The following is a 68,733-nucleotide window of genomic DNA, read 5'->3' on the forward strand; positions in this document are numbered from 1 at the left end:
CTTTTCTGTGCCTGCACGGTATGCGTCGGTTTATAGAAAAGCGTAAGAGTCCATAACTATCCCCATTTTCGTGTAGGCACACGCAGCTAGAGAGGACCATAGTCTCCAGATGCATAGGCAAGAGAAGTCGACGGAACGTCTGTTGCCACATCTCTCCGCTTTCTAGCGCGACTCGGTTTTGGGTGTGTTTCTTTTTGCTGTCGAACTGAGAAGGCACACATGAGACGAAAAGCAGAAGAATTTGTTGAACTGGATTGGAGAGAAATCTCTGTCTGGTAGAGAATAGAACACATGTCTCTGTGAGAATCAAGGAACCTGTTTGTGTCGTGCTTGAGGAGTGTGCGTATCTCGCTCTGCCTGTGTCTGACTTTTAACTGGGTTTGTTCGTAACAGTCGGCGGAGAAAGGACATAAAGAACACCCCTTTTCCTTGTAAAAAGGCGTTATCTCATGATTTAGGAGTCTTCTTCTCCTCGAAATTGTCGCATGCGTCTTTCGCCTGCGTTCCACCTCTTCAGGGCGAGGAGACACTGCAGGTGGAGAATTTCGCGTTTCTGCCTTGGAATAGAGAAACCCATTCTCCGGACGAATCAGCGCTTGAACCGCCCTCCCAATTCCCTTCGTGTTTCTATTTTCGAGCGCGCGAGACTACAAAAGGAAGCGGTACAGAGAAGAAACCTTACAGAGAAGAGAGAGATGAGGACGCGAAGAGGATTGCGGGCGCGACGCACAAAGGGAGCAAAGGACGTACGTGAAGGCAGAGAGGAGACGGGGCGACGCAGTGGAAAAGACACACAAACAAGAAGCGATGAGAGATGAAGGCAAAGCCCGAGAGAACAGAAGAGCACAGCAGCGAATCGAACCAGAGGTGGACACGGGGCAGAATGATACGACGAGAGAGAGGAAGCAGGAGAGAGGAAACAAGAGAGAGATCGAGATAGAGAGGAAGCAACAGAGAGACAGAGAGGCAGGAAGAGAGCGAGGTAGAGAGACAGGAAAGCACGAGATCGAGATAGAGAGGAAGCAAGAGAACGGGCTAAGAAAAGCGATGGAAAGTATCACCGGAGAGGCGGGGCGAAAAGGCACACAGGCACAGACAACTCGAGGTCATGCAGTCGGGTTTTTTTAAGACGCAAACGCAGCAAGGCACCAGAGAAGCCACATACAGGTATCGGAGAGAACATGCAGCATAGCGATTTGCCAGCGTTGTGCAAAAAGAAGAGGAACGGATTCCAGCCAAGAGGAAGAAAGAGCTGAGATAATCTTAGACGGAGTATGGATGAGCTCTGTTCTGTTGAAGCTCTTTCTCTAGGGGACCCGCGTGAGTTTTGGGGATGTCACACTCGAGAGGAAATCGGCGGTTTCTGACCGTTCTTTGTCTCTGGATTGTCTTTTTAAAAGACACTGTGCGTTTGAAGGCCCCGTAAAACCCAAGGCAACGAAAACTGTGGGGAGTTTCGCCTTTCCTCGAACGCGGTTGTAAATATAGAGAAGGCTGTGGTTCTTCTACCTCTATTGTCGCCAGACCGGCGGTGGGACCGCAGGGTGAATCTCGTCCTCCCATGCCTTTTCCGTCAGTTGAAAAAAGCGAAAACCGAGAGTTCCTGGCTTCCTGTCCCTCTCCAGCGTTCCCTTATTGCCCTTTTTTCTTGCCCGCCTTCTCTCCCGTCTGCGTGTCTTCCCCTGGTTCTCGTGACTCTGTATATACACTGCGTTCTCGCTTTTCGCGGGTGTCTAGCGCGCACTGGCCACTCACGCGTGGACGGGGGCGCCGGAAAACGCGACACAAAGACCGGAGATTTTAAGAAAATCATAGAAGAAGAGGATTCGCGTTCCTCTGTCTTTCCTCGTCTTCACCTTGGTGATTTACGCCGTGCGCGAAAAGTGATGCTATCTCACGCATGCGCAGAAAAACAATGAGGCACCGCAGAGAGAAGTTAGAGAGACCGTGAGAAGACAAGAAGGACGAGCAAGGACGGGTCGCGCGAGAGCAGCCCAGCAAGCGGAGACTTGGACCGTTGTGCACATGTATTCCTATCGCCGTTTCGGGGAGTCGTGGAGACTGTTTCCCTGTTTTTTTCGTTTCGGTTCCCGCATTTCCACAAACTTTTCCGGCACTGGCTCTCGTGCGCTTTTCTGTGGCCCAGCTCACCAGATCTGCGCGAACTGGGAACACATGCACGGGCCACGTTCGCGTCCCCCCGCGCGTTCGTTTTCGTCGCGTTCTTCCCTCCTTTTTCCCAAAGAGAACAGGTGTCTCTTCTCTCATCGAGGCTGTCGCTGTCCCAGCCCCGCTGCGCGGGGGCGAAAGACAAAGAGGATGATTTCCTCTCCCTCCCCGCGAGCGTGAGCACAGGCGTCTGCGGGCTTCCTTCTGCCCGGGGTCCCGCCAGTCTTGTAAAATCTTTTCCGTTTTCCTCTTTTTCCCCGCTCTCAGGAGTGTACATACACTCGAGGAGTTTCCCTGCAGAGCGGAGGTGCCCACTGGTGCCTAGGCGGGACGGAACGTTTCGCGCACCTCGTCGGCGCGCACTGCGCTCGAATCCGTCTCCGCGGAGGCGGCGAGGGAATTGCCACGACTTGGTTCTCTCGTGACCCGAGGGAACGCGAGGAGAGAGATGACGTCTTGGAGCGAATCTGCTGGCGTGTGATCATGGAAGAAGATTTGGAACGACGCGCGGCTGTGCATGGCGTTCGGACGACGGGTCCACCTCGCTTGTTTGCGAATGTGGAAAGGGAACAGAGCCAATAGAGGCCTGCACGCCCGTCCCCTCTCTGCTCTCTCTTTCTCTCTCTAGCCGCGCTTTTCTCTGTCTGTCGGTCTCTCGATTCTCCTACCTTTTGTCCAACGCACTTCTTGTCTTTTTTCTCGGTTCGATCTTTCTCTCTTTCTGCTCCCGGAGGCAGCCTATAGCTCTCTTCTGCGTCGTAACCATGGGGCTCGGAGGCAGCAAGGCACCGTAAGTCGCCCGAAAGGCCTGTTGAAGAACACAGCAGAAAAGCGGACACAACCGCGTCTCGAAATATTTCCTGCGAGTCGTGAGCGCGGCGACAAAGGGGGAAGTCGTGAGAGCTGCAACGGGAGCACGCGAGAGAAAGCGACAGGGGCCGAAAGGGAGAGATTACAGGAGAGAGGGAGAGAGAATAGGAGAACGAAAGAGAACAGCGGACGGAGAGAGGATAAGAGGAAGAAAGGAGATAGGAGAGACCATTCGAGGGAGACAAAACCGAGAGACGTAGCAAGAGTAAGAGAGCAAACCGGGAGACGGAGAGAGACTGAGAGAGAGAACAAGAACAGGAGACAGAGAGAGAATATGACATAGGAGAGATGGAGACGGAGAGAGAGAAGGGAAAGAGAGAAGAGAGGGAGAACGGAAGAACACAGGAGAGGTAGAATGAGATACTGGAGTTAGAGAAAGGGAGTAAGGAAAGGAGGGTGAGAATCCTGTGCTCCGGCATAAGACTAGATCTCTCTGTGTTGTCCGTAGGTCACATCTTCTTACGAAGAGCCTGCATCGCATGTTGGGCGTTTCCCGTCCGCGTGTCCATTTGTGCGTCTCGATATTTCTCTGGCGAGATGTGCATATGGGTGCAGAGCCTGGACGGATTCTGCATGCCTTTCCGTTTTTCATTTTGGTTTCCCTTCGCGTTCTCTCCTGTGTATTTTAGGCCTCTCGAGGAGTGGGTGGTGAAGGTGGGAGAGACGCAGGAGATGAAGACGGCGACAAACGCGGTTGTGACGTCCAAGTACACAGCCTGGAATTTTGTGGTTAAGAACCTTTGGGAGCAATTCCACAAGGTTTCGAACATGTACTTTGCGGTTATTTGTTGCCTGCAAATGATTCCCCAGGTGAGGCACGCGTTTCTGCTTTTCAGCCTTTTGCTGGGATGCCTCGACTTCTGCCACGGCTCCGATCGGCTTACCGCGCCTTTCCGCGGAAAGTCGGTCGTCTGCCTACGCGCAGTCTCCTTCTGTTGCTCGCAGTGCACCTATGACTGTCCTCGTCTCGCTGCGACGCCTTCTTCACTGCAGTTTGCCTTTTCGTTCCTCTCTTGGCAGATTTCCACGACCAACGGCGTCCCGACCCTAGCACTCCCTCTCTCGATCGTTCTCGTGGTGAACGCGGCGAAAGATGCCTTCGAAGACTGGCAGCGCCATCGATCCGATCGCATCGAAAATGGACAGGTCTGTACCCGTGTTCCCAGCCCTCTTCTTTCCTCGTTCCGGTCGCCTCGCTTTCTCCTTTCTGTCTGCGTCTCTCGCTGTTCTCTGCGTCCCTCGCTGTTTTCGCTCTCACGGTGACTCCCCTTCTGAAGTCCTGGTTCCTCTTGGCCTTCTCTTCGATTCGAGACTGTCTCTGTCGTTTTTCTCGCCTCTACTGCCGCCTGTCCTCGGGTCTCTCCCTTTATCCTTTTCGGCACTGCGCCCCTCTTTTCGTTTCCGTTTTTTTCCGAAAAAGTGGTGCTTCGCTTTCTGTTTTCTGTCGCTAGGTAACCCACTGCATTGCGAAGCCGAGCGACCGATCCGAGGCCGCCAAGCGCTTGAGGGACGCGACGCAAGTGGCCCAAGAGACCAGAGAGAAGAACCAGTCGCCAGAGGTACGTGCGCCAAGAACGGGTCTTTCCTTTTGTCGCGTTCTGTGCATTTGCCTCTCTCTGCGCGTCTCTCTTCACCTGCCTGCGTGCGGTGTGTGTTCCGCTTCCCGCTCCTCATCTCCCCCGCCCTATTCCCCCCTCGTCTTATATATCCCCCTCCCAACTTCGCGTCTCGCTTTGCTGCCTGTCGCTTGTTGCCTGCAGATGCCTCCGGCCGAGGTTGTCGATGCGGAGAGCTCGTCGGCGACGCAGCTGGGGCTCACTCCTGCGCAGTGTCGGGCTCTGGGGATCTGTCCAAAGTTGTGGAAAGATGTGCAAGTGGGCGACATCGTTCTCTGTCTCAAGAACGAGTGCTTCCCCGCCGACATGGTCCTCCTCGCGACTTCCGACACGCGCGGCGGCGCCTTCGTGGAGACGGCGAGTCTCGACGGCGAGACCAATCTGAAGCTTAAGCAAACGCACCGCACGACTTTCGAGTGGCTCGGAAGCTGCCTCCCGCTCTCCGTCTGCTACCTTCTGACGCGCAGAGGTCGCCTCCGGTGTCAGGTTCCGAACCGCGACTTGAACGCGTACGAAGGCGTCCTCGAGCTCGACGCAGCCATGTGCGACTTGGGCGAGACGACAGGCGACACCCTCGCCCCGCACGACCGTGGCCTCGAGTTCGCCGGAAGAGTGAACGGCCACATGATCGTCACCTGGCCGCAAGCTGACGCCGCTTTCTCCATTCAGCAGCTTCTTCTCAGAGGGTGCAAACTGCGAAACACCGAATGGGTCCTCGGACTCGTCGTCTACACCGGCGTCGAAACAAAAATCCAAATGGTAGGAGACGCACAGGACGCAACTCGGCACTTAACACTCGGACAGATGCGCCACACTTCCGCGCACATGCACAGCGAGAGGCAGACGCAACGGGACAGAGAGACAGACACGTGGGCCCTGTAGCTTGTCTACAGAAAATACACGAAAGATCCTGATAAAAACACGCGTGTACCGAGAAAAGAGACATATGCTGGTACACACAGCCGTGTTCTTATTTATTCAACGTCCCTCCATATATATATATATATATATATATATATATACACATGGATGTACATTTAGATCTGTCGAAACAGATACACGGTTTTTCAGAGAGGGTTCGCATCGGCACAGACTCGTATATCTGTATATTATGTATATAGGTGCCTGGACATACAGATGTTTCTGTGTGACTGTAGGGGAGACCGGAAAGGGGGAAAGGTGCGTTGTCGAGTTCCGGATTTCTTGGCGAGTCCACTCTGAACGTTCTTTGCAGAACAGCTCGAGTCCGCCGCGGAAGAGCTCCCGCGTGGAACGGCTGACTAACAAGCTGACACTGTCGATCTGGCTGATCCAGACGCTGCTCTGTCTGGGCGTCTCCATCGGGCACACGGTCCTGATGTTCGACTCCACGGCCAAGGCCCGCACGTACCTGGGTGCTGCCGAGGGCTCTGAAAGCCCCGTCGTCTTCTGTAAGGCACACGCACAGAACGCGTCGCGAGGAGGCGGCCGAGAGGAAGGGGGGAGAGAGGAAGGGGGACAGGCGTTAGGGGAGAAGAGAGCGCAGAGGCCGAGAGGAAACGCGTCTGTTTGGAGAGAAAGGCGGCGGTTGCGTGCCCAGGGGAGGCACCGGCCGTGTGGTCTTTCTCCTGGGAGGTGCGTGGAAGTGCGGTTTCGAGCTAAAGAGGGAAATGAGATAGAAAGCCGTTCCCGCCTCCTCTGCTCCCTTTGCCGTCTTTGTCTCGTTGTTGTTCTCCTTTCTCACACTTTCTGTCTCTCTCGCACATGCTCTGTCTGCCTCTCTTTTTTCCCCCCTCCTCCCCTCTCGTTCTTTCCCGCGTTCCGTCTCGCTGTGTTTCCTTCGTCTCCCACTGCCTCCCGTGCTTTTTGTGTTGGTGTGTTTTTGCAGGCATTTTGAACTTTTTCACGTGGATGGTGTTGACGTGCAATTTGGTGCCGATTTCCCTCGTTCTCCAGATGGGAATGGTGAAGGCGCTTCAGTCGCTGTTCATCGCGCAAGATGACAGCATGCTCTTTTACCCGGTTCCAAAGATGAAGGGGTTGGAGCCCCGGGCGCCGGAACGGTCGCCGACGGCGATGTCTCCGCGACCAAAGTCGACCGCTTCCTCGCCCCGGCCCGCCGAGTCTGTCTCCTCTGTCTCTTCCCGGCGCGGCTCCGCGCTGGGCCCGGCTGAGGGCACCGACACGGCGTTCTCCGACGCGATCCAGTTGCGTGATGTGCCGGCAGGAGACAGCGCAGACAGGCGACGGAAGAGCCGCAGGAGCCGCGACGAGGCCGAAGACTCCGACGACGCAAGACGCTCGCCTCGCCGAGAAGACTCCAGGCCAGATTCGAGACGTGAATCCAGGCGAGAGTCGAGACGTGAATCCAGGCAAGATTCGAGACGTGAATCCAGGCAAGATTCGAAACGTGAATCCAGGCAAGATTCGAGACGTGAATCCAGGCAAGATTCGAAACGTGAATTCAGGCAAGATTCGAGACGTGAATCCAGGCAAGATTCGAGACGTGAATCCAGGCAAGATTCGAAACGTGAATCCAGGCAAGATTCGAAACGTGAATCCAGGCAAGATTCGAGACGTGAATCCAGGCAAGATTCGAGACGTGAATCCAGGCAAGATTCGAGAAGCGAATCCAGGCAAAATTCAAGAAGTGGATCCAGGGGAGATTCTAGAAGCGAACCCAGGCGAGACAGCAGAGACCTCAGGGAGAGACGACGTTCGCGGTCGAAAGACATTTCTTATCGTTCTGCTGGCGAGCACGGCGCGAGCCCCGTCCTGGGGGCATTCTCAGAAACTCTTGCAGCAAGCGAGGCTCCCAGCACCAACTGCCTTTCGGGTTCCTCGGGGTGGGCGAGGGCTGTCTGCGCCGCACGAGTTGCGCCTTTGCACAGACAAGGGGGGGAGAGCCCCGTCGAGGGGTGCGTGCCTCTCGCGGGGTTCTGTAGACAGAGGAGCGTCGCTCGCCAGTCGCTGCTTCGCTCTCAAGACGGGGAGACTCCTTTCGCCTCTACATTGTCAGGCTCGGATCCTCTCCGGGCGTTTCCCGCCTCAGACTCACCAGCTGCGCGCGGTGTCGCCGCAGTCCTTCCGCACCCTCCTGGCGACGACACGCCCTCAGAGAGAAGCGGCTGGGGCTGCGTCGGAGACAAGTCGGAGACGGAGGCGATCGCAGGCCCCGCGCAAGTCTCCGGCGTCTTTACACCGTTACACTCTCTAACTCGCTCTCTGGCTTCAACTCTCTGGCGACGGGACAGCGGCTCTGGGGCGTCTCTTCCCTGCAGGCGGTCGGCACGCCGCGCTCGCTTGGTGGAGGCGCGACTGCCTCGCGGCTCTGCGACCTCGCAGTCGGAGGCATGCGGCGCCTGGTCGTTGGGCGCTGCAGGCGCGTGCCGGCAGTTTCGCACGGCGTGCGCAGTGGGCAGAGAAGTGTCCGATTCGCGGACCTCTGTGCGCTCTTCGTACTCGTCGGTGCCGCAGCAAGAACCGACGTACGCGAGTCGCGATTCCGGCGCGAGTTCTCGACAGCCGATGAACTTTCTCGCCTCGGGCGTCCCAGAGCCGCCATGTCGGAGCGCGTCGGACGGCGCGTGCGCAGTTCAGGACGCGTCTCTCGGCTTCGAGGCTCGGCAAGAGAGGACAAAACCCGAACAGGGCGCGTGGCCGAGGACCAGCGATTTGAACGAGGAGCTCGGCCAGGTGGCCTACATCTTCAGCGACAAGACCGGCACGATGACCTCGAACGTCATGGAGTTCCGCAAGTGCTGCGTTCGAGGTAGGAGCCCCAGAAAAGCCGGAAAACGAGAAGGATACACCAAGAAGAGAAGATGGCGAGGGGGAAGGAAGAACATGGAGGACGGAAATGGAGACAGCGAGAGAAGAAAGGCAGAGGAAGAAAGGGGAGGGAGGAGGACGAGGGGGACGGAAGAAAGAGGCCAGAAACTCGGGAGAAGAACAGGAACAGGGGGGGAAGAAAGGAGAGTAATCGATCCTTTGGGGGGCGAAGAAGAGGGAGGCTACGAAGAGAGTGCCAGCGGGGGAAAGGGAGAAGACGATTCAGGCTGCTTTCTGAGGCACACGCCGTTCTTAAAGAAATTGTGTAGACAAGGCAACTCCGAAACCGTGTTCACGGGAGAGTAAAGGGCGGAAGAAAACACAAAAGGTAAAACGCCCAAGACAGCAACCGAGGCGAGGCGATTGTGAGTTTCCTTGGGGCGAAAATCCAATGTGATCCGTAGGTTCCGTGAAGCTGCCTTTTTCTCCCCGTCTCGCGCTACATCGATGTTGAAGTGGTTCTGCATTCTTTGTTTCGGCTCTATCGCAGCAAGAACAGAGAGAAGCGAATCCGAGCGACATGCCGTGAGGGGATGGGAGAAGCATGTACAGGCATTGTCGCTCGGCTTTGTGGCGAAGAAGAGAGAAGCGAAACTCTGCTGGGGAAAGAGCCACGCAAGAGATTGCGTTTCCCTTTTTTCTGATTTTTTTTCCTCAGGACTGAGTTATGGACAAGGTCTGACTGAGATTCGCAGGCAGGCGCTGCGGCGTCTGGGCCTTCCAATCCCGCAGGATCCTCTTCCTTGTAGGCAACGCACCCCCCTAAGGCGGCTACGTTCTCTTTCTCTTCTTCCGCCCCTTTCTCTTTCTCTTCTTCCGCCCCTTTCTCTTTCTCTTCTCTCCACGCCTCTGCGCTTTTCTGTGTCTCGAGATGCACCGATGCGTCGGAATCTGTGCATGTAGCGAGGAGGGCTGGCACCTGTTGCTGGAGTTGAGTGTGTTAGAGCGACGTTACTCTCGTGTCGCCTCACTTTCGTCCAAAAACAATGCCCTCGTCTAAAAATAATACCCTCTGAGCCGCCCCCACATCTCGTGGATCATACTGCGCTACATTGTATGTACATGCGTCTATCTAAACGTAGGCATATGTACTGATACATTTATGTTAGGGTTAGATTTATATACACATATATACATGTGTACTTTGACTCATATACATATATATAACATTTATATATATATATATATATATATATAATGTTTGCAGATCTGTTGTGTCTGTGTGAAGGAGAACGGGTTGTGAACGCTGGCTTTGTGGAGGGAGTGTCGATTGCCAGCGTTGTCACGGTTTGTGTTTTCCGCGTTTTTCAGCCCCGGATGAGCCTACGACGCCTCAAGTCCAGATGGTGGACAGCGCGTTGCGCCGCCAGCTGCAGGACGCGAACCACCCCATGCACACTTATTTAGTCGACTTTTTTCTGCACTTGGCAGTCAATCACGCCGTTGTTTTGGAGACGGACCAACGCGGAGTTAAAAGGTACACAAAGAGAGGCCGTCCTACTTGCACTTTCATATTCACATACTTGCGCTTTTACATGCAGATTGGTCTACACATCGGTCCACCTATCCAAATCGCTTTGTATCTATTAGCATGCATTGCAATGCACACTTATTGGCATGTTTGTAGATGCATGAATGCATATATATATATATATATATATATATATATGCGTGCGTCGTTGGTGGTGCATGCGTAGTGGAATGCTCCTTTTTCGTGGATTGATTTGTTTTCGGAAAGAGGTGTCTCAGCGCAAAAGAAGAGGAAATACCGCGGGAGGCTCTTTCCGATCTGCGGGACCCGTCCCGCGGTGTTCGCGTCCTGCTGCGGGTTGCGTCCATCGAGGGCGAGGGGCGTTGGTGTGCGTGGCGAAAAAGCCTTTTTTTTGCATGCATGCTGAGCCCCGGAAGGTGGGGTTTTGCATTTTGCTTCCGCTGGGCCGTTTCCGTTTTTCTCTGGCAGATATTCTGCGTCGAGCCCCGACGAAGGCGCCCTCGTGTACGGCGCTCGTCACTTTGGAATCGAGTTTCTGGGTCAGACACCCAACGGGCTGGAAGTCGCGGTGCTGGGGAGGACTGTCCGCGTGCGGGTTCTCGCCGCTGTCGAGTTTTCCAGCAAACGGAAGAGAAGCAGCATGCTCTGCGAGGTGTACTACCCTGCCTCTGCGGGCGAGAACGAGACCGAGGGGAAGAGCGCGAAGCGGAAGACGAAAAAGCGCATCGTCCTCTTCACCAAGGGCGCCGACACAGTCATTGTCCCGCTTCTGAAACGCAGAGAAGAAGCCGAGACGCAGATGCTGAAGACCATGGAGGAATACGCCGCAGACTGTCTCCGCACGCTGTGCATCGCCAAACGCGAGGTCAAGAACGAAGAATTCGTCACGTGGTTCGCCGCCTACCAGGCAGCCGAAAGGGCCACCGTCGGCCGACAAGAACAAATCGAAGCGTACGCCCAAACAAGGCCCACACATACACACAAATATATATATATATATATATATATATATATGTGTATATATATATGCGCATATATGTGTATGTTCAACAACATGTGCATTTGCGTGTGGATGCATGGTTGTGAAAACTTGAATGTTTTGTAGAGTGGCTGAGCGTCTAGAAGTCCAGTTGGAGCTACAAGGGATCACCGGCGTGGAAGACAAGTTGCAGGCCGGAGTGGCGGATACCATTGAGAAATTGCGAGCCGCTGGCATTAAGGTGAGCCCCCGGAAAAGAACCGTTTATTTGCCAGTGTGTTTCCTCAGTCCCTGCGATCCTTCGCGTCGCGTCTTTTTTGCCGTGTACCCCTGTTTTCCTCTTCCTCCTCGCGTCTCTCTGTCCTTCTATTTCTCCTTCTTTAAAATTTTCTCTATCTTTCGCTCTCCGTCTTTCTACCTCTCCGTCTTTCTATCTCTCCGTCTTTCTATCTCCCGTCTTTCTGTCTCCATCTTTCTTTCTCTTTCTGTCTCCCTCACTTTCTGTCTCCATCGCTGTCTGTCTCCCTCTCTTTCTCTCTCGTGCTCTGTATTTCTGTTTCTCTCCATTTCTGCCGTTTGCTGCCTCGTGTGTGCGCGCCTTGCCTCAGGTTTGGATGCTGACAGGGGACAAGGTGGAGACGGCAGTGAACATTGGATTCGCCACGTCTCTCTTGACGGGGAACATGAAGCAGAAAACGTACGTATGGGAGGAACTGGACCGAGACAAGGCACTGCTGCGCGAGCGCCTGGAAGACCAGGAAAGGACCCTCCTGGCGATGCAGGAAGGCGACGAAGCGAAAGCGCTCAACGGGCAGGAGCAGAAGAGCACCGATGCAAACAATGCGGGAAAGGAACGCGAGTGGAAAGCGCACGCGCTCGTTGTGGACGGCGAGGCTCTCCAGCAGATGCTCGAACCTGATATGGAAGAATTGTTCGTCTCCGTGTGCACCAAGTGCGTCACTGTCATCTGCTCCCGCGTGACGCCCCATCAAAAGGTAGGGAAAAACAGAGAAGACCCCACCTGGGCAACAGAGCAAAAAGAAAGACGGGAGAGAAAGAGAAGGGAAGAATCAAGGCGTGCGAAGGATAGCCAACGGAAAGAGAGAAGCCTCCGCGCAGGAAACGGCGAAGAAGACCAGCAAGAAAGAGCAGTTCGCTTCTTGGGGGGGTGACATGGAACTGTTCTTTGTAGCGGGACGCAGGAGAGCTGCCTCTCTGTTTCTCTCCTTCTCTCCCTCTGTGTGCGTCCCTGTGTCTCTGTCTACCGTTTGCTGTTTCTTTCTCTCTGTTTCTCCCATCCTCTTTCTCTCGGTTCTCCCACGCATCTCCACCGGGCCCCCTTAGTCAGGGAAGGAGGAACCTCCACGCCCGCGAAGTTGAAGCCGTTCCGGGTTCCCTTTTTTTGTTTCCCACTGGAGAAACGGCAGCTGCATGTGCGTGCGCGCGGAGACGCTGCCACTGAAGATCGTTTGCGGAGGCGCTTGCCCCTTTGCCGCCTGCACATTTCTGTGCGAGAAGAAAGGCCTGGGGCTCTGCTGCGCCTCCGAGGCCTTCGAGGCTCCCGCTCTTTTTTTGGACATATCTGCCGCTGCGTCGCGGCAGAAGACGGCTTTTTGCGTTCGCCTTTTCCTTTTCCACTCTTTTTTCGCTTTCAGGGGGCCGTCGTCTCGCTGATCAAAAAACACCAGAAGCAAATCACGCTGGCGATCGGCGACGGCGCGAACGACTGCAACATGATCCAGTCGGCGGACATCGGCATCGGGCTGAAGGGGGAAGAAGGCATGCAGGCGTTTAACGTGAGCCGGTCACGAGGGAGACATGCAGCGGAAAGGCCGGGGCGCATTAGCGAGAGGGTGGAGAGGGAAGGACGGAAAGAACTATCAGAGAGGCACACGAAGCTTAGGGCGCTGTATCCCCCGCCTCTGCTGATATTTTAGAATGCAGCGAATCTCATGTTAACACCGGATTCTGAGGTTTTGGCAAACGTATACGGTCCCGCAAAGGGAAGGGACGAGAAGAAATGCTGAGGGTTTTTATGCCAGCCTGGCGTTCCAAACAGGAGACGGCCAGAGGCACGAACGCGTACTGGTCCACCTAGCGCAGGGTGGTGGGCGAGGTTCGGTTTCGTCTGTAACAACTGTTTTATTTCCACACACCAATCTCTGTTTCGGTCAGAAAGCGCTACACACAGCTATCGGTGTTTGCAGCGTTGCGTGCGCGTCCTCACCCGTCGACATCTCTCTACCGTTGCATTAAAAAAAACACAACAGCGCGCTGTGCATGCATACGCTTTCGTGGGGCACTCGGTGCACGCGGATGTGTGTACGCGTGGCTGTGCGGGTAATGTAACACACTGGTGCTGGAGAGCAGAAGAGGGGCGTTCGCATCCGGAGACACAGGCTGCGGACGGCCAGCTGGCGACGCGCCTCTTGGAAGCATCTAGTTTTGAAGCGAATCTCGCGGTGTTTTTGACTTGCATGCAGTGCGCCGACTACGGCCTAGTGCAGTTCCGCTTCCTTCTGCCACTGCTCCTGACACACGGGAGTTGGAACTACAGACGAATCTCAAAGCTGGTGCTCTACATGTTCTACAAGAACTTGGTTCTCGTTCTGCCGATGTTCTTCTTCGGCTACATCTCCCTCTTCTCTGGCCAAAAGTTCTACTTTGAATTTCTCTACCAAATGTACAACGTCGTTTTCACTGCCGTGAGCCGCTCTTCTTTCCCCGCAGACGCTGTGTCCCTCTTGGACACGGAGGCTCCTGGCCTGGGGAAGGCACCGTGAGAGAACGCAACGTCTGGGTTTCTGCTTAAAGCGGAATCAGACATGCTGCCTCGACTTCCCCCATCCACAGATACATGGGTTTCGCGTTTTGCACGTTTTGCGCGGCACTTGGTTGCTCTTTATTGCCTCTTCTCGCCCCGCGTGCTCGTCCCTGTCCACCTCTCGTCCCTGTCCCACCTCTCGTCCCTGTCCCACCTCTCGTCTCCGCTATCCTTCCACGCTCTCTTCCCTTGGCTTTCTCCTGCCTTCCCACCTGTTCTGCGATTTACTTTCCCGTGTTTTTTCCGGCGCCTCTTTCCTTCTCAGATTCCGATCACGCTCTACGGGGTCTTTGACCAAGATGTCGACAGGACACTTGCTCTCAAGTATCCACAGCTGTACCGCTGCGGCCAACTGGACTTGTACCTCAATCTCCGTGTCTTCCTCAAGTGGATGCTGAACGGCGTGTGGCAGGCTGTGGTCATTTTTCTCCTTCCCACGTTCGTCTTTGGAAACCACACGGTCCCCACGACCACTGGCCGAGTAAGAGGGACCCCAAGAGGAAAGAAACATGCCAGCAATCGGGAGGAAAAAGAGAAGGGGTAAAAGGAAGTAACGGGAGAAGAGGAGGCTGAAGCGTATTGAGCCTGGTTGGGCGGCCTCGACTTTTTAGTACCAGGGACAGGCAGACTGCGTGCTGCGAACGGCGCTCGGGCTCTGGGTAGAGAGATGGGTATCCTGAGAGTGGAATAGGACGCAGACGAGACACAGACAGAGAGGAAGAGCCTGGGCGATCGAGGAGAGTTAAGGGAGAGAAGCCGGTCGTGGAAGTTCGCTCACCCCCCGTCTTGTTTGGCCCTTCAGACCATGGACATCTGGATGGTGGGAACCCTAATGTTCATGATGAACATGATTGTCGTCAACATCAAGGTCCTTCTGGAAACGTACTACCTCACCTCCATCATCTGGGCGGGGTTCTACATCAGGTGCGGCTTCTCTTCCTTCAGACTGCTTTCAGCTTCCCCCGGCAACAACGGATACTTTTTTCTTGTCTTTACTTATATATATATATATATATATATATATATATATATATGCAAATATGTATGTGCCGACGTGGACACATGGATCTCGGTGTATATATCTCCGGTGTATCTGCATGCATGTCCATGGGGTGTGCGACTTGTTTGTGTTGCCTTTACGTGATACCATGGTTTTTTCGCGGCCTCCATCAAGAATATATGCGGATAAGAGGATCTGCCTGTTTAAGGTCTCTAGCGCGCTTGGCCTTTTTGTCTCCTCGTTTCCTCCATATCCTTACGATCTGTTTCTGTGTTCCCTCGATGGGCCTCTCGCGGCATTTTAGGTTGGCTCCATGTCTGTGTCCCAGATAACTTCTTGAAATAAACGCACACGCCGAGTGGTTGCTTTTGTTTGCCTTTTGCAGCTTGCTCGCCTGTCTCTTGTTCGTTTTCCTCTTCTCGAGCTGGCCCGGCCTCGCAGGAAGTGTTCTGGGCTGCGTTTTCTATCTCTTCATCGACGCTTCGGCGTGCTCCGTCATCTCGACGGCGGCGGTGGCGACTCTCTGTCTCGCGCGCGACTGGCTGTGGAAAGCGTTCAGGGTCAACTGCGCCCCGCAACTGTACCACCTGATCCAGCAGCGGGTACTCAAACCATCAGAAAAGGCGTGGGACGTGGAGCACCCCGCAGTCCTTTTTCTCGCCTGTGTGTGCAGTTGAGGAGCGTTTTCAGCGCCCGTTTTTCTGGTTTCTAAACCGCTCTGTGTGGCAAGACGAGAGAGATGAATCGTCCTGTCGCGCGCCCAAGCTGGGGCGCGCACGTGCGTCGCTCTCCGCGCCTTGTTCTTTTGTCCGATGCTTTCTCTTTCTCGCCCCTGTTTCCCTCTCGCGTCTCCCACACCACCTGTGCAAATGCCTGGCGGGTTCCGACAGGTTAAGTCGTCTCTTGCTCGTTTGTTTTTCGCGCATGCAGGAGTACAACGGCAACCTCTCAGGGTGGCCGATGCGGCCCCCCGAGCGCGTGGGCGGAGTTTCGCCCCGAGGCGCGCAGCCGATTCTCTATAGCGTGAATTCGCCAGGTGCTTCCAGGTCGTCCTGTCTCCCAGAATCTTCTTCGCGTCTCCCTTCAGACTCCCGCGGATCCAGGGTACGAACGGATCTATCCGCACACTTGAAGCGTCTCAGGCGCGAAAGGACAGAGCAGACAAGCGGGACTTCCCACAGAGACACAACGGGGAAACCGGAAGGAGCACCCTGTGCACATCCACAAACATTTCGTAGTAAGGCATGTTAAATATATATATATATATATATATAGTGATAGACAGTGAGGCATAGCTGTATGCTTATCTCTCTAGGTAGACCTGTATGTGTATATATATAGTTACGGATAGGTAGACATCTGTAGATTTTGAGAGGGGAAGGCGATGGTTGGGTTCTAGGGATGTTGGCGGTGTGCTTTTTTGGTTCAGCATCGGGCTCAGCGGCAGTCGGTTCGTGGCTATGCCTTCAGTGAAGCCGATCCGATCTTTAGCGCGATGCTTCGGAAGCAAACGCATCAGGATTACTTGCGACAGGGCGCGTCGAAGGCCACGACGTCGTACTGTTCGTCTGGGTCTCGGGGGACTGGGCGTGGCAACGCGCTTGCAGTATCCGACCGCAAGAGCGCGGCGGGCTCCTCAGTCTCTGTCTCCTTCGCGGATCAGGAGCGGCGCGGAGACAGGAGCCCCAAGGCCGGCAGCAGCGCGTGGGGTAGCGCGGCCGAGAGGGCCTCGTCCCCGGCGGACTCGCACGGAAGCAGGGATGAGGACGGAGCTAGCGAGCGGTCGAGTCAGGCGGGGAGGGGGAGCCACTTGAGAAAAGGTTCTTCAGTGATTGCCTCGATTGTCACGCTGCGTTCGAGGCCAGCGCAGCATGACGCAAGGGAAGACAGCGAACCGGAGCCGACCTTAGAGTGTCAGGTGCTTCCGACCCCTCGCGAGATCGAACTCGCTGTCGCGGCGCCTGCTGACTCGGCGGCTGTGAGTTCCGACGAGATCTCGGACACAGACGACAGCCACGGCGGCCCGTTGGACGAAGAGGACGACGAAGAATCCTACAGACAGCGCGTGAAACAGTCTAAAGAATCCCGCGACGACGACTAGGCAGAAACACAAGATGCACACACTCGCAACTCAAAAAGTAAAAGCCGACGCAGAGGCTAAGGAATGAAAGAGCAGCTTTTTGCCTCTGTTCGCGAAAAACCGAGACTGGACGCCGTGTGCGAGGGAGAAAAGCGGGAGCGGCGTCTCGTTCGCGAGGTTCTGTTGACATGTGCCGAGGCCCCATCTGTCGGGCGTCAAGAGATCGTTTTCCTGCAGGCTCGCCTGTGTGGCTGCGCGGAAGAAAAGCTGCGTAGATGGCGCGCACAGGCAGCTCACGCGCATGGCTCAGACGCCGAAGACGAGAAGCTCCTGAAAAGGCCTCTTTTGTTTGGTTTCGAACCTTCAGTCTCGCCATTTTTTGATGCCTGGCTAGCAAGACGATCCCTTCCATTCGGGCGCGCTGGGGAACCCGGCGCCAGTCGCGTTCAGACACTCGCGAAACCGAGTCCACGGCAGCATGCGTGGAAACCCCCTGTCAGGGAATACCAGAGTTCTCTTTCTCGCGCGCACCTCACTTAAAGTGTATGCCTTGTTGGAGACGTGAGATCGGCTTCCGCATGTACTTGTGCAGATGCGTTTTCTAGGTTTTGCATGACCTGCGAGGCCGACCGTTTGTGTGTGACTTCAGTTAGCGGCGCAAAAGCGCAGAACACGTTTCCAATTTTTGTGTCCGAAACTGGACGCGTATCGCAGGACGCGGCAGCGCGTTCCACCCTGCGAATCTTTCGAAACTTTGCATGCTCTTTCGTTTTTGTCTGTGTGCCAGTGTGGACAGCTGTGTTGCGACTTATGATCTATCTTTCTACATTTTTTTCCAGAGGCGGAAGACGCAGGGAGACAGACGGTCCATGGAAAGCGAGGGCCTTGACGGGAAGTTTCCTTGTCAAACTGCGTTGTCGATTTTCCCGAGTCCCTGCGCTTTGTTGCACTCTTGCCATGTTAAAATCTGTTTTGGTCACACGCGCTTTTTCCTTTGCTGGCCCGTCGCGCCCAAAGAATTCCCTCCGACTCCTTCGCTCGCGCCCCACGGACTCCTTCCCTTCCTGCGACCTTTCGCTTTCACTCCCCACACATTGATACATGCAGATACATACATACATGCTAATATATAATTTGTATATATATATATATATATATATATATGCTCCTGTCGCGAAGTGCTTGGGGTACTTTCGAACGTTGCTATCTACCATCGGGAGAACTAGTTCACGCGGCTTTCTTGCCGACTCTATCTTCTACCTCTCTCTCATCCTTTCAGAGGCTGAACACGGCTCCGTCACACTATGTCCGGAAGTTCTTTTCCGGCGATCTCTACCTACTACCAGCCATATATATATATATATATATATATATATATATGTAATGGAGGAGGGGGTAAACGATGTAGTGAGAAGGAAGCACGCAGAGAAAAGTAGCTGCTCACTTGGAGAGCGTTACAGAGCTTGAGGCCAGGAGCGGAGCAAGGGCAGTGCACGCCTCGACCGCATGCAGGCCCCTGCTGAGACCTCTCGGACAAAAGAAAGGCAGCTACGCTAACAGGAGAATGTGTGTCGTTGCCCGAAGCACCGTGAAGCCAGAAGGCCACACGAGGTTAAGAGTTCAAGTCTGTTGTCCCTGCTCCACGTCGCAGCACGACGCACCCGGACGAAGAAAACATTCGATCCACCATCGTTGCCTTTTGACACGTGAACCGCTAAATATACGCGTATTTATATGCGTCTATACAGTCTACTGGTCCTGAGAGAGTGGGACTCGGTCTGATACAGGCGTATGGCCTGCCAGATTCACGTGAATGCCTATCTCCAGCGACTGCGCCGCGCTAGACAGCGATGTGTTCAAAAAGGCCGCATTTACAGGCACGTTTTGCTCTGTTCGAGACCCTCGCGTTGTTTTCGTTTCTATGTTCCCATCGCGCCTCCACGTTTTCAGTTCGCCAAGCATCGCCGACCCTCTTCCCTTTCTCAGTGTGGCGCTTTGCTTCCGCCGGCGTCTCGCTGTCTCCGTTGACCGATGGTCTCTTGGGGGTCACCGTCTCGCTTCGCGCGTCGTGCACGCGTCTCTGTTCCGCTGCGCCTTTTGTCCGTTTTCTCCCCAATCGCCAGCCCCTCTCCTTTTCGTTGCATGCGGTGCTCACACGTATCTCGGGCGCGGTCGGGGTCCAGGGAGTGCGGCGACGGCCCGCCAGATGTGCTCGTCCGTTCCAGCCACTTCTATCTCACAGTCCCAGCTGAGCAGCTCTTGAAACTTGCTGAGGCCTTCGGCTGTGAAGTCGTGTTTGCTGTGCGGTCGCAGCGGCTTCTTCACGGTGTATCCGGCGCCTCGCTCTTCCTTCTCTCTTTCGAACGCCCTCAAGCTCGGCCCGCTGCCATCTCCCGGAGAGGCCACCGACGCGGGAGACGCCCGCGCAGCTCCAGACTCCTCGTACAGATGGCGTTTCAGTTTCTGAGGCTCGCCGCGGTCGCGCGCGTCCTCTTCGCCGCGCTTCAGCCGCGCCGACTCCCGCAGCCGCGTGGGTCGCGACGGCAGAGGCGAAGTCTGCGGGGAGTCTCGGCAGCCACCGGCCGCAGACGAGAGCGACAAGGAAGAGGCTCTTCGCTGGAGACCCGCCGCCGGCTCTTTGTCTCTCTCCGACCCGCTTCCTTCCGGGGTGAGAAACACCGCAACGCTCTCCTCGTCCTCGTCTTTCGTTCTCGCCGTGTGGAGGTCCAGGGTTGCAGATGCGAGTGAGACCGAGGCGAGCGCGGAACGAGACGCGAAAGATGCGTCTCCGCCTCGGCCGAGCTGCGACACATCGACAGACGCGACCAGCTGCGGATGCGACAGGTCTGACGGCTCCTGGACCTGCCGACTGGAAAACGCTTTCCCGTCTCTTGTCTCGCCCTCGCGCGCACCGAGCAAACTGGGTTTCCTCCCGACTCTCTGGTCGTCTCGCGCGTCCGCCGAACGCTCGGCGTTAGTCCGACTCGCTGTCTGGCCTGCACCGCGCGGACTCTCTCTCTCTCGTTCGGCTGCCTCGTGCCGCCTTCGCTCCCTTCGTCTCCCGCGCTCGTCTTCCAGCTTGCTTTCCTCGGCGCTCCTGTCGACTCCGTCTCCTCTCCCTTGTCGCTCCCGCTCAAAGTCCTTCCCTTCGAGGTCGCGACGGCCGACGCGGAGCTCCCGGCGGCGCTCGTCTCCCTTCCTCGCCTCGGGGCCGGTGCCCGCCAGTTTCAGTTCCTGACTGCACTTGAGGCCCGCCGGAAACTTCGCTCCGTCCCGCAGGGTCCCGACCTCGCCCTTTCCCTTCCGCCTCCGCAACTCCCGCCGCTCCTCTCTGTCTAGGTCCGGTCCTCGGCCGCCTTCGTCCCCGCGGCACTTCTTCCTGCGCCGCTCCTCCTCGCGATCGTCCTCCCCGGTCGCCGTCTCGCCGTCGCCTCGGTCTGCACGCTTCCGCAGGCGTTCGCGGGCCTCCTCGCCGGTGCCGTCCAAAACGCCGACTGGGGTCCGACCCTCGACCCCCCGGCGGTCGCCCTCGCGCCCCAGGTCCGACCTCTCTCTGTCTCTCTCGCGTCCCGCTGCTCCGCCTGCCACCATCTCCTCGCGGACTTCTCGCGGGTCCAAGCCCGCGAGTGCGCGCTGGCGCGCCTCCAGCGCGAGTTCTCGCGCTCGCTCCATTCCGAGCACCTTCACTGAGAACGATGTCGACGCTCGCTGGCCATCGAGAGTCGTCCAAGTCGCCTTCCACCGGTGCTTCGTTTTGTCGTAGTGGATGCCCAGACCCCCGCCCGTGGGCGACGCGCTCCCCGGCGACATGAAGTGTCTCGGCGACACTAGCAGCGCCGCGCCGGCTCCCGAGTCCAGGAAGGGAAACGCCTCGTCCCCCACGAACCCAAAGTCCTCGCCCAAGTCCCAGTGCTCGTCCGAGGCCTCGTCGAGCGAACTCACAGACTGTCGGCGCGAGCTTTGAGGCGGCGCGGCGCCCGCAGAAGAGCCGGGTGCGGCGAGCGGCGAACGCAAAATCGAGGCTGGAGACGCAGGCAGCGAACCACTTGTGGGGGAGGTCGGCGCGGGCGTTTGCCCTCGAGCTGAGTCCGGTCTCTCGCCCTCAGAAGCCGAACAGGCCGGACGCGGTCGATCCCCCTCTTGACCTTCCTCGCCCTTGTCTGCCTGGGTCGACAGAGGCCCAGAGCTGGCCGGCGCCGACAGTGATGGTGCGCGAGTCGACGCAGCTCCTCGAGCAGACTCCTTCTCGCTTTGCGGAGCGGTTGCCTGAGCGTCTCTCTCTTTGCCTTCTTCCCGCTCAAATTCATCGTCCACACGTCCGTGGGGGCGTGCAGGCTCCGAGGTCCCGCGCGCCGACGGCGCCGAGTCTCGGCTCGGGGGAAGCACAGAGGCCGCGTCTCCCGCCATCGCCCCTGCCCCGTCGTCTGTTCGCGCCCTGTTCTCAGCAGCTTCGGCCCCCACTCCTGTTCTGCACAGTCCTTCCTTCGTCCCGTCTCCGCTGCCGCCTACTTCGCCTCCATCGCGCGTGTCCACCCTCGCGACCTCTCCTTGCCGCGCCACCTGGATGTCCTGCTCTCTCGCGTCTTCTGCCGCTCCCCTGATATCGCCTCTCTCTCGGCACGCCTGGGCGTCGCCGGCTCCGTCTGGAGTGTCCCCAGCGGGACCAGGAGCCCCCGTCGTGGCCGCCGGAGCAGGCATCTCCGCGCCGTTGGCCACATGCGGGCGGCGGTCGCGAGAAGACTCCGCAGACTTTTCTGTGCGCCGTGAAAGCGCAGAACGAATGGTCTCCACGGGGACGCAGTTGCCGATGCCGTACCCGAGAGGATGGCCCGTCACGTACTGTCTGAAGCGTACAGCCGACACAAGCGCCTTGAGGCTGCCGACTTTCTCGATCGAGAAGCATCGCACGAACTCATCGTTGGGGCCGTACCGTGAGCACCAGAGCGCCCCGACGTCTGCCTTCTCAAAGAGTTGGACCTTCCGCACGCGCTCGCCACGCTCTGTGTCATACGCGCACACTGCCACACGACCCGTGCACGGGTCACGGATCTTGGTCGGGATGTACACCGGGCCGAGGGCTCTTCTTCCTCGCTCCTCGAATCGGTCCCCCGGTCGCCGGCCGCGGCGTCGTGTCTCGCGCTCGCCTGCCTCCGTCAGCCGCACCAGGCCCTCAAAGCCCGCGCCGTCGACTCGGGGCCTTCCGAGGCGCGGTCGCGGCGACCCCGAGTAGGGCAGCCCTGCGGGTGGGAACGCGACCAGGACGTCTCTTCGCCCGCGAAGGCTCTCGCTCTGTCTCCGCCCGTACGGGCCCAAGAAAGAGGGCGAGGCCGCCTCGCCCTTCAGCGTCCCGCTACCCCCGCGGTCGCCTTCGTCTCGCAGCGCAGAGGGCGACTTGAACAGACTTCGGAGGCTCTTCCGTTCGGGCTCGTGCACCTCCGATGAGGCGCTGCGCCGCATGCGTTTCGGCGACGCGAGCGACGATCCCTTCGAGAGCGGATGCGAGAGCGGAGAAGAAAACGCACTGGAACATGGCCCTTCGTCGCCGGGAGACACCAAACGCGGCGGCCTGTGGAGGTAGCGGCTCAGCGGGAAGGGAATCTGCAAGGGAAACGGGACAAAACACACACGAAGATTGCATGCGCGCGACACGGAGACAGGGACGGTCTACAGAGAAGGCGGCAGACAGGAAGCCCAAACGATCCCCGCGAAAGCGAAAAGCGCGGGACACGAGCCACCGGACACAGACCCGCGAGTGTCGCGGAGAACGGCCGTGTCCCCACCGAGATCACCTCCGCTTCACCGGCACCCGCGTCAAGCTTAGAGCTCTGAAAGGCGGGTTCGAACCGGAGACCGACTGAGCTCTCCTTGCATTTTTTCTCACCGTAGGCGCCGCGTGGAGGCCGTCGCGTCGTGCTTCTCCCTCTTGAGACAGGGCTCGCAGGCGCTTCGACTTGAGTCTGCCGCCTGTCGAGTCCAAGCCACCGAAGTCGACAGCCGCCTCGCCTGCGGCTTGAAGCCTCCGCAACGCATGCAGACGCGCCGCCGACGGAGGCCGACCCCGACGCACGGGCAGCACACTGCCCTTCCTCTCGTCAACGCGGCGTCTCTCGTCTCCGGTCCTGCCGAGAAACGGCGACGGCGTTCGGACCTTCAGCTCGCCCGAGAGGCCCGCAGCGGTCGGGGACGCTCCGGCAAAGTTCGCGAAGAAGAGCCTGGCCGACGGCGACAAGAGACAGGGCGGGGCGAGCGACGAAGGCGAGGAGGGCGAAGAGAAGGTCCACTCTGCCTGCGCAAAGGACGCCGCATGCAAGTACATCAGCGCCTCAACATTCGGCGGAGGCTGAGGCGGGAGGACATCAACGTCGCCTTCGAGAATGGACAGCAAGGGTGTGTCCAGACTGGACGGAAGAGCCAGCTCCATGGCCTGAAGAAGGAAGGTGAGATCTTCGTTGGTCGCCTGTATAAGCCGATCTCGTTCGTCCATCAGGCTTTCTGTGTGGCGGTGAAACGCGTTCAAGACTTCCACCAGCTGTTCCTCTCCTGTCGCGGCAGACTCGCCGCCAGCGCCCCGCGACGGAGGCACAGCGGAGCCCGAATCCGCTACCTCCTCTTCACCATCCTGGCGTTGATGGTCATCAGGCTCTGCCCGTCGTCCTACGTCCGCCAGCTTGTCAAGTGCGCCAGGAGCCGGCGGAGACGCGGCGCGCGCATTTTGACGCAGGCGGGCTGCCGGGGACACCTCCGGGTCTGCATGGTTCCCCTCCGTCTCCGTTTCCGCGCCTGTCCCCTGCCGCTCCCGCGCCTCGCGAACGAACCGTTCAGTCTCCTCCAGCAAGACGGCAATGTCCCGCGTCGCCAGCGGCTCGCCCTTGGCCAGCATCGCGGCCCTCACGGCGACTGATACGCGCGCAGCCAGCTTCTGGTTCGCATCGAACAACTTTCCGCCGACGCCGAAAACCTGAGACTGCTCCAGCGCAGACCGCGCCGCCGCTCGAACAACGTCCAGCGCCTGTGGAGGCTGTGCAACAGGCACAGAAGGAGAGGAAGAAGAAGCCGACGAAGAGGAAGAAGAAGACGAAGCGGAAGAAGACGAAGACGCGAGGGAGGAAGGTGACGCCTCGGGAGGCTGCACGAGTTGTGGGGAGAGTGGGTGCGTCGACGACCGCGACGACAGCGAAGCGGGGCTCGAGAAGCGAAGAGAGAGGGACAGCGGCGGGCGTGAAGCAGGCGAAGACGGATGGGCAGAGAACGACGTGGAAGAAGACGGAGAGATTGCATGAGGGAAGGAAGACGCGAGTAGACCTCTTCCGGATGCGTTTGCGAGATGTGGAAGAGAAGGAGGCGACGGCCGAAGCAAAGATGCGGAAGACGACTGGACCAAAGAGACCGGCTGGCAAGCCGCCGGAGACAAAGGACTAAGAGACACTCTGTCTCCAGGTGTCTCTTCAGTGTTCATCCTCTCCGCACTCCTCTCGCCACTTCGCATCTCTCCCTCAGCCGCTTGCGATGCATTCTCATGCGAGGCATCCCCGTTTCCCACCGACGTCTCCCCGCCGACAAGCTTGTTCACCTGACGCGTCGCCTCCTCTGTGTTGCCCACGGTCTTCGTGCCTCCACCTGCTGGCATTCTGTCCTCGGAACGACTGTCTCCGCTGCCGCCTGTTTCTCCCTCGCGCTTCGTCTCCCCTTCCGACCCTCCCGTGGCTGGGGCCTGTCCCGTTGTGCCTGCTGCCTCAGCTCCGTCCACACTAGCCGGCAGGAAAGACCGAGCCGCACTGCTGTCTCCGTTTGGGCCCCTGGGGGTCGAAGGGACAGGGTGTTCCCTCGCCTCGGTCGGGGTTTCTGCAGCTCCTGTGTCGTCTGGACCGTCGCCTTCCCTCTCAAGTTTCCTTCTGAGTTCGCCGCAGATGTAGACGGCGACATGGAGAGCCTCTGTGAGCTCGGCGAGCTGGACGACCTGCAGATCCAGTTTCCGCAGATGACTCGCGGTCGACAGCGCCCTCTCCAGCATCTGTCTCCATCGATTGATGAAGGGGACAGTGTCGATGCGAAGCGAGGTCGTGGGGGCCTCGGCACTGCTCCCTGCTGCCCCACAGCCGGCCTGTACGTCGCCTCGGGCTCCAGCCTCGCGCGGCGCCCGCGCCGGAACGGCCTCGCCTTGCTCAAGCCGGCGATACAGCCGCACTGCCATGTCCCGGACGGAGACAACGGGCCGAGGGCGACTGGGGTCTGCGGAGACAGTTTCGCCGGGGCACGAGGCAGAACATGAAGCGAGGGAGGCAGCAGCGGGTGAGGCGCCAACGGTCGCGGACGGACCCGAGGCAGAGACATCCCCACTCGAGTGCGAAGAGCCAGCCTCGGAGGGCGCCGGCGCGTCCCTTCCATCTTGCAATTCGAGGCCTCCTGGTGCGCGGCTCGCTCCAGTCTGCGCTGCCTCTTTGTCGCAGATCTTGGCCGCTTCTTGCCCCGTCGCGGATATTGCGCCTGACCCCGTCACAAGTTGGTCTCCCTCCACGTGCCCAGCTGTCGAGACGCAGTCCCCCGATGCCGGCGTCTCTTTTCCGGTCTCCTTCGCTGCACTCTCCTCGTCCTGGGAAGGCCGAGGCGCACCCTGCAGTGCCGAGGCAGTGTCGGTCTTCCCGGCTCCGGGTGCTCCGAGCGCTGCCGGCCTGCTCACGTGTGCGGCGGAGACACCCTGAAGGGATCGGAAGAGGTCGACGAGCCCGGCGAGGGGCGCGTTGAGAGGGTACGGGGCTGCGTCGCAGAGTGGCCGTTTCCGGGCCGTCGCTGCCCCATTGGTCGGCAGACAAAAGGAGACACGTTTGTGAGGCGATGCAGGAGACAGAGGAGCAGACGACGGCATCCCCGCGAAAGCAGTTGTTCCGCTCGCCACAGAAGAAAAACAGAGAGAAGCCAGTGCGGGTTTACAGGACGCAGGCGTGGTAACAGGCTGGTAGTGGGGCAACGAAGATCGCAGGGAGAGCGACAAACTAGGACGAATCGACGAAGTTGTGTCTTTAGGGGCTGTGGACGCCGCCGCCGGCGAGGGGCGGTGGGCGACACCGTCGGCAGAAGACGCGTCTATTTTCGATTTTGCTACAGAAAGGCTCGATGTCTGAAGACAGGACGTGGCGGATGAGCCCTCGTCCCGAGCGGTGTCCTTCGCTTCATGGCTCTCTGTCTCCTCTTCCCTCGTCTCCTTGTGTCCCTCGTCGCTCTGTTTCGGCGCGTCGCTCGCCTGCACGTCCGACTTCGCGCTCGCTGCGATCCTGCTTTGCCCCAATGAGACTGGCCCACGCCCCGCTCGCGCACTCGGCGCCTCCTGCTCAGACGGCGTTTTACCGAAAACATCCATGCCATCTGTTGCTCCGGTCGGCCCTTGATCTGTCTTCCTCGGAAACTTTGTTGCTGCGTCCTTCTTCTCGTCCTTCTCTCGCTCATCTTGAGAGAACGCCTCTGTGCTCCCCTTTTCTTCTTCTTCTGTCCGCTCGCCGTCGTTCTCGGCTCCCATCGCGCGTGCCGTCTTTTCTTTTTCCTTCTTCAGCTCGTCGCTGGCCCTGTCGGCTGCTTCCGATCGCAGGTCTTTCGTCTCCGCCACGCGGCAAGCCCCGGCGACATCTCCACTCCAGTGCTCAACCTGGCAGAGCTCGCCGTTCAAGTGGCCAAACGCGCCGCTTGCAACCCCCACACCGCCCAGATCGACCGGCTTTTCGACGGTCGCCTGCCATCGGGGTGTATACACAGTTGGGCTGAGGAGGTCCAGGGCAGTGACAGTGACCGGCGTGTCGGGCGCGCGCAGCAGAGGGAATACGTCCTTCATGAGCGTGGGAGCTGTCGTATCTTTTCCTTCCGCCACCACGCACCACCCATTCTCTTTCTCGCCGTTCTGGTCTCCCGTCTCGACCTCTCGCGCTTCGTGCTTCACGCCGGCCGAGAGAGGGCGGGAGGAAGGAGGCGACGCCGACAGCGGCGCACCTTTCTCCTCGGTCGCGTCTCTCTCGCCAAAGGCTGGAGTCGAAATCGAATTCTCTTCGTCCTGCGAAACGCGCGGGCCGTCCGGATGGACACTGCCCTGAGAGCTGCCCCGCCGCTCTCCGCGGTCTCCCTCCGCCGTTTGCTCTGTCCACGGACTTTCTCCGGACTCTTTCTTCCCCTCCAGTTTCTCAGATGGAAGAAGGGAATCTGCCCACGCCGGCGAGAAGCCGCTCGCCGCTGCAGGTGGTAGACTGGTCTTCATCGGCGACATCGCGTCATCTGACCCCGCCGGGGAGACGTCCCTCCTGGAAGGCGTCGAAACATTCCCATCCCCTTCGTTGTGGTCTTCCTTCTTCCGGCATCCAGTTGCAGCGCGAGAAGCCTCCTGAGGCTGCTCGCCCTGGTCGGGCGTCGCGACACCCGCGCGCCCGTCATGCGTCGCCTGCGCAGGCGTCCGCGGGTCTCCTACGCCCTCTCCTTTTTCTTCGTTCCGTCCCTGTGGATCGTCCCCGTCTCGGGTCTTCTCGCTTGGCGCCTCTCCCTGCCGCGAACTGGCTGCGCCTCCGGCGGCCGAGGGGGACACCACGCGGGCGCCAGCGAGAGGCAAGGCTCCGGCCTTCCGCACGCCGCCGAGACGCAGCTGCTTGTCGACTTCCGCGACGCACGAAGGAAGCACGGAAGTGCCGTTCACGGCCATCTCGAGCTGCTTCAGCCAGACCAACGGCCAGCCCCCGCCGCCCGCGCCGCCCACGTGCTGCCGACAACACGTCTGGCCTGTCGAGCCGCCGTCCGGATGGGCGTACCAGCGATACTGAGACGCCGCCGGAAAGGCCTTCGCCTCGCCGACCCCAGAACTGCTCGGGCCTCGCGGCGAAGCCCCGCCCGATCTCTCCTGGCTCGGGGTACCCGCCCCTCGCCAGCGTGCGCTCGGAGAACCCGCCAGAGCAGAGGCCTGAGGCGAGCAGGCCGCGGGTGACGCGGTCTGACACGCGCCAGGCGGAGACGGCGCCGCCGCTCCCGGGGGTTCCTGGCGCCCGCCCGGGAGCGGCGGCTGCGCGAACACCGCGGGGTTCGCGCCGTCTGCCTCGTGCTTCGGAGAGAACGCAGCAGCCCGGAAGGAAGAGAGAAGCGAAGCCGGAGAAGTCGGCGAAGCCGCCGAGTTCGGCGACCCTCTCGACCCGAGAGCGGGGCAAAACCCTTGCTGGTTTGGAAGCTCCGGGATATGCGCGACGAGGCCAAATTCCGATCCGGCGTCCGCGAAGAACGCGGTCTGTGGATGTGCATGGATGGCCAACGACGCGAGCGCACGCGCGCGGTGCAAGCGACTTTTTGTGTGCTTCTTCCGACTGCGCCTGCGATCCTTCCACCCTTTCTTCGGGCTCACTTGGACGGCGCCGCCCACTCGCGGAGCCTCACGACCCTGTGCAGAGCACGGCGAACCTAAGAAACTGCCGGAGTCGCCAGTCGCCCCCGGCGGGAGACCTGTCAGCTCGGCTGCGCGCGGCGCGTGCCAGCTAGCTGAAGACGCCGCGAGTGCAGACGCGCCACCAGGCGACCCTGCGAGCGCAGAACAGAGGCCGTTGCTTGGGCCTTCGGCGAGTTTCAGGCGAAGTGAAGAGACTGCGTGTGTCTTGCGGCCTTCCGGGTGAGGCCCAGACACGGGCGACGGCGACAGATTCGCAGAGACCCCGGAAGGGGACACCATCTTGGTGGGGTCGGATGCAGCTCTTGCGCCGTCGGCATGGCCTGCGTCCGTCCCGTGTTTCTCTTCTTTCATTTGCGTCCTGTCTTGGGGCACGTGCGTCTCGTCCCTGTGCCCCACCGCATTCCACGACGCCGGCTCGTCGGCCTCGCGGCCTTTCCCTTCTCGCTTCCCCTCCTCGCCTTTTACATCCTCCCTCTTTCGACACGGGCGCCCGCTCTCGGACTCTCTCGGATTCGGCAGCCGCCCGCGCTTGTCCTCTCGCACGTCGCCGGCGGTTTGTCTCCGCCCCGTATGCCGGCCTCTGCCCGCCTGCTCAGACAGGGAGACGTCGCAGCTCTCGCCCTCCACCGCGATCGCGTCAACCTCCTTTTCACCCGGCGCGTGTCCACCGGCGGGCCCCGAAGGCAGAGAGGCGCCTGCCTCACCGTCCTTCGCAGGCGAGGCGCCGGGAATCAGCGAGCGAGACGTCGAACGCCTCGTGCGAGACGAGGCGAGGGTTGGCAAAATCGGAGGTCGAGCAGGACGCGCGACCCGAACTCGAACCGGCGGAGTAGCCGTAGCTTGAAGTCGAGACGAGTCTGTCACCCACTGGCGAGCCTTCGCCGCTTGCAGGAGACCCAGGAAACTCGCGGAACTCGAAGGTGAAGACGCAGAAGCCGCGGCAGCGCCTTCAGTTCCTCTCCGATCAACGCCGTTCTCACGCGCAACGCCAGCCTGAACCCCGGCAACGCTCAGGGGCGGCTCTGCCCCAGCTGAGGGCCCCGCGTCGAGCTCCGCTCGAGACACCACGGCGTCCCTAGGCCTCGTCGCCGGCGCACTGCCTGCTCCTGCGCTGTCTTCCGGATGGGTCGCGCATGGGCCGTCCGCAACGCGCTTGGAGCTCACGTCGCTCATATCGCCTCCCTCCTCGTCGTGTTTACATGAGTCGGTGCGAGCGGCGGGGCCTTCCGAGGCGCTTCGTCCCGCCCGAGCCTCCGTTTCCTCTGGGTCGGCTGACTCCGCCGCGTCTCCGGCGCGTCGCTCTGCTTTCTGCTCCACGGGTCCTGGGTCTGAGCCGCACAGGGCGGTATTGCCCGCATGCGCCAGCGCCTCCGCCCACTGCGCGATCACCTCACCTCTCGGAAGGCTGTCGTTGTCCGCCAAGTAAGTCAAGAAGAGTTCGGCGAGCGCGACAGCCACCTCCGGCGCATAGTGCGCCAAGGAGAACACGGTCATCTTCTTCTGACCCCGGAACAGATACCGCGCTCGCCACTCCCGCTTCTCAGCGTTGAACTGACACTGGTACGGCACACACAGTCGCCGCGGGGACGCCGAGGACGGACGGCCGACAGCTCGAACGGACCGCGCCGGAACGCGACCCGTCCCTACGCCAGCGGACACAGCAGACGAAGAAACGGACAAAGCGGAAGAAGACGAAGAGGAAGAAGACGGAGAAGAAGAAGACGGAGAGGAAGAAGACGAAGAGGAGGAAGAAGAAGACGAAGAAGACGCAGAGGAAGAAGACGAAGAAGAAGACGAAGAAGAAGACGAAGAAGAAGACGAAGAGGAAGAATACGAAGAGGAAGAGTACGAAGAGGAAGAAGACGCAGAGAAAGAAGACGCAGAGGAAGAAGACGCAGAGGGAGAAGACGCAGAGGAAGACGCCGAAGACGAGGAACAGTGGAGAGTGTCAGTGGACAGAGTCGACGCATCCCTATTCGGGACTGTCCCGAATTGGGCCGAAAGGAAACATTCAGGCAGTGAACCGGACGGAGCGGCCGACGACAAGAAAGGTGAGGCCAACGTTGTGGGTTGAGAGCGCGCCTCTCCAGTGGCGGGTGCAGAAGCGTTCCCTGAATTCCGTGGCTGGGCTGCATTTGACGAAAAGACACCTGAGCAAAAGCTCTCGCTCTTTGCATCCACGTCGCTCTCCCCCTGAGGACCGGCCGCACTCAACGTTCGGCCTCTCTCCTCCTCCGGGGTACGCCGCGCTGCCGCCTTCGCTCCTGCTGCATCTGCTGACGTCTGCGGCGGGTTCGAACCTTTGTCCTGGTTTCCCAGCCCTCCCAGCAGCGACGCCTTGGGCGACGCTTCCGTCCCCTGCTGAGGCGCCAGAGAGACAGCCGACGCAGACCGTGGTGCTCCAGAAGGGAGCGACGCCACAGAGGCCGACAAGGAAGAGGCCGGCGAGGCGCCTGGAGCCAGCCGAGGCGACGAGTGCTGAGAGTCGGCGGGGAGTGGCGCAGCGACTCCCGCGCCGGCTCGGGTGCGAGGGAGAGAGACATTTTGGTTGGAAAACGAAAAATTACGGCACCCCGCAGGCGGCCCGGGAGCGGCAGACTCCCCATGGTCCCCAAGGTCGGGGGCGCTTTCAGGTTTTACAGAAGTGCTTGCGAGTTTGGAAGCAGAAACTGGAGGCCGCGTTCGCAAGCTGCGCCGAACGCCGAGGGTCGCGCCTGCATCCGAGGCAGAAGCGGCTGACAGACGCAGCGGCGACGTAGAGCGGGAGACATCCGGAGACGAGGCGAGCGAGCCTGTGCGCCGAGCCGTCCGGCGAACGCCGAGGACGGACTTGTTCGAAAGAGGGAACAAACCAGGTTCTCGCCCAGAAGGCGCCTGTTCTGGACTGAGAGGGGCGTTCGGGGGTGCGGCGACACCGCTTGAACCTGCCCTCGAAGTCTCCGGCGAGGGCGGCGGCGGGCCGTTGGCGGCAGCCGACAGCCGCGGTGAGGTTCGCGGAACAAAGGCCATTGTGACAAAGGAAAAGACAGAGAAGAGGGCAAAGAGCCAGAGCGAGGCTGCTCACCCGAAGGCGGAAGCGCGTGGGAGAAGCGGAGAACGCCCTGGCTTCTCGAGAGCGAACACAGAAACAAAGAGAAGACAGAGGACGGGCATGACCGCCTACATGAGCGTGGCGCCGCGGGGTTAACGACGTGGCAACACGTGAGTCATTTGAAAGCTGATGCGGCGTCTAGGAAACAAACCGCCGACACACGAGCGAGACACTCCAAGTCGGCTAGACGCAGTGCACATACACCACAGCGCCAAAGGAAGGCCATTCGCGCGCGGACTACAAAGACAAACAAGCGCGTGCTGGAAACATCCCTAACACGGGAAAAGACGGAGTCCGTCCCCTTCCCTCAGTGCTGCGCGTTCATATGAATGGATGCATGCACGTATACCTGTAAGTTGTTCTACCAAGTCACATGGCGTCTTTTTGCCCCGCGCCTTATATATATCCGCAGATGTCCATCTCGATGCACCCGAATCCACGTCGAAATACACATCTACACGCGGAGGCACAGCCGCCGAAAGGCCGCCATACTTTGGTGAGGCATCAGCTGGAGTGACAAGACGAGCCGAGATTTTCGGCACACACACTCCGCGCAACGCACGCAGGGGACAATGGTCAGAGAAGGTTGCGAAGCGAGGCACACAAGACGCCTGCTCTAGGTGAGGCGTGGAAAAGCGCAGAAAAGCAGCCAAAGGGGATTCCCGAGAAGTCGACAGAGGAAGCGACCAAAGGGACAGACGGACGGCCGAGAAGCGCGGAAAAGTTAACGAGACGGAGAGAGTAAGCGAAAGCAAAATACAGTGCGAAAGGGAAAAAACGATGCCAAGGCAACGACGTTCGACCCCGGCGAAACGATGCGAAGATTGCAAAGGATCCAGTCGGGATTTTGCACAGGTGAATGGCCAAAGAGACGCAGAGTTTGAACTAAAAGAACGTGGGAACTGTGAGTAAGTCCGGGGTTTGCGAATTGCTCTCGTCTCGTGGAGAGACGCGAATCGGCGCAGTGGCCCAAGAAGCGGGGAGAGAAACGAGAGGCGCTTCCATTCGCTTCGTATGGGAAAACTTTCTGCGAAGCGAGTTATGAATGACGAGAAAGAAGGAATGTACCTTTCGCTTTTTGGCGGACAACGTGGTGCTTTTTGAGGGCAGTTTTCGCGCGAAAAAAGAACCCAGAGAGTTGCGCGCGACTACCATTCAAAGGATGAGAAACAAACAGTGCGGACGCTCACCGAGCAAGAAAACAAAACGCGCGAATCTCGCGCAGAGAGAGAACGTCACCCTCCCTCTTTTCACCTGCTCGCGTTCCCGGAGGCCTTTTCTCTCTGAAAACAGGAAAACATGGGGGACCGAGAACAATTGGCAAGTGAACGGCCGTTCCCGTTTCTCAGCCAAGAATGTCACGCAAAAAAAGCGAAAAGCCGCCCAGCCAAGAGATGCAGCTGCTACCCAAAGAGTGAGACAAGCGACGAAAAAAGCGAGAAACCGGGCGCTTTTGCGGTCCAGAGCTCGTGTGGGAAGCGAAGGTGCCGGATTCCACGGAAAATCATGTTTGCCTGGTGTCCAGAGTCCACGGCAACACCACTCCGTGTCAGCGTGCCCAAACCATAGTCCAGAAACACCCGAAAAGACGTCTCGCCGGTCCATCAAACGGTTCAACACTGCGAGAAACATTTCCCAGAAAAACCGACACTCTTCCTCTTCCGCCGCGCTGGCTTCTACCGGCAAACGCGGTGGGTTGTCACCCAACCTCCGCCCGCCAAATCACACCCTTTCTCGGCGCAAGCGCCGTCTCCAACAGGAGGCTGCTCTCGCAGAAAAGTAAAGTTTTTTCGAGGTTTGTTTGCTCCAAGTGAGCAAAATCAAACGATTCCCCGGGAGAATTAGTGCGTGCGGCGCGGGGTGCTTTTCCTCTCAGAAAGCCTGTCGATTTATGCAGTACTCGGCACAGCATCGGGCGTCTCTAAGAAGCGCGACGCGGGTGAAACGGGGGCCGCCGAGTTTGGGCTCAAAAGAGAAGCATGAAGAGAGGAGAATTCGTGTTCTCTTCATTCAGACTCGCTTCATTAACCATGAGATCTTAAGCTGTTTGGTATTGAAGGAAAACCGCGTCTTCTAACCGCAATGTAAAACGGGCTCCCTTGTACACAACGGCCCCACCGCCGAGTGTCGTCCGGGTGCTAGCCAGAAAACTTCGCAGTGCATCATGTGAGAGGATACCGACTGGGTTTTTCTCTCCCATTACGGCTTCCACCGGTTTTGGAATCGCTTTCTGTTCTCTGGGCTACCGCTGTAGTGTTTCCCGATACCGGGTCCCCGTGTCTTCAGGGGGTGCAAGGCTAGAGTCCTGCCCAGCCTTGATGGGTACATTTTCTGGAAACAGGCTGCTTCCAGTTAGGCCACATAGAGAAAAAGAGTACGACAATTCACATGTAAATACGCTTCTGACGGATCATCACCCTAAAGCACCGTATCGCTTTCAGCACAGGAGCATGAGCAAAAAGTGGCAAATCTCAGTTATGCAGCTTCGTCGGGGCAGCCTCATCAGCGAAAGCGGAGCGGTGATTTGGGTAGCATTACATTCCTTCAGGCGCAGATCGTGTGTGCCTACAGTGAAGTTTTACACACTGATGGTAGCAGTTCCTCTAGTCCAGGGAGCATACCCTCAGTGTGCTCCCCGTCTGTCGGGCGTTGGGAGAGGCGGAAGGGCGTTTTCTCTACGGTGAGAATGTCAAACTCTGTGACCCGCCGTTCTCCCCTAGAGAGACACCACTCGAAGTCGCTTAAACGTTCCGGGACTCTCTTGTTGCTAGTGTCAGGGGCCAGGAAGCTGGCGGAGGATTCCACGCCCCCTTTCCGCTGCACTCGCTGGGCTCTTTTGGGCTGGCAAGCTTTCCCCTTCGCCACTTCGAGCGATAAGGAAAGTCAGGGACGGTTTTCGTAGCACACGCGTTTGACAAGATATTCCCAAGTCGCAAAGAAGTGGCAGAGCACGAATTTCAGATATTTGGAAGGCGCCCAGAAATAAAGGAACTGGATGTTCCTGACTGATAACCAATATACATCGACTACCGGTTTTGACCTTTTAACTGCCACAGTAAGCACGTGGCTCAACGGAGACTACGGCACGAAGGGAAACCCTCCTTTTTACTCGTCCTGTGTGTAAATAAGGGAGCGTGTACGTTGCCGCAGGTTCCGTCGCGCTTTCTGCCACTGACTGTCTTTCAATCAGGCCAACAAAACATGCCAGGTCACCGCATGCTAACTTCCAGGATCCAATGGCGTCTGTGCCCATGAATAAGAGGTCTTCATATCCATGTATTTATGCATCCGTACGTACCTTTGTCGGGATGCGGTGTGAGCGCTTCCGCATGACAGAACACAGAACACTTCCTCTGATGGTGTCCAGCAGGTCCAGCATCTTTTCTCGTCTACGTTCGACATCCTCATGAGCTACAGCTTGCTCCAATGTCCCCACAAAGTAACTCAGTATCTTCCTAGACTGCGCCGCACACATTGCTTGCATATGACTGTTCTAACGCTCGCTTGAGGGGTTCCCGATTTCTGATGCCATGCAGAACACGTGGCAGGGAAACTTTCACACGAACGAATGTGTCCCTCTGCCGCCTGAACGCAATCCGAAATTTTCTGTGCCGTTAAGAGGAACGTACAGATACAAGATGTGCGCCTCTGCTGTTTACTCTCTGGCAGTAGGCGCCTCAATTCGGACAAATGCCGTCTCGCAGAGAAAAAGGCTGTCACTGTCAAACGGTCGTGCGCAGTTGCACGCTTAACGCTTTGTTACTCAGCATACAGTGACCTCGCCTCTGCATAGAGAACCATTTCATCTCAAGACAGCTAGCCGTGCTGGCTGCCAGTAATGATTGCCGTAGAGGCTCCTCTACGTCAGATGCATCCCTCGCTGCTTCACGCTTTTCATGGAGCTGTATCCCAGAACGCCGCTGATCCAGCAACCCATCGAACAGGGCCGCTCCGCACGAATTGCCGATGTCCCAAAACAATTTGCCGGAGTACAACACACCGGCTTTCTTCTTCCCTTCGCGATGGGTGTCGAAATGTTCGATTAACCGAAAAACTAACGTACTCGACGTACATGCTGACTGAGTGCTGTCACTGACGACCGCCCGTCCTGTTTCGCCTACGACAGAACAGTGTGAGCGAAACACCAGGGTTTCCTACCCCTCAGCAGTTCATCGCTACACACCGCAATCTGTCATGTCGGTGTCTTTTATTGTCAGCCCGGATCTGGAAAGTTTGCTTAGGGGGAGAAAGGAGAACAAATAGGCATATGATATTTTCACCCAAAAAATTGAAGTGTTTCTGGCTGTGTGTAAGTCGAGCGTTCCGCCGTTTTGGGGAGCCTCGTGGGAACGCATGTTTTTTGGCTGCATTTTGAGGTTTGACGCGTGCACGCATGCATGCAAGTGTTTTTTCTGCTTGGCTATCACTCCACGAGGAATTTTCCAGTCTCCTAATTCCGTGGCGTCTTCCATGCCAGCAGGGAGAATTTCCCACCTTTTTGCTCTCACTTGCGAGTCGTTTTGTCGGCGGGCGCTTCAAGGCAGCTGTGGGCTCACATGTCGTCTTTTTGTGCTGCCGTTCGCGTCTCCTGTCGGGGGTACTGGAACATTGTCCGTGCTAGCTTGCGGCGCTAGCCAGTAACCAGGGCAATCGCGTAGGTGCTCCATACGATGACCAGTAGGGAGGGAAGAAAACGGGCGTGCCGTTGTTGGACACGTCTCGTTTAAGGGCCAATTGTACCAGGGGTAGCGTCCCGTGACAGCGGTCCCCCTCCCTCGCGTGGTTCTTAGCGTTTGCCTCTTCACTTTCCCCCATATGGTCCGCAACTTGTATGCTCCCTCCTCTCGCTTCCCCCTCCTGCGGGAAGAGTGCTCGCCGTCGTGTCGCGGGCGGAGGCTCCAGCGGGTAAATCTTCGTGGTGTTTCATTTTAGCCGCGCGAAACGGGCCGAAAGGTGGAGGCCAGGTGAGTTTCAGAGACGGGTTTCGAGCTTGCTCATCGTGTGTCTGCCTTTTTTATTCCCGCGGCATTTTACCTGAAACGCCAGATCGAGGCTCTCGTGCCGTTTCCTGTGGCCTCCTGCCGTTCCGCGGCAAAAGTTTTGACGTTCTGCAAAAGTGACCTGAAATCCCGTCTCTGGAAATCGGACTTTGTGAGGGAGCGCCAAAATGGTCCGAAGCAAATGAGGGTGACAGTGGGAAACCGTTCTCCGGCGGTTCGGCGTCGAAAGAGTGGCTTACCCCAACTCGCATCATTATCGTGTACCATTCGTTCGCTTGTATCGGCGCCCACGAATCTGCCGTGACGGGATAAAGCCCCGCTATTCCGTGTCTGTGCGTTTCCCGATGGTCAACCATCCGATTGGATCCGTCGACTCGGGTGTACATACGGCAGGTTTGTTCCGTGTAAGGGCCGGCCAACACGCAAGGACGCAGGCCTGATTGCCGCCAGGTGGGAAGTCATTTTCTGACATTTCTGTGATGCCTCACCGGCTGCAGGTTCCGTCTTGCTTTCTCATTTTTTGCAACTCGCCCCGTGTGGCCGCTTTCCCCCGATTGGGTCTCGGGTGGGGCCGTGGAAGACGGTCAGCTGCAGCTGCTCCCGTTTAGATCTGTAACCGCTAGATCCCCTCAAGTTTTTTAGTCGTTTTGGTGGATCGTTTCAATCCGATAAACTTCCTTGCTGTCCAGTTCCGGTCTTGCTTTTCTCGGATAACTGGGGTGTGCATCTCCCGGGCCCTAACGTGACTAGCTGTCCTTTTTTCTGCGCGGCTCCCACAACCAAGCCATAACGCCACCGCGTTATCTAAATCCTTTGATCGATTCCTTTGCGGGTGGGTTTGGTTTCCGCTCTGCGTCTCCGATCCTACCCTTTGTCGTCTGTCGCCTGGTACCAGTCTCTTTGGTTTCGTTGGTGCTCCACCTTTTTCGTCGTCGACCTTTGTGGTTCAAGACGGCCCACTTTTCTCGCGTTCTACGCGTCCTCTTCGCCGCCGTCTCTACAGTCTCGCGATCTGCTCATGTAGCCATACATTGGCCGGTGTGGACTCGAACTGGCCAACCGAATCGGTCACACGTTTTTCTGCGGTATGCACAGGAGATGCCGACCTCGGGTAGTCTTCCGCCTAGACAGGTCGGGGCGCCTCGGGCGCAACTGTCAACCTTCGTGTGCTATCCGGGTTTTTGGAGTTCGATACACATCTCCCACTCTCGCCTTTTTCCGCGGGGGTTGTTTGAAAGTCGACGGCGTTTCCGTCGTCCGGTCACCTCATCGGCCATTTCTGCCTGACCGTTTTACGTGCTTTCACCGTGCAGCTTTCCCCCTCACGCATCCTTTGTCTCTTCGCTTCTCCATATGTGCGCGCGTGTGTATTTCTGTGTATATCTCCAAACCGCATATGCTCAAATACATACAGCTCCAGTGACACGAGCATATGTTTCCGTGTGCCTGTGTATATGTGTCTCTGTCTGCTGCGTCTCTGTATCCCTCTCCTCATCGCCTCCACCCCCACGCAAAAGAGGAACAGTAGACAGCGAAACGTGCATTCGTTTTTATGCCGACCTGCTCACCCCTGCTGAACGTGGATCCCGGGCGCTTCCCGGAGCTACTTCCGGGCTTTCCGTAATGCATTGTAACTGGTTCTGCTCCTCGCCTTCCTGTATCGCGTACGCGTTTTGACCCCACGGCTTCCGGCGCGTTCTTCTGAGCGTTTCAACGGAAAGACGCACGCTGCTCGAATGCCTCGTCTTCCGCGTCTGAACAGGCATTCCCAGGCGTCGGTCTGGTAGACGCCTACCCGCTCTGGTCCATGCCCCTTCGTGCTCACAGCTTCCAGTTGGTCCCCTTTGACTTACACCGTGCGGTTCGTCAGCGCGGCAGTCATTTGTTTCTCGTGGTTCTTCGGGCGCTCTCACGTCCTGAGGCCGTTCCGTTCGCCGCGCCTCGTGCTTTTTCTCTGGCCGCGGCAGCTCGTCTTCCTCTCTAACGGTCCCTTTCCGGCGCTGCGTTTCCAGGACAAACAAGGCACCCTTTTGTCTGGATCCCACGACCTCTCGGCTCCGCCAGTGCCGCATTCATTTCCCAGCAGCTGGCCCTCTAGGTGTCGTCACACACGTTAGCGTCAAGCTGCGTTGGGCAACCTTTCTTCCTTGGTTTTTTGCGAGATTCTTATTTCCTTGCTGTCTGCGTGCCGCGCCGAGACGAGGCGGCGACGGTCAGCGCTACCCTTATCGCACGCTTCGCCTTTCTCGTTTTATCGTTTTCTTTTGCGGTTTCTTTCTCGGCGGCTCCGCCGCAAACGCCCGGCGGTCGGGCCTGCGCGGCAGTCGCCATCCGTTTCCGCTCTCTGCGAGGAGCGAAGCCATTTCTCTTTCTTTCGGCGTCGCGTATCCTCTTCGTCGATCTACGTGGAGACGAGAAGAAGATGGGAGGAGGCGGTGGACCAGGAGTCGCACGAACAGGGAACCACCATGGCCACGGGGGGAACGGAGCGAACGCGCACACGCCGTGTCCCCCGGCGGTTGTGAACAAGGTGTACAGAGTCGGCCGAAAGATTGGCAGTGGGTCATTCGGGTGTCTATACGACGGCGTGGACATACGCGATGGCCGTGAAGTGGCGATTAAGCTCGAACTGGCGAGCACAAAGCACCCGCAACTCATCTACGAGGCGAAGATCATCCGCCTGCTCCAAGGGGGAGGTAGGGCGACGGCTAGGAAGCCGCTGCATAGGCACGCGAGGTTGACGAGGGGAACTTTCAGAGGCACAGGGAGGACGAGAGAAGAGAAGCAGAGAGAGCTCAGCGCCGCCTGCGTGGACGGCGGTGACAAATAGGCTGCGGGGTTCGGCGTCGATGGGGTTTGAGGCGTCACAGGTGGTCAGTGCGAAACGTAGCAACGCAGAAAGAGTGAAGCGACCGAGAGACTTAAAATGGGGAAGGCGTCAACTGACGAAAGGGAGACAGAATCAGGAGACAGGACGGACAGGCGACAGGAGAGGGGCGACAAAGTACGCTGTATAGATGAGAGAAAAGGGTGTGGGAGGGAAACAGGTGTCGAAGAAACGTCGCGTTTTCGACTGTCCTTTGATCTCAGTTCTTCCGGGGGTTCCGTGTCCCTTTCTTCTCAGTGGGCGTTCCGGTGTGCTACCACTACGGCGACGAGGGCGAGTGGCACGTGATGGTGATTGATCGACTTGGCCACTCTCTGGAAGATCTCTTCAATCTCTGCAAGAGGAGCTTTTCTGTGGAGACGGTGCTTCATCTCGGCATTCAGATGGTAGGGCAGATGGGCGCATTTTTCACTCTCGACTCCGTTTCCGATTCCTCGCGCTTCTTCTGTGCTGGACTCAAACCACTTCTTCGTCACCGACGGATCCTTTGTGGAACGACGGCGAAATGCGCGCAGGTGCCCATGCGACTGTAGACACATGTCGGGTCCCATCTGCGCAATCTTCTGTGCACGATCACCGGGGCGGATGGGCTGTATCTGCTGGCGAAATGGAGCGGATAGACGCCGGGGGTGCACAAAATGTAGAGATAAAATTGTAAATGGTTCCGAGAATATCTTACATAATGTTCCTTTGCATTTACTCAAACTTACACAGTTTGTTGGTAAGTCTGTAACCAGAGAGCTATAAATACTCTGTTTGAAGAATCCCAAGATAGCAACTGCCCTACTCAGTGTAGGCATGGCGTTGGTGTGCGCCTCTCTGTTTGCTCGCAGTTGGACCGAATCGAGTACATCCACAAACACCACTGCATTCATCGCGACATCAAGCCCGACAACTTCCTGGTGGGGCGCGGAGACAATGCAAATGTCGTTTACCTCATCGACTTTGGACTCGCCAAGAAGTTCCGTGACCACACCGGGAGACACATCGTCTACAAAGAAGGAAAAAACCTCACTGGAACCGCCCGCTATGCTTCACTTGCAACTCATCTGGGTACGCATACATACATGCATACATCTGTGCACATATGCATATATACTTTTTTCATGCATGTGCATATCCAAGGGATGCAAGGAGGATAGGTTCCTGAGGGGAAGGAAGGGGTTCCTGCTGCTCTCTGCCTGCGTTCCTGTCGGCACGTACGGAGCCGTGTGTACACCCGCCAGTCGAGTCGGCAGAACTTTTGTACTTCGGAAGGCGCGGCTATCTTCAGTGAGCACTTGTGAGCCTCACACCACAAGCACTAGCATATATATATATATATATATATATATATATCCTGTGAACTTGGCGTGCGTCTGTGGATCCGTGATCGGTTTCCGTTAGGCATTGAACAAGCACGTCGAGACGATCTCGAAGGCTTGGGCTACGTGCTCATTTATTTCCTTCGAGGCTCTTTGCCGTGGCAAGGCTTGAAAGCGACTTCGAAGCGCGACAAGTACAGCAAAATTACGCACACAAAGATGAATGTGGATATCAACGCTCTCTGCGAAGGCCTCCCCTCTTGTTTCTCAGAATTTCTCTCGTACTGTCGGGCGCTCCAGTTCACTGACGCCCCCAACTGCAGGTGAGAAAGGTCCCCCCGCAGGAGCAAAGTTAAGATGTGGGAGGCTGGCTGACCCCCCTGCCAAAATTTCCCGTGTGTCCTTGTCAAAACGCATCTCTCTGTACGCCCACACATATACCGTTTCTCTCTCGCTGTATATAGATAGATGCTGTATACATACATATGTATATATATAGGTAAATGTATATCTGCGTGGGGACGTCGCCGAGGAATACCAAACACCCATCTCTCGTTTTTGACGCCGGCGCGCGTAGGTCTGTGTGTCAGTGTCGGTAGACGGTCGGCAGGCGATACAGAGTGCTGCAAGAGCCCGGTCGCCGCTGCGTGATCTTCTTTCCATCTCTGTCCCTTCGTCCGCTTCGCTGTCTGCGTGTGCCTTCTAGATACCTCCGTCGTCTGTTGACAGACGCGCTGGCGGAGCGTCGATCGCGGAAGTTCGCATTCGACTGGGCACCGCTTCTGTCTGCCTGCTGCTGTTGCATTTGTCGCCCGGCGGTCATGCCCGCCGCGCTGTCTCCGCCCGCTCTCGCGCATCACGCAGGCGTCGCGCCTCCGGTCCACACCCTGCTTCCGCAGCAATCCCCTCACCTGGTGCTGCACCACTCGTACGCGCCGGTGGTGTCTCCGCGCAGGGGACAGAATGTCCCCGTCTCGCTGGCCCCGCGGGCCGGAGGCGGACAAGCCGGAGGCCGGTGCCCGGGGCGGGGCCCGGACGCGGGGCGTCTCTTTCTGGGGTTCGCCGACGACGTGCTTCGGGGCGCGCCGGCGTTGCCTGGCGCGAAGAAGGAGGGAAACTGTCTAGTGGATCTCGAGGAGGAGAAGCTGGCTTGCCTCCGGAACGAGCGCACAGACCACACGGGCATGCGCTACGTGGGGAAACAGGCGGCAGGCGCCGTGCAGCCCCACGGCCCCCGGCAGTGCTACGGCGGCCAACTGTGTGCCTCGCCAGCGCTCCTGGTCTCGTCCCTCCCTCTGCTTCGGCCGACCCCACAAACTGCCAATGGGACGACGCCCCTCGGGGCGCACGCGCAGCCCGCGCGCCTGTCCCCTGGTCGCGCACCCGTCGTTGTCGGAGTCGCGCAGTCGCTGGGTCTCGACCTCTCGGCGGTTGCCGCAGCGGCCAACGTCGGCGGCGCGATGGACCTCGTCGCCTGCGCCCCCGCCGTCTCCCCTCTCGGAGACGACCGATTGGGCCGCGACTTCTTCGAGCCCCAGAAATCCCACTTCCACGCGGTGCTCCATTAGCGCGGGAAACGCACGCGAAGGAAGCGCACGGCGGCACAAACTCGCGGCATGGCGAGGACCTCAAACACGCAAAAGGCACCACTGTATACAGACTTCCATACCTATTATTTTATATCCGACCGTTTATATGCAAACCCGCATCGATGCGTGCCTTGATGGACGCGTAGAGCCACTATTCTTTTCCGGCCTCCAGAGGGCCCGTGCACCCGTGGAGAGTTCGATGCCGGACTTTGAGTCGTGTGAGGCACCTTTATCGAGAAGACGCATGCTTGCCGTGTTCATGGCGCGGGCATGCGCCTGTCTCCGATCGCACAGGAGAGAAACCGCATGTGCGGAGCCGTTCGCGTGCGGAGAAACCCCTGCTGACTGGTGCGTGCGCTGTCGAAAGCGCCTGCTCGAGATGTGTACAGAGAAATCGAACAATCTATGCGGGTATCTCCGCTGCTGCTGTCCATACACGCCAGGGAGGGAGAACGCGGCGGAAGAGATAAGGATCAGGAGGTAGTAGGCGTTTCGCCGGCGGTCAACAGAGAGTGGCAATGGCCGACAAGTCCAGGACAAGAGGAAATGGGTCTGACTCGCGCGCCCCGGCGGCTGGGTAGAAACACGTGCAGAGGAGAGAGAGGAAGACGGAGGACACGAAACCGTTGACGGTTGCCAGTGATCATCAAAATGACGAAGAAAGAAGCAACGTCCGTGGAACAGGCCGGCAGAAGGAAGGTAGAGTGAAAGAGAGGAGAACACGAAGGTGGACGTTGCGTCAATAAAGCTGTGGATCTATGGGAGGGATTCTTTGAGATGTCTTGGACTTGCGCATTCTCGTTGGTTTTCTGTCTCGTTTCCCCGGCTGTATACTAATTCTTTGAGGTCGTTTTTTCTCCAGGTGCTCGTGACTGTCTTCGGCACAACTTCCTTCTTTCTCTTTCCATTCTGGAAGAAGGAGAAGATTCCAGGAAGCGAGCACGAAGAGACGGCAAGAGCCAGCGACAGCGCAGTGGAAAGTAGAGGGTCAGTCTGGACGAGTCGCGGATAGAGCGATCCTCCTCTTTCATTTTCTATCCGAATGTGTTTCACGTTTCTTTCAATCCAGCTGTTCGTTTTTGATCAGGCGTCCTCCTCCCTCGTATTTGTCCTTGTTTTCAAGCACGGGTGTCCCTCCATGTGTGGCAAGCTCCTGAAGTGCGTGTTTTTCCCGTCTCCGGGTTTTGCTGGTCTTTCTCTGCTGCCGCTCAGCGCTGTTGTTTTTCCGCGTCAGTCCGGAGGCCTCTCTGGTGTGCTCGTTGCGTCGCTTTCGCCTTCTAGAGAGAGGAAGCGAGACGGAACGGGAGACCGAGCAAGGGGAGAGAAGAGCGCAAACACTGGCAAGGTCGCGCAGCAGAAATAAAGAAACGCGAGGGACAGGGGGGCGCAGGAAAGACAAGTTCGGGAAGAAAGGCCGCACCTCAGGAAGCAGCGGGGAAATATCCGAGGAAGAAGACATGAAAGACCTGACGCCCGTGCGGCTGTGCGCCCCGGTATGGAGGCGCGCGTTTTTGCGGCTGTTCAGCCGTCTGTTCACGTGTCCCCATCTTCCGCAGAAAACAAGTTTGTTTGTCACGGTGTCACAGGTGGGGGACATTTCATTTCAGGGTCGCGTAGTCTCGGTTGCGAGACAGCGCCTTTGTTCTTTTCTTCTGCCGCTAAACCAGCCGACGATCATTCTTTTTCCGGTTCGCCGTTTTCGAGAGGGGAAACGGTCTCCACCGTCCCCCTCTACGCTGCCCCTGTGTAAGGTGCCAGTTCTCGCGGCAGCGCCTCCAGACGCCAGGGGCTTGGCAGCGATAGGAAACCCGCACGTGGCGGAACAGTCAAAGTTCGGCAGAGATGACCCGGGCAAATGAGCACTAGAAACCTCAAATTCCCTGAGAAAGGCAGAGAAGAGAGAGTGCCTAGCAGAGAAGAGACAGTGCCTAGCAGAGACGGGAGAAGAAAGGAAAAATCGGTCAGCGCGTTGACCCGAGATCGCTGCACACAAAGTCCAGAAGAGGCCCCGTCCCCGGGGCAAGGCCACATCTACGCTAGAGCGCTCTTTTATCGCCTCTTTGGTAACACCTGTGACGCGGCAAACCGGCGGATTGGGAGCAGCTAGACATGAGCGTCATTGTTAGATTCTATTTAAAGCGACATTTTCCCCACTTCCTGATTTTGGATCATGGCCCCCCGTTCGTGTGTGTTGACCACAAAAAGAATGCCTGGTTTTGAAGCCTGCCGAGCTGGCGAGCAGCTAGGTTTCGACTCCTGGCTTCGAACCGCGTTCCCTGGTTCGGCGAGACATCAGACAGTGGGAAACGTTAACTGGTGTTCAATCTTGGCGACGCCAAAAAGCGAGGCCGCTTATTGGAAAAACCCGAGAACAGAGCCCATGGAATGGTGTTTTAACACGTGAGAAAGCTCGACTGCTGTGCACCAGAATGTGCGCTCCCTACGGAGAGCGACGCCCTCAAAACCCCAAAAAGGAAATACAAAGACGTGGAAAACTCAGGGCGATACACACAGCCTCAGTTTCTCTCAATGTTCCACGTTTGATGCGATTGCATTAGATCTCTCAACTCGTGGTCCCACTGTGCCTGCTTGCCTGCATAATTACGGCGAAAGCAAAACGGCACGACTACAAAAAGAGTCAAGTTGTCCCTGGTCGCCGCGTCAACGGCGTTCTGCCCCGCCCCGATTACACGAGAGGAAAATCACGCATCTGAATGCGTCTTTGGCCTCTGAAAACCTCGCTTCTCTCGGAGATCTCCGCACCCACCTCAGAGGCCCTCGTGAGCCATTTTCCCTCTAAGACTGTATCTCGTAAACGGTCGCTGCGAGTGAAAACTCAACATGCCCCTCGATGGAGACTTCCGCCGTGCCTGTTTCTAAACTCCTTTCCGCAAAAACACTTTCTTCGCGGCACACCAGGCGCGACCCCCCGAGACCACACCAAGGCGTGGGGATTCATCGGCGGATCGCCACAAGCCCGAGAGGACAGAACCAATCAGGAAGAAGGAAGGGGGGTGGTGCTGGAAAATGCGCTGCGTCGCCTCGTGTTTCAGACACACAGGCCACTGATGGTGTCCCTGGAGCCGCAGGAAAGCCACTCAAAATTCTGAAGAACGGGAAGCCGTCTGCCACGTCTCCGGGCTCGCCTCTTTGCGCGAAAAGGAGTCAAAAAATCAAATGCGCACAAAGAGACAGGGAAACGCCGCGCAAGAAACCCGCGGAAGCGTCAGAGCGACAGGGACGAAGGGGAAAACCCAGGAATGGTGCTGGCTGTCGGCCTGGAAGCCGCGGGAGGGGGAGGGAGAGCCCGGGCCTGGTGTGTTCGTCCCTGGAGAAGATCGCACGAAGGAAAAAACGCGATTTTTTTTGACGGAGGGTTCCCGTTTCCCTCTTGAAAAGCGCCCTCGTCCGACGACAAGGCGTTCTTGCACAGATCCGAAAAGCTGACAAGGAAAAGAGAGACTGTGCCAAAACGCGAGATGCCCTCGTGTGGCCCGTGGTGCCAAACCCGAGAGAGCGCTTCAACTTTTGCAACGCGACTCCTGCCTCTACTGCAGAGGGTCTGTGTGTGAAAAAGAACGGGATCCCCCCTTGCTCAAGGCCAGGCAGAGGAGGGACCCGCCGGCGCGCCATCTGCAGAGCTGCTTTCGATTCGCTGGCGCATGCGAGACCACGATGGCCACGTGAAAGCGCCCCGATTTTGGGTAGCACGCACAAAAGCACACACAGTGAACCGCGATTCCCACGCTTCCAGCTGTGACTGACGTTATGCATGCGCTCGATGAACACGCTTGCGTGGGTTGCCATGCACAAGTGTGGGAAACATGTGAGACACGCGTTGCAGATATGCGGACAATCCCCCCTTTTCCTCTGTCCGGCGCCGGAGGTTCACAGGAAGGCTGCGCCTGCGAGAGCGAGGCGGAGAAGCTGCAGCCTCCTGCGCGTCTCTTGCCTCCCGCGCGCCGAGACAGCTCGACTGCTATCCCAGCACGGGGAGAAGCGACAAAGGCCTGCGCGTTGAAGATTGTCGAAGATGGTCTCCCCCTGTTTTTTATTCTCCGTCAGCGCTGAAACGTCTAGGCTTCCGCGATTTTGGGTCGCAAATCGCGCGCGACACAAGGCCCTCGCCCGCACAAGAGGCGCCGCATCAAACTTTCTGGCACAAAACGCACAGTCTCCATGTCTCCATAAAGTAAAAAAAGACATCTGGAAAACAAGTCCGCGGTGGGACCATCTCTTCACTCCGCAGTCGTGTCGACTTGGACTCGACTTTATGCGCCTGTCAAAAGGACCTCTAAACCTGCCTTACACTCGAGTATCGGGAAACGGTATGGGAGCCTCGAATCTTCTGTCTTCTATCTCCCTGCCGTTTTTTTTCCACCTGTCCCCTTCTCTCTGAGGGGAAGCATTGAAAGCATGCCTCTGGCGAACCCCTCGAATTCAAAATGGAGCGACGCCGCCTCCTACCACTCTGGGCCACCCTCCCCCCCCCACCCCCCGTCCCTTACCCTGGTTCCCTGTCGGCATCGGTTCCTCTCCTCTCCGTCCGCATTTTCTCTGTTTTCCTGGAAACGTTCATCCATTCCCCCCGAGAAACGCGCACCGGCACCCTCACAGAGATCGTCTCTTGCGTGTCCTTGCTCCGTTATCCCCGTCGCTCCCTTCCCCCCCCCCCCCCCCCCGTAAGAGTCAGCGTCGCCGTTTCCACCCCACGCCCGTCGTCGGGTCTGTCTCGGAAACGGAGACCAGCCTCAGCGAGGGCAGTTGGACAGTCTCACGCAGCCGCTCCGGTATTGAATCCCCGCTTGCCTCAACCAGGAAAGCCGTCGTCGTTTCCCAGCATGAGTTCCTCAGCGAGCGTTCTCGCGTCGCTTGACCCGCCGGCGAGACTTGCGCCTCGGCCTCCCACTCTGCCGTGTCTTTCTTCGTCTCTCCCCAATCGCGCGTCGCCGTGATTCGCGCGTGCTCCGCGGAAATAGTTCGGGAAGTACGTGTGGACGGCAGCCCGCGCATGCATGTCGAGGGCGCTGAAGAGAATCCGCTGCGCTGCGACCTCGACCTCGTGCGGGAGCTGGTTGAGCAGCAGGAGGCACTCAAACAGGTGGAGGTACGGCAGAACCATTTCTCTGCGGCACGCGTCTTGGACGTGGAAAATGTGTTGCTGGACCATCCGCCGCCTCTCCTCTTGCTCGGCCACCGTCGAGAAACAGAGCGCTAGACAAGCATCCCTGAGGTCCGTGAGACAGATCAAAATCGCGTTCTTCGTCAGGGACAGTCCTCCCAGCGGGGCGAACGCGTCGTCGTCGTCGTCGCCCTCGTCCAAAAACGCACACGAAAAGAAACTGCCGCCAGCAGCTTTCTGCGAAACCTGCTTCCCGTCTCGGCGACCTAGACCGTTCGAGAAAGCCCCGAATGGGTCAGGCACCGAACGGCTGGAAGCTCCGAACCGCGAGGAAAGTGCGTCGCCTCGCTCGAAACGACTCGCGCCCGTCCCCAGTCCCACGGAAGGCGACGCCCGTGTGCCTGCGCAGTACGTCGCGCCGCGCGTGATCATGCCGTGAGAACTCCCGCCAAAAGACGCAGCCGATCCGTAAGCTGCGGGCGAATCACGGAAGAGCCCTTCTCGACCTCCCGCACTGGGGTAACCATCTTCTTCTCGATCTCTTCCTCGGAGTCCAGGCCTCCTGTCGCGGTACCCGTCCTCCGCTTCGTCTTGACCCCGTCCCGAGGACCTCAGTCGCCGTCTCTCCGCGTCTCCTGGAACGCCCGGGCGGCTCGCCCCGTCCCCGGAGGCCCCGTTTCTGCGACTCCGACCGCTGTAAAACGCCCGGAAGTCCTCTTCGTCTTCCTCTTGCAACGACCCGTCATTCTTCAAAGCTTCGACGGCGAGGAGATGCGCCTCACGCACACCGCGGCGAACCACTGAAAACGCCCTGCGGTGGCTCTGAAGCTTCACACGGAAACACTTGGAGACAGCGTCGTACTGCATCCCGGCATAGAGAGGGAGTTTCGCCGCCTCGCGTGCCCAGCTGTCTCCTGTCCCCGCTGCAACTGCGCCCGAAGAGGCCCAGGGACGTCTGCTGCGCAGAAGCGTCGATGCGGCCGACCCGTTCCCACTGTGGGATGACCCCGGGGAGGAGGCGTGCCGAAGGTAGGCGCCACTGGGTCCCCGAGAGGACGACAGACGGTCTGAAGCCGAATGAGCCGCCGACAGCATTCCCCTCGTGAACATTTTATTGTCTGTCGGCGACGAGGCGGGGCGGCGACGGAGATTGAAGCCCGAGTTCCACGACGTGGGAGTCTCTGCAGAGTCGGTCTCCTGGTTTGGAGCGTCGGAATCTCGGCTTTCGCTCTTTGCGAGCTTCTCTCCGTCTTGCTCGTCCTTCTTCAGGGCGGCCTCGTCCACATCTTCAGGCGTTTCACCCTCTTCTATTCTGCTCTTCTTCTCATTCGGTTCTAGGTCGTGTCTCTCTTGTCGGTCTCCAATGGCTTCCTTAACCCGGTACAGATCGCCCTCTCCCGCGTCGCCTTGCTCCAGCTTCCGTTTCCTCACGCGCCCCTCCTCGTCCGCTTCTCTCTCCTCGCCGCTGAGCGTCGCCAACCCGGCTCCGGACTCTCTGCGAAGGCCTCGCCCTTCTTCCTGCCGCACCTCGTCTTCTTCCTTGAACTCCTCTCCGTCCGGCTCGCCGTCTCGTTCTTCCCACCGTCCAGCTTTCCCTCCTCGTCCACCTCTTCCTCGCCCCCCCGGACGGTAGTAGCTGACGCGTGTGTACCCCCCTCGTCCCCTGTTGTAGTACCGTTCCAGATGGGAGACGTTTCGGTACGAGTACGACTTAAGCTCGCCTTGGGATTCTCGCCGTTCCGCCTCCTGCGCCTCTTGCAGCCGCGCCTCCGTCAAAAACGCGCAGGCAAGACGGTAGGAACGCATCATGCCCCCGTGCTTATTCGGGGTGTAGGTTTTGTAGCGCTTTACGCCGTCGCGGGAATAAGCTGCAAACCAGCGATTGTTGCCTCGAGACCACCACAGACCTGAACCGCACGAAAAACACAGGGACGCCGGCGAACCGCAGCCGGTGAGACTAAAGTGTTTCAGCACCAGTCGGCACCTTTTTCCCCCAAGGGAGGAAACAAACGCAAATTTCTTTTGCTTCCTGTGACGAGCAAGGAAGAAAACTGCCCCCACAATTGCGCATCTTGGGGGAGCGGAGATAGCTCATCGAAACTGACGAGCTTATACGTGCTTGTGTCGCTTACCTCGAGGCCAAGGCTGGAGTCTATCGGCGAACGCGGCATTTTCCTCTGTGCTACCACCAGTAAGCTCTTCTTCTTCATCGAGGCCATCGTCTTCTCTGTCTCTGTCTCCTCCCCGTCGGCACGCCAGCCCTCTTCTCGGCCATCCACGCCCTGCGCCGCTCGGTCCCTTGATCCCGTAATACCCACCGTCTTTCTCTTGGTCTTCGCCATGCTCATCCTCTTTCATCCGCTCCTTCATCGCTCCTCTTCCCCGTCCTCGCCCTCCGCCTCGACTTCGCCCCCCCCGGCCGTAGCCGCCCCAGCTGCCCCGGCCGCCGCTGCGGGGCGAGGCGCCCAGAGCCATCCCGTCGTCCTCGTCTTTCTTCTCCCCGTCGTCATCCTCCTCACCGTTCCCAGGCCGGTTCACGCGGCCTCTCTCCTCTTCCTCATCCCAGTTTCGCTCGTCCCCCGCCCCAGCTCGAAGGGTGCTCCCCCGGGTGTGATAGATGCTGGTGCCTCCTGCTCGGCCGCCGCGGGACGAAGCGATCGGAGATTTACCGCGAAGGCGACTTCCCCGTCGCGTCCCCCAACACCCTCTTGTCGCTCTCGTCGAATAGCCGTCGTCTTCTTGGTCGCCTCGTGCGGTGTCGTCCTCGTCGTACTCGTCATCGTCTTCTGGGTCGTCTCTATCTCCCGGGTCCGGATTCGCTCGAAGGAGCGTGCCACCCTTCCTGACCTGCACATCTTTTTCTTCCTCATCGAAGCCTTCGTCCTCGTCTTCCTCCTCCCCTCGGCTGCCTCGCCGCCCGTCGTTGTCTCGCGCCTTTCGGATCCCGCCTCGGCCCATCGGCCAACCAGGCAGGCGGCCCCCCCTCCCCCCGCGGCTGCGGCCATACGAGCCCGGGAAGTGACCGAAAGAGCGCCCATCGAAGTCCTCGCTGCCTTCGTCTTCCTCTTCCGCCGCGTGCGACGCCTCAAAGTCTTCATCTTCCAGAGGCCGCCTCCTCCACACGCCCCGCGTGCGCCCGTTCCACGCCCCCGGGCCACCCGCAACACCTTCGGAGCCGGCGAGTTTGTCAGACCCCCACCGACCGTCGCCGCTGCCCAGGCCGCCCACGGAGCCGCCACAAAGGACGCTCCCCGAACTGTTTGAGCGTTCGCGATTGATGCTCGAAGGCGACCGATCTCCGACCAGGTGTCTCCTCGGTCGGCTCTCGCCTTCCCCGGCCTCGCCGGACGCAGCCGCTGCCGCCGCCGCTGCCGCTGCCGCTTTCCCTTGGTTCCTCAGGCACGCCAGACGGTGGTTCACGGCCATTCTCCGGGCTCCATCGAAACCGTATTTGTACACTGGAAAGTACTTATTCATAGTGCGGCCGTTGATGCTGATCCCAGCCAGCCACCGGCACTGCGTCTTGTCAAACCGGACGCCCACCACTTTAGGACACCGCTCGAGTTTCGCGTTGTACGAGGACGGAGAAAGAGAACGCGAGTGGCTGCCAACTTCCTCCTCTTCGAGAGGGGGCGATCCTGGCCTGTTCTGCGGACACGAAGATCCGGGCGACGACACCGGCGCCTCCTCCACCTCGTCTCGGACCTCTTCAGAAGGCGTCGCCTGCGATGCGGCGACGACCGCCTCTGGGGCAGGCGACGGCTCTGGAAAGGGAGACTCCTTTGCTTCTGATGATTCAAAGGCCTCTTTCTCCACCTGCTCCGCCTCGTCTTCTGCACCGGACGGCGCCGGCGAAAGCGACGGCGGCGAAGACCCGTGGCGAGAACAGACTGCAAAGAGCCGGTGGATGCCGCGAGGCAAAGACACCTCAGAAGACGCGACTGGCAACCTGGACGCGTCTCCACTCTTGCGACGACCAGAACGCCGCACACCTGCCAAAGGCAGCTCTGTAAACGATCCCGACTCACAGGTATCTCGGCAGGGACGAACGGAGAAACGACACGATCCTTCGGTAAGCGGAGCGAAGGGAGGCGACGAAGGGAGAAAACGATCATCTTCGGAAGGCGGGTGTATGGGAGAGAGAGGAGCATGCGACCGAACTACAGCATCGAGGGCCAACTCCTGCAACATCTCGGCAGAGTCGGAGCCCATGGTTGTCCAGCTCGCCGCCAACGTACGATCCTCTCGTTGCGCATGGCCGTTCTGCCACATCGCGTACGGCCCTCGGAAACCTCCCAGTGGAAGACGTCGCCGGGATGGAGATGAGGAAACATGGAAATCTGCTTTGCAAGAGGCACAAGTTGAAGACGATACGCGAGACGGAGCGCTCAGAAGCTTACTCCCGTCGCCAAGTGTACAGACAGGCGCCCGTCCGTTGTCAGAGACTGCGTCATCCATTTTGCTGGATTGTCAAATCTGGCCTGCGACAGAACAGACACGAAAAAATGCCGTTGGCTTCCCCCTTCGAAAAGAACGTTTGAAATGAATGGCGTTCCTTCACATACTGGCAGAAATTGCATCCCTCTTGCCTGATTGTGAGGCGCGTTTCACTTAGGAAATTCTACAGCAATCAGACAGAGAGAGTAACTCCCGGGCACTGTTACGACCCGGAGACAGGAAGCAGCGTTGAGAGGAGAGAGAGAGCAGGCTCCAATCCTCTCGTTTGCGGTTTCATACAGTGCACCATATCGGTCGAGGCAGGGTGTGCTGTGTGGTACACAAAAAACGTGGAGGAGCTCATCCGCAAAATGGAAAACCAGGCGTTAACTGTTTCCCGACAAACACGGCTGAGAACTTGTCCAGTCTCACACAATGTCCATGTGCGCAAGTACATGGAATTCTTGGAAGGTGTAACTTTCACCGTGGCCACAGAGAGTACGGAATCGTGTGCGCATTACGCCCGGAGGTAGGTGACAAAAACATGGGAGGAACCCGACCTGATTTCAGGGAGCGGGGCTACCGCCGTTAAAATTGACACGCAAAGCAGTAAATGCTTCCAGATCAAGCTACACAAATTTCCGCTTGGTCTAGACGGTAGCTGGCTCATTGGGTCTGTGCCCCAAAAATCACTTACTGCGGTGTAAGCTTGCGTCGAGGGCGAGGAAATCGAAAGGTAATCTGGGTCAGCTAACTCCCCAAGACGGCAACCGTCGACTTTGTTTCTGCTCTGGTCCTCTTAGCCCTCTCAGGGAGGGCCACCACAGAAGAAGCGTCAGTTTCGAGAGGAATGTGAAAGGTCCCCGGGGGGTCATTGGGGCTGTAAAATTTACGAGGTGTCGTCGCACATTCCAGCTAGGCTGCTATGCGGGGCCGAAGAGCCAGCAAGCGAATAAACAGCAGTCCATATTCCCGTTTGCAAAGACTCTCACGCGTAGATTCACCGCTGCGTCAAACCAGATTCAGTGGCCAGTCGTGTTCAGAGCTCCCGTTGCGGAGCTCCCGCGCCTCTCTCCTAGTGTCAACTGAACAGCTTTCCGCAGTGATGGCCGGGGCTTTTCCAAGAACATCCTGCACGAAAGAAGCCTGCGGGGATAGAGGACGACGTGTCCTACGTCTTGGCCTTCGATAATCGAAGCCTAAAAAGTTCAATGTCGAGTGTGTCGCGAGAAAGCAGTACACAAATGCTGAAATCCCAAAATTGAACCGCACCTGCGTTCTGCGCCGAGCTCCTTTTTTCCGCTCACACAGATCGCACTCCAGTCTACATGCCAGAAGAGAGGCAGGGTTGGGGATTCATGCGAATTTGTGACCCCGCAGAAAGCCGATTCGTTCGGGAGACAACCCAGCGTGGAAAAACGCGGTAAACGTGTGAAGGTGGCAGTCGGCGGTTTTTGTTCCACGGGTGGCCACACAACGCCGCGGTACCCAGCGTCCGTTTCGAACAAGGGATGATCACGAGAGCTAGACAGGTTGCAGGGGAATTTTTAGCGAATTAAGGAGTAATTAGATCAAACACAACAAATTTTGAGAAAACCGGCAAGAAACTGAACGTAGAGAACACGGAATTAGACCAGCAACCGCGCACTCTTGTGGAGGGGACAAGCCAAACTGGAACTGTTATACACGACGTTCGTGACCACCGCTCTCTGTCAGAGTCGAACGGATTCTGTTTGTCTTTTTCACGGCAGCAAAAGAGTCTCAGCCACAAACTTCCAAGCCATCGGCGAAAACAGATGGGAAAACATTCCGTAGAAAAAGGGAGACTTATAAATTGCCGCCACATTCCGCCAAGATCTGATAAGAAAAAATCGGCCCCCCTCCCGGAGGGGAACAGGCCAGCGAAGAAGCTGCGCTCTCTCACCGCTTCCATTCACCAACGAAAGAGGCGACTGGAACTGTGGCTGCCCTGAGCGTGCGCCAGTGTGTGACTACGGACTTTTGCTCAAAACTACACATGCCGATTATGATGGTCTCTCCAAATGAACGCCCTGAAGTTAGGTTCGTAGCACCTTCCGACCACGAAATCCCGCCCGACGAACAGGACTACAGGGAGGCGCGGAATTTGAAACCACCAAAGCATAGTGAAGCAACCTAGGGAGGCAAGAAAGTGACGAAACCGGCGAAGTTCTCTAGTGCCAGGCGCAGTGCCAAAGCGCGAGTGCAGTCTAGGCGCTGTATTCAGAGAATCTCTGTAATTGGATGAGTCTGAGTTGGTCTGTTTTGCTAGACAACCCTCAGGCAACCAGGAGGACACCAAAGAAAAAGATTTGTGCGGCCAGTTTTTTCGGCTTTCTCGATCTGTTTTGAAAGGCCCTCGTCTTCTAACAGGTTAGCAGCGGATCCCGACAAATCAGTGGGGTCACCAAATCAAACACAGTTCTGCACAGAGCCTTACTCATCCCCCAGCACCCCTTATCCACAATTCAAAACACCGTCAACATTTGCCCGGCCACTGGGTCTTGTAACAGGGGAAATGCTCGCACACTCAGGAAGCCGTATGAAAAGCAAGGAGCTTCAAATCATGCGTTTTCAACGCATATTCTTGCCTTTAAGAGACCCCGGCCTTTACTGGCAGCATCATTTAAACCCACATTTTCGGGATCCAAAACCATATCGGTGGAAGAGGTGAGCTCTGCATGATCAAGCGCTTAGCAACGGGACTGGGTCTGTCAACGAGGCATTGTGCAACTTTTTTCCCACGTTCATTCAGCTTGAAACTTTTGGTTTGTCTTCTCCATACGAAGGAGGCCAGGCAGCTCTTGAGCGTTCAGCCTCATTAGGAATCTATTGCAGTGCAAGGAGGTATCGAAGATGCATCGTCTTGTATCCGATCTAGCATTATGCGCTGAGGCAGGCAGTAGTACACCAATTCGATTGCAGAGATGGCTAGGATCTCTCTGGATACAAATTTCTAGATGGTACGAAATTCTAAGTTGCACGCCAGGAACATGGTTGTGCGTTATCATTCCACAGCCAGCACAAGCTGGGGTGCGGCACGCTTCGATGTAAAGGGATCGACTTCAACGATACTACGATAACTGGGAGTCCACGCTAGTAATGGGACGGAGGGGGTTTCTGCATCGTTAGCTACCAACGTGGCGACCACTGGTTCGTGTTTTAACTGTGGAAACCTGTTGGAACGCGCGTTGCCGTGGTTGGCCGAACCTCTCGGATTGCGTCTGCGTCGTGGACACGACGATGCTACCGTGACCCCACTTTTAACGGAAATCGAGTCGCATTTTATTCGGCGCCAGCAACAGGACAAGAACACACTGTATCATGTGCCTCTGGGTCATGCCTTGGGGAAAGTTACGTTGGAATCCTCTTGCTGCAATGGTAGCGAAGACGCCACCTCGCTACTGGTACGAATAAGAAGCCACCGACTTTGTCCCTAACCCCGAGAAGCGTTTTAGGACACGTTTCACTGAGTGTTACACTTTTTCTACGCCCATACAGATCATGTGTCCCACGTTGCTAAAGGGGTTTTTCCGCTTGATATGAGAGTTGCCCACCTGGGGCAGTGGGCTGCCTCTGTGGACGCACCGTGACGGCACAAGCTATAACTCCGCAGGTCGGCAGCCGTACACCCTTCTTGCGAAGGTCTCGTAGCTTCCCCCACTCTCATTGCACTGCGAAACTGAACCTTATTGTTGACGTTGGCCTGATCTCCGGGGAGAATGTTCATCATCCCTTTTGTGTGTCTGCGACTGCCGCGAAAAAATCACAACACCAGGCAGCGTTCAAACTTTTAGTAGAGGTCAGTAGCAAGTGGTAAACGCGGGTCATAGGAGGTACACTGGCCTCAAAAACGTATTAAGGAACCCCCTCATAGAAACGATTCCCCTGAAAAAACCGGCCACAGGAACACCGGGTGTCCCTACAGACAAAAAACAATACCAGGTTGTCCGCGTCAGCAACTCAAACCGTCAACTCGTCTCCCAGTCACTGCCCCGGCGAGCTCCCGCAGTCGCCCTCGGCATTTAGGATGCGCGGCGTTTCTGGAAGCGGGCAGTGAGAATGACCAGGACTATCGGTGAGGGTACACTCCACCTGGACGCGAAGTTACACAGTAGTGTGTTTCACGTATCGGCTTTCTCGGTTCCTGCCAGAGCATCGTGAGGCCACGTGAAAAAGCACCTCCCGGAATACATGCGAGAACAACAAGTAAGCGCTCATAAGTAGGCCGCTGCTGCCAGTCGCGTGTGGTGTCAACCGAGTCTCATACGTGAGAAGTGTTCCGCTCTTAACCATCACCTCCCAAAAGGCGCCGCCACTCAGCATGCATATATTCTTTTCCGCTTCGGAAACGCCGAGTGTGGTAGCGGATTTTCGCGTGCAGCCTGCACAATCGTCTATCAAACAAAGATGGCTCTGTTCCTGCTCCGGGAAGGTTCCTCAGGGGCCCCGGCGGCGCTACGTACAACAGGGTAGCGATTAGACAGCGGTTGGGTCAACGTAGATGCAAATGTAAGTTATTTGCAATGGTTTGACGTTGTCGCCGTCGCTTTGAGTGCCCTCCCCCTCTTCTGAAAACTGCCTAGTGAACGTTCCACCGATGTCTTTATGGTCGACCGCGAAAACACAGCTATTCTTGGGAACGGATCCTCGCGCAGTCCTCGCGTCGAGAAAGATCGTCGGTTTGCGAGTCTACAACGTAAACTGCGAGGCAATTTGAAGAGACGGGCTTCAACACAGCTTCAGCTAATTCCGTGCATATCGCCTGACACTGCCCCTGCCGGAACGCGACAGCAGCTCTTTTGAGGGACCCAGAGGGGGAGAACGGGGAACCGGCAGCTAGGGTACCGTGGAAGTGTGCGCGCCCAAAGGACGTTGATGCATGACACTTCAGTAGCAAACGGGAAGTTGCTTAGACCCCCTTCATTCCCGCAGTTTCGCCACCCCTTCGACAGGTCTGAAGGGAAGAACTTTCCGGTAAATGGGAACGCGGCATTTGCTGCCTGCGGACTACAGAAAGGTAAGATCCGCCAGAACAGCGCCTCTCTGCACCGGATCAATATGCGGCCGATCTCAGGAAGTCAGATGACCATCTGAATGCAGAGTTTCCGCTGTTTTCGCTGCCAGTGTTTTCTTGTGTTGGTGGTTGGATCCTTCAGTTTCAGTGGCTAGGTTTCGAGATTGATACAATACGTCTCCGTCCCCGCGCCCTCCCATCGTGTCTCGGGGCTGTCGCGGAAGTGTCTCCGGCCTAAAACCGAGGGAGACGCGTCACCTCGTAAGCTGGGCCAGTCTCTATAAGCGCATGTCTGTGGAATTCATGTTGAAAATGGGAAACGCAGCGCAGCAGTTCAAAATGTGTCATGGATTTCCAAGAGAGGCCTCTCCCTTGGCCGTTGATCTGCTTCCACTTCTCTCAAACAGGCGCTGGTGACTCAATCTCGAAATGTCGCGGGTCGGGGCCCGCGACTGTGTGCCGCCTTCCGTGCGGCTCTCTGCCCGATTTCTGGGAACAACCGATGCAGTGTTTCTGCTGAAAACATTCGTGCGGATAGAGTCATGAGATTACTTTTTGCACAGCAGTTAACACAGGTTTCGCGCGATACTGGCACGTCTTGGAGGCCCGTTCCGTCCAGAAGCTCTCCAGGTTTTCCGCGCATGCATTTGAGTGGCCCACTGATTCAAGATCGATGTCGGCGGCGAAGGATCTCAAGCCCCATCAGAGATAGGTCGCGCCTCGGGTTCTTTTCTTCGACTACAGAACCAAAGTACTTTCAGTTTCCCCCCCTTTCTAGATGTAGATTTATGCTCGATCTTTCAACTTTGATGAACGCGGCTGCATTGACGCCGACATTAGAGTCACTTTGCGGTGCCGCCACTCCGTGGCCCGGCTGTCTCCCTACCTGTCCCGTTGTCTTGTTCGTGTCGGGGTCTTCTGTGAAACAGCCGGAGGGCAATTCAGCATTTTGAATTGCCCGATCCCCGTCCTTTGTTTTTTCTATCTACACGGCGGCGCCTGACCGACGCTGCGTGGACCAGGGGACGGAAGAAAACGGCGCTGCGCTGCCGCATCCCCTTCTGTGACCCCAGGGAGTCATTGTCTTCATTTCGGTGTGGATTCAAGACTGGGCCACTCCCCATAAGCACTCTGGGCTGTACGCGCTTCACACGATCGTAGCTTGATTGCCATGACCTCGTCTGTCGTGTGTTTGTTGTCGACGTTCTGCGATCTGCGGCCAAGGACCAGGAACGGCGCGCTGGAGGCCCGCCCGTTACTCGGGTCCACCAACACCGAATCAGTTCAACAGTCGACACCCTTCTTTCTAGAGAAAAGGGGGAGGTGACAACTTGCATGAGAAGAAGCAGGCATGTCTTCCTGTCTTTGGTAAAAATGCGAGACACTCAGTTGGCCCGCACACTCCGGCGGATGCAGGCCACCCTACGGCGCAAGGGCACCAGCACGTGCTCCACATGTTTCCGGCGTTCTCTCCGGAATCCCTCGATTTTGTATTTGTCAAGCAGGCATGAGAAATCCCTCTTTTTCAAGGTGGATTCTTGCAAGGCCCCTGCGTCTGCAAAGGACGGCGTTTCGACCGGCAACAACACCGCCTCTACGGCTTCCGAACTGGTCTGTATGTACACCTCAGTGTGCGCTCCACGCTCCCCTCGTTTAAGGTCTCTATTTTCCTGGTGCAGCGAAACCTCGTCGTGGTGTTCTTTGTCTAGGCTCGGGTCACTTTCTTGCTCCCGAATAAAGGGCGAGTTCGAGCCCTGTCTCTCGGGTCAGCAGTTGGCCCTGGCGTCTTCCGCTGGTTCCTCTTCGCCACACCGTCGTCACTCGCGGTCTCTGTCTCGTTCGTCATCACACCCCTTGTCCTCTGCTCGGCCCCTGTGCTCGCCCGGTATTTTCTCTTCTCTGCCATCTCATCGCGACGCATTTGCAGCGTCGGCGTCCCGTCCTGAATCTCCGAACGCGTGTGTCCGCCTCCTTCACTTCTGCACTCCATCTTTATTTCCTTCTGCTTCTTCCGCACCTGCTCACGTCTCCGAACTCACCTGTACGGCAAGTCAGGATGTCTCTCTTTCTCCCTCTGGAGCGTCACCTCCGGGCCATCGGGTCTCTCCGCTCTCGCAACTGGTTCCGTGCCCGTTCCTCAGTCACGATGTCTCTCTCGGCTCTCCCCTCGGCTCGTCTATCAGACTTTGTTCATCCTCGCTTCGTCCCCGCTCGTGCCTCCCAGTCGGCTGCTATGAAAAAGAACGCCCTGAAGAACAACTGGCTTCCGAGACGCCGCGTCGAACGGAACAGTGTGCACCGGAGGACGACGCCCCTCCTGTGTCTAGACAGCGCAGCAGTGGCTGCGATGAAACGAGTGAAGAGACGGAGCGTTCGAGAGCAGATGGCCTGGCCACCGAGTGTGACGAGCGCCCGGGTCCCACCCGTCGTCGTTTATTGAATGTGGTCAATAGAGTTCAAACCAACGACATTTTGAATGGACTGAAGGTAAGGAGGAAAGAGTTCCCCTGGTTGCTGGACCGCTTTCCGTTCAGGCTCCTCGTCCTCTTCGGTTTCTGGTGGAGACCGAATATCTCTTCTCAGTGAACACACCCAAGCCGACTCCCTTTCGTAGCTTGTGACGGCGCAAGCGATAGTCTGCCTGTGGCCTTTTTTTCGTTTCGTTTTCAATGGCTTCTCATTTGACTGTCGTCGCCCCCTTCACTGGGGCTTGGTGCCTCGGCCGGTTCCCGTGTGCGTCTCTCTTGGTGTCTCTCAAGAACCGATCCCGTGCTTCTTCCCCTTCGCGCTGACAAAGCAAATCGCTACGCGCACTTGGTTGCCTTTTACCTGTCATGCGCCTTTCCGGGTCTCACACAGGTCACTAGTCTCGACTGGGAAGGCCGCGGAGTCGTGCGGCTCCTCGTACGTGCTTGGCGCCAAACCTTCTCCTTTGCTTTCTTCCGCGCGCTCCCGGGAGAGCACATGACACTACGCGTTGATCGGACCAAGTCTCGCGAGGGCCGGAAACTCGCCGTTTCGCCTCTCGGGACCGGCAAGCCTTGTAAGAGACTCCGCCTCTTTTCTGGCAACGCATCGGTGCAAATGCCTGCTCATTTTTCAGGAGCATCATGGTGCATATAAAAGGGGGCGTGCGTGAAACTGCATGCGCGCGTGCGTATCGGTGTGTCGAGACAGCCGGAGCTAAGCCAAGATGAGCAAGCGGAAATTGGCTGTACACGGGGTTTCTCTTTTCTTCGGAGTCCCTTTATACCAAGCTGTGAATGTGGACAGGCGCTGTGGCCACACCGTGCGAGCGTTTTCTCTCTGTGCGTCCCTGTGAACTCCTGCCTCCTTGCAGCTGCCGATGAACGGCTTCCTCCTTGTCGACACTTCGACCGTCACTGCGGCGGCTGCAGTTTCCTCCACCTCAGCTACGAGGCCCAGCTGCGCGAAAAACGGGCTCTCTTGGTGTCGAGTGCCTCGAGGGAAACGTTTTTCGGTTCGGAGCAGCAAGACGTTTTGCGCCCTGTCGTGCCGTCGCCAAGTGACCTGATGTAGGTGACGCCGGTTGAGCGGAGCCGGGGTCGGTGGAGAGAGAGGAAGAAACAGAAAAAGAGCGGAGGGGACGATCAACGCAAAACGACACCGATGAGGAGAAGTCGGACGGAAGGGGACGAGGTGTCAACGGAGAACGGAACGTGATGAAGAGTGGGATGCCGAAAACCAGAGAGAACCACAGAGCGAACACGGCCCCGAGAGGCAGACGTTTTTTCGGAGCGAGGCAAAGCCTCGCGAGTCCCTGTGCCTTTTTTCGGGTTTCCGTTTCGTTCCATTTGGACGACAAGACTCCGTGTTGATTCGTGGACACGAGCGCAACCTACCAACGGACTGTGTGCCTGCTGCAGAAAATCCCTAATGTTCGAAGGACGACACTCTCTCTGTTGCTGCCGACTCGAAACGAAAGTGCGTGCTGCCAATGTCATCGAACCTGCGACCGTCTCCTACGTCCCTCTCTCTCTAATCGTTTCTATATTCGTTTCGTGAACTTCGTTCCGCGTCCCCTTCTTACCCCGGCGCTTCGTCGCCGTGAGGACCCCATGTGAGTGTGCCTCAAGAACGGATCTGACGCACTGTCGTTGTCAGTACGTTTGCGACGGCTTGCGTGTTCTCTCTTGTCCGCGCTTGTTTCATCCAGGTACAGAAACCGGTCCGACTTCATCTTCCTCTTGAAGAACGGCCCTCAGCTTGGCCACTTTCATTTTGATTCGCCGCAAGTCGTTGACATTCCGCAGTGTCCGAAACTCATGCCAGCGGGTAAGACCAGTGCAGCAGCGCTTTGACCGCCGAGTGTTCTCCCGGATCTCCGGTGCGGATCATCTTCACTGTTCCACGGGTTCTTCCTTTGCGTGCCATGTATATTGCTTCGAGCCCTAGGCTCGCCGCCGAAGCTCTCTGCAAACAAAAGGCTCTTTCTTGTCTCTGTGTTCCAGTTCTAGCTGGCTGTATCTCTCGGCTCCAGTTCCCTTGCTGTGGTGCCATCACCTTGCGAGTCCGTCATGTGATCCCATAGACGAGGCTGCAGAGCAGTTTTTGTCTCAACTGAAGAACATACACTTTCAGACAGCATACCGCTCACAGTTGAAATGCCGCGTATACAAAAAACGGGCACTCCTAGGGACAAATACTTGTGACGCGTTTTCGGGGAGTGTGCTGGCGTGTGCCTGTCTGTGGCCTTGTATCTGGGAGCGGCGAGATCTGGACGCGCGCAGGTACAGTTGCAGAAAGGCTTAGAACGGCATTTATAAGAAACAACGCCGTACACGCATACATGCACTTGTGCGTATATATGCATGCGCAGTGGCGTAGTCCACGATCGGGTGTTGGCCCTTCCCACGCACCGCTCGTGAAACGTTAGCGAGTAGTCCAGCTCGTAGTACAGACTCCGCAGAAAAAGCACGGACACTGTTTTGCTCGTTTTTCCGTAGGTCGTCGCGTCTATAAGGCAGTCCGAGAGCGCCTGCTTCCTATCCTCAAAGCGAACCGGGAACTCACCATTTTCAACCGCCTTTCAGGCACCGGCCTTCTCAAGGGACTTACGATTCGGTCGGCTGGTAGGCGCCGATGGCATTCTTGGTGCGCCGTGGTGGTGGCTACCTCGATCGAAACTCACTTTCATGTTGGCGTCCGCGCGCAAGAGAAAGTAGATATCTCGTGGTGCACACTTTCCGTTTTCCGCTGTACACATTGACGCCTCTCTGCGCATACATCGCCTCTATCCGCAGGACACCTTTCATCGATTTCGTATGATTCGTACTCGTCGTTGCACACAGAAGACGTGGAGTGTGGTAGCGGGATGTACGATGCAGCCTGCGCATTTACCTGCCTGTACAGTACATGCGTTTTTCGTCAAACGATCGGTCAAACGAAACGGATTCTCTACAGTAAGCTACTAGAACTGCAGGCCTTGTCTTTCTTTGTTAAGTTTCTCCACAACGTCAGGACTCCCGTGGTGGATCTTGATTGCATTCGCCTGCCTTCTTGGAAACGGCGTGCGGTGGGCACTCCCCGCCGTCACCGCATCGACTCGCTCGTACGCGCCCACGTTGATGCGGTGGTTTCGTGGTTTCCTCTTTCGGGCTGCAAGATGGACGGACTCCCTGGAGGCCCCCGCGGGTCTCCCGGGTTATACTTTCGCGTTTCTCTGCGCTTTTCATGTCTCCCTGCAGTTGATCGTGACGGCGTCGAGCGCGTCCTCTTGGGCTTTGTATGCTCACAGACCGTCTGCAACCTCGATGCACTCTCACACCTCTCGCAGGCTCTCCTGGAGGATTGCGGTCCTGCTCTGGCAGGCGTCGTAGCCGTCCCGATGGCCAGGTAAACGTTAGGAGTCTTTTTTGGCCAAGGGAGGAAGCATGCGTTTTTACACAGGTGACGAAACGGCGGAGCGCGTGGGGAAGCAGAGTTGGGCCACAGCGCGAGGCCAGTTCGCCAATCCTTGGGCTTCCATGTCTCAGGTGTGGGGTGTTTAGCGGCCTGGTTGAACACACAGGGTCGTGCAAATCTGCCAATCAGCCAAAGTTTTCCCCGCTGCTCTTTCAGCAGCAAACGGTAGGATGCGCGCGTCTGCAGAGGAACTGTCGTTGATGACGGGGTGCGCGTCCAGCTGCACCATTCGTGTCTCTTATGAATCACCGGGGGAGGACACAGGAAACCAAGTGGAGGCGAAGTGCGTGCTCGGACTGCTGCCGAAGGACCAACCTACGGTGTGAAGAACGTGACGTGGCCGCCTTGGCTGCGTCGCAGGCTGTCCTCCGTGATGCCAAGTGCCCAGCTTCTCTGCAAGCGGACCCGTTGCTCGTTCCCTGTGCTTGTGTCATGCGAAGTGGATTTCTCGCCTAGTCAGTGTAGCCCATGGCCTCTACCTGCACACGGGGCGGTTATTCTCGCCACGCTTACTGGCACGCGTGGGTCGATACGTTTGCCTGCTTCCTTCGATCCGAACTGCTCCCGGCAGGTTGACCAGACGCTGTGGCCGTGTGCATTGGATCACAACACGCGAGGAGCTCGGTGTAGTGTACTGCCCTCTGCGGTGTGCGTTCTCTGCCTCGCAGTCCGGGGCGCGAGCCTTCGGAGGCAGAGGAGGTGGTGCTGGCAGGCGCCGGCCACGTCGTTCAGAGCCTGGGCTCTTTCGGAGACCTTCAGATTTCAAGTAGGACACGGACACACACGTTTCCTCACTCTTGTTTGTCTCTCCACGGCAGGCGCGAGTTAAAATGCCCCGGAATCTTTGCCGTGTGGGGCCTCCGCGATGCCGTCTGAAGTCTGGAAGTCGCCGAGGCGATGGGCCCATCCGGGTTTTTCTTGCCGGGGTCTCCCCCTGTCTGTTTCAGAGATCAGCCGCGTTCGAGCACGTTTCGACTCCCCAGTCGTTTTCCTTGGCGCTGGCTTTATTCTCAGTGCTACCAAATGGAGCGCGAGAACTGGTGCATCTCTGGGGTCAATCGGGTCACACTCTACATGCTCGCGGTATTCATATCTCTGCGCTGTCCGCGCGTCGCCGAGCGTTCTATTCTGGTGCACGCCCTGCGCTCGCTTCGTCTCCACGTCCCAACTGTATCCACTGTGATAGGGCTCCAAGGTCATACTACTTCTTTTTGGCGGCTTTCGCGTGCAGTGCGCTCGCCCCTTTCCAGGCTCGACCTCATTTTCATCAAGCGTTTGCCTCGGGTTGTGGACTTTGTGTCTGTGTTTCCCTTTCTGCAGTCAGGACCTCGTTTCCAACGAACGCGCTTCTTCTCGCTAGTTTTTGCAATACAGTTGTGGAGGCGGCGGCTCTTCAGCCTCACCACGTTGTCTGGGATATTTTCTCTGGATCAGGGCTTTTTTCTCTGCTCATGGGGAGGCAGTGCAGAAAGGTAAGGGACGGCAATGCGGCCTCAAAGAACTGAATCAAAAATGCTTGGCGTTTTCAGAGGGGTGTAGCGACGGTCGGTGAAAGATAAGTGAACTACACACCACGGAAGCTTTACGCTTCGAGTCTTCTACGGTGTCGTAACGAAACGAGACTGCGGCGCTTGCTGCAGCGTCAGCTGTATATCCTTATGCGGGCGAAGCGTTACCGGGACCGTAAGGCACACAGGCCGTGCGAAGGCGGAAACCCCATGTAGTTGTAACGCGTCGGCGGGTACTCGACAGCAGACAAAGTTCCTTTAGCTCTGCTGTGCCGATCGTTGGTCGTGGCCAACAACGGTGAAGAGACAATTTCAGTTGCTTGTACCCGAGAGAACCGGAAATCAGAGACGGCCACCAAACATCAGGATGAAGTGCTGAAGAGTCGACGGCCTGGTGCCAATGCGTGACAAGACGTTGTGCGTGTCTCGCACTTTGCTTCTTCCAGGTGTTTGCGTTCGACAGCCGACCGGAGAACTTCGCCGAGATGGAGAAGAATTTGTCCTTCAACGGGGTCGAGAATGTCACTGGCTACGTAGCCGACCTCTCGTCTCGGTACAGATGCCGCCATTGCGTTTCCCTCGTCGTTCGCTAACTTTACGCCTCCGTTTTGAGTCATCAGTTTCCCTTTCTGTTGCTCGTGTGAAGAACGCGGCAGGCTCACTAGCCCGTCATGCACAGCCATGCGCTGCGTGTCCAGAATCGCACTTTTAGGCACTCATATGGCGCTGCTCATCCTATGCTTTGTGTTCTCCGCAGAACTCATGTGTAGAGCAACTTTCCTACATCTGTGTATGTGCACGCGTGTGCGAATGTGTGCATGCAAGCTCGCAAGTGACAGGAACGGCAACATTTGCGCTGTCTCCGCTCTTCTTGTTTCAAGGTGCTTCAGAAGGACCCGGGCCGGTGTGGTAGTTGTTCACTTGGAGTCGACTACACGCTCAGTGGCCAGCCCAACGAAAACATGGACTATCAAGCGCCATTCTTATCGTTTCTGTCTAGCTGCCCCAGGTGTCCTGCGTTTTCTTTCATGCCTTCAGGTTTACTTTCAGAGCCCTTTCCAAGCACGTCCCGTCCCACTCTGATGGGAACGAGTGCCGCGAAGATGGAGAGCTGTCGGATGAAGTAAGTGTCCTTTCTGTCTCGTTCATCGTTGATACCTGGCTGTTCATTCATCCCCTGGCATTTGGAGTTTATTCTCGGCAGAGACGCGTGCTCGCGAGGGGCGATCAATCGACGCTCTGCGGTGTGCGTTGCTGCGCCCCCCGAAATGCATGTCTTGGCCTATCACGGCAAATTTTCGCCGGGACATACATGTGCAAAATACATTTCTGATGGTCAATGCCTACACATCTAGTGGTATCATGTTGGGAGGGTGCGTGCTGGCTGTCTTCACTTCTTCGCCAGGAGGCCTCGGAGACCAGCCCGCGGGTGGAGCCGCTGACATATCCACAGCGTATCCCCGGTCTGTATGATGAGAAGGAGGAGACTCGAAGGCGCCAGCAGCACCTCAACCGCGTCGCCCGCGAAGCGCTGAAACTTCTCGAGCGTGAAGGCCTACAATCCCCAGTTGCAGGAGCGGGTAAGCATTCGATGAATCTGGCATTTTCGCTAAGGGATGCTGGTTGGCAGTGAGACCAGGTGCACGCGGGCTCGCAGGATAACGACGACGCCGGACATATCTATTGATTAAAATGAGCGTTATGCGTGACGCCGTAGCACAGATTCAACCACAAGTGTTTTTTCACGCCTGTGTCAGCGGGCTCCGCCGTACACTGGGACGCGCGTTGTGCATCCCTTTTACCTGCTTGCCGTCTTTTGTGCGGGCGGCCGTTTTGGTCCGCGCAAATATCGGTTCCAGCGTATGGAAGGGGGTCGCACCGATGCTATGGCAAACGCGTATATACGGAGACGCCTGGGAAGAACCGCAGAAGACACACAGTTCTGAGAAGACGAAGAGTTCGCGCATGAAGTTTTTAACAGCTCTGTTTACCTCCATGGTGCCTACCGCACACTCAGGACACGAGACGGGTGAAGCTTTCGTTCGGCATCCCGAGAGGAAAGCTGTGCGCGAAAATAGGTCCAACCAAGAGGAAGGACAGGAAGTGGAACAAAGTGACGACAGCGAGCAGGACAACGATGCAATTGAGTTCGAGGGCTTGGAGCCGCCAGATGTTGTGATTCTGCAGCCACCTCGGCTTGGATGCGATAAGGTAGGGAACGCCCGTAGGAGGCCGACAGTCACGGAACTTTTACGGTCCGTTTGCTGTGTTACCCGGAACTGCAAACTGCCTCGTGTGCCCTTCCGTTTCGAAAGTAGTCGTTGGCGCGTGAGCGCATACATTTTCAAAGTTTGAGGCAACCGAACACTCAGTGCTGCATTGTGTTTGTGTTCGGAGCCTAGTGTTTCCTGCAAACAGTGTCAGTCCGAACGAAAACGCAGCGTTTCGCCTTGGAGCCAACTTAACTGGATTTGCAGCGTGTGCCGGGAGTGAGGAAGGACCGGATGGTTCTGCGTGCACGCCGAGCGCACCATTATCCCATCCAGTATGACGCGTAGCTCAGAACACTGCTGAAACTCGGATCTATCAGTTGAAAGCCACTGGCCAAAAGGCATCCGACACGGAATTTTCGTGTTTTATGAAGCATGGGAGAAAGATTTTTCCTCAGCCAGTGTAACTGCATGTGTCCACTCGCGTTCGGTGTCCTATCAGGCCTTGAGAAGGTGGTTACGTCGAGCCGCGATCCCGCGAATTGTATACATATCACGCCATCCGCCCCGCATGTTCCGAGACATTGGAGCTTTAACCTATCTGGGGTAAGGCAATCAAGTATACAGGACACGGGAGAGTGCCTGTTTGACCACCGTTTGCTGAACCTCCAGGTCACGTTTCCTTTCTGCTGTCTCGCTAGATCGCCCCTTGTGTCATGTGATCTATCTTGACCGGTGAAAGACTTCGATCGCGAAGGAGCAAGAAGATCGTATGTCTCGGAATGACGTGCTTCCATCTAAATCCCTCGCGTTCCAGACTACTCTTACACACATGCGGAATTCTTGCTTGACAATGGGAACATCAGTAACCGCAAATGTTTGCCCGCTCTAGTACAGATCGGCATATTCTCGCTACCCTCTCACGAATCGTGGGTATTTGTTTTTGTCCGCATAGATGCTACTTTCAAGAGAGTGCAAGGGTGCAAGAAATGCGCTTTGGTAGAGGAAAGCTACACAGGGCGCTGAAGTCCAAGTTCCGCTTTTCTTGTCGGGATGTGCGAATGGTGCAGGTACAGGCTCGAATCGATCCAACCCATCGACATGTTCCCGCATTCAGCACTTGTCATATGCGTCGCTTCTCTGAAGTTCGTGGGCCGAGCGGGAAAGTTGTTTCCAGGTCTAGGGGACTCCTCAACCCGGTGCCATATCTCGTAGTTCTTTCAGGTGCGCGGTGCCCAACACCGCGCATGTCGGTAGCAACACTACGCAGACAGACGAAGCAGTTGATTGCGAGAGATACGCATGGCGGCGTCTTGAAATTTAAATCCAGCAAGAACTCGAGCCCCAGCCGAGCAAAGAAATGGGGTGTGAGTCAATACTCAGCTCGCACCGGGAAGATTCACCCGTCGCATAGCTTTCAGATTTGTGCGGACAATCTGTCGCGCATGTTCGCGATATGTAGAACAGATGGAATCGATGTCCGTGTCGATCTATGCGCGAAAGCAATGGTGTTACTGAGGCGACGGCCACAGCACTGTCAAAATGTGTGTGCTGCGTCTCAAAAAGTGTAGTTTTCGTATTAGCTTGCCACCTGCACAACAATTGGAGAACAACTCGGAAAGCGACGGTAGCTTGTCCCTATCGTGAAACTCACAGAAGCCTGTTAGAATTGTGGCCTGTTGAAGGTAATGACCTTATGGTTGCTGCTGCACAAAACAACGCGCAGGAATAAGTGGGATTTGAGATAGGTAGACCAGCATATGCGGCAAGGCTTAGTCAGGATGGCGTGCATGTGCAATCCAGATGATTCACAAAACGCTGTGCAGATGTGTGCTATATAAATAGCAAGGAGGAATATAGCTTGTTAGCAGATATCGGGCATGAAAGGTAGCGCGCATCAGTTTACAACGGCCCCAGTGGTGCAGGCCGCAAGCCTTGAAAAACCTCCATTGGTTAATTGAAATAGTGGAGCGTCCATCGAAGAGACTCTAATGTGACATAGGGTAAAGATGTTTGGACAAGCGTCACGATTCGTGCGAATGGAGGGGGGGCTACTGACTGTTTGAGTGTTTCTTGGGTCCTTCAACATGCGCGGAGGTATTTCGTCATCATCGCCGTTCAGGACTTCGGAGGTCCGTCTCGTGTGGGTGGGTGTGTGCCGTAAAAACAGCTGATGGTAGCCTTATGAAGAACTCGTCGACTGCGAGTCCCGTGATGTTCAAGCGTGTCTATTGCGATTGGTGTAGATGATTCGTCCTAAAAGACCCAAGCAGACGTCGCCGCCGCGAAACCCCTTGTTTAAAAAGCTGTACCTTCTAGAAACTCACGGTGGGCATGTCGAGGAGACGTTCAACTCTGGTGTCCCAGCTATTTTGAACTGGAAA

The 68,733-nt window shown here is 57.3% G+C and overlaps 5 protein-coding genes across 5 annotated transcripts; 3 read left to right on the plus strand and 2 right to left on the minus strand.

The window, feature by feature from the left end:
- Positions 1-2,933: 2,933 nt before the first annotated feature.
- NCLIV_063910 (hypothetical protein) lies at positions 2,934-16,861 on the plus strand (the record flags this gene model as incomplete). Its single annotated transcript, XM_003885942.1, has 21 exons — positions 2,934-2,959; positions 3,669-3,849; positions 4,060-4,185; positions 4,491-4,598; positions 4,800-5,414; positions 5,890-6,085; positions 6,523-6,673; positions 6,843-7,552; positions 7,687-8,406; positions 9,124-9,210; positions 9,777-9,942; positions 10,426-10,908; positions 11,063-11,177; positions 11,545-11,931; positions 12,592-12,732; positions 13,420-13,641; positions 14,026-14,241; positions 14,563-14,684; positions 15,146-15,362; positions 15,691-15,864; positions 16,190-16,861. The coding sequence occupies 21 exons, from the start codon at positions 2,934-2,936 to the stop codon at positions 16,859-16,861; spliced, it is 5,835 nt and encodes a 1,944-aa protein (XP_003885991.1).
- A 2,130-nt stretch (positions 16,862-18,991) lies between these two features.
- Positions 18,992-31,250, minus strand: NCLIV_063920 (uncharacterized protein; the record flags this gene model as incomplete). Its single annotated transcript, XM_003885943.1, has 2 exons — positions 18,992-22,438; positions 22,722-31,250. The coding sequence occupies 2 exons, from the start codon at positions 31,248-31,250 to the stop codon at positions 18,992-18,994; spliced, it is 11,976 nt and encodes a 3,991-aa protein (XP_003885992.1).
- Positions 31,251-38,754: 7,504 nt separating this feature from the next.
- NCLIV_063930 (putative Casein kinase one (CK1)) lies at positions 38,755-42,091 on the plus strand (the record flags this gene model as incomplete). The annotated part of the gene is made up of 5 exons (XM_003885944.1): positions 38,755-39,028; positions 39,457-39,605; positions 40,053-40,272; positions 40,606-40,846; positions 41,230-42,091. 5 exons carry the CDS (start codon positions 38,755-38,757, stop codon positions 42,089-42,091), a joined length of 1,746 nt encoding a protein of 581 aa, XP_003885993.1.
- Positions 42,092-46,922: 4,831 nt separating this feature from the next.
- On the minus strand, positions 46,923-51,506 carry NCLIV_063940 (uncharacterized protein; the record flags this gene model as incomplete). Its single annotated transcript, XM_003885945.1, has 2 exons — positions 46,923-49,141; positions 49,367-51,506. 2 exons carry the CDS (start codon positions 51,504-51,506, stop codon positions 46,923-46,925), a joined length of 4,359 nt encoding a protein of 1,452 aa, XP_003885994.1.
- Positions 51,507-59,670: 8,164 nt separating this feature from the next.
- NCLIV_063950 (putative RNA methyltransferase, TrmA family) lies at positions 59,671-66,959 on the plus strand (the record flags this gene model as incomplete). The annotated part of the gene is made up of 12 exons (XM_003885946.1): positions 59,671-59,749; positions 60,047-60,242; positions 60,884-61,002; positions 61,674-61,799; positions 62,415-62,562; positions 63,300-63,397; positions 63,952-64,103; positions 64,586-64,692; positions 65,190-65,262; positions 65,545-65,719; positions 66,157-66,350; positions 66,852-66,959. 12 exons carry the CDS (start codon positions 59,671-59,673, stop codon positions 66,957-66,959), a joined length of 1,575 nt encoding a protein of 524 aa, XP_003885995.1.
- Between the last annotated feature and the right edge of the window lie 1,774 nt (positions 66,960-68,733).

This window comes from Neospora caninum, chromosome XII (assembly GCF_000208865.1).
Source record: "Neospora caninum Liverpool complete genome, chromosome XII".
Taxonomy (NCBI): Eukaryota; Apicomplexa; class Conoidasida; order Eucoccidiorida; family Sarcocystidae; genus Neospora; species Neospora caninum.